General features: G+C 41.7%; 2 protein-coding genes across 2 annotated transcripts; both read left to right on the forward strand.

Annotated features, from left to right (window-relative positions):
- Positions 1–2433: 2433 nt before the first annotated feature.
- LOC117452245 (zinc finger protein 79-like) lies at positions 2434–26646 on the forward strand. The gene is made up of 2 exons (XM_071204312.1): positions 2434–2611; positions 24161–26646. The coding sequence occupies exons 1-2, from the start codon at positions 2434–2436 to the stop codon at positions 25243–25245; spliced, it is 1263 nt and encodes a 420-aa protein (XP_071060413.1). The 3' UTR covers positions 25246–26646.
- A 14525-nt stretch (positions 26647–41171) lies between these two features.
- On the forward strand, positions 41172–60704 carry LOC139434525 (zinc finger and SCAN domain-containing protein 31-like). Its single transcript, XM_071204473.1, has 2 exons — positions 41172–41678; positions 57782–60704. Exons 1-2 carry the CDS (start codon positions 41486–41488, stop codon positions 58732–58734), a joined length of 1146 nt encoding a protein of 381 aa, XP_071060574.1. The 5' UTR covers positions 41172–41485; the 3' UTR covers positions 58735–60704.
- Positions 60705–72089: the final 11385 nt, after the last annotated feature.

Consider the following 72089-nt stretch of genomic DNA (forward strand, 5'->3'; position numbering starts at 1 on the left):
ATCTGCAGCTCTGCCCGATCTGCAGTGCGCATGTGCGAGATGGTCCGCCATATTGGACAACGCCGGACTGCAACCCAAGTAGGACAACATTGACACAGTGGCTTTGGGCAAAGCTCAAAAGGAAAACGAGAGAGAGATGAGTTATTGTTATTACAACGTGACTTCACTATTATTTAACAACTCTTTTTATTGGGTTCTTTTATTTGGGGTTAAGTACATTGTCAGAATAAGTGAGAAATTAATTTAAAGGTCCCATGTCATGGCCATTTCCACTGATCTTAATTCCATTGTTGAGGTCTACTAGAATAGATTTATACTGTGCAATTTTCCAAACTCACATTGGTTTCGCATACAGCATCTCTGTAAAGTATGTGTATTCAGCAGTATTCACTCTCTCCACTAAACGGCTCGTTGCAGCTCTTGCCCCCCCCCCCCCCCCCCTCCCTGTGAGCCCAGTGTGCTCCGATTGATCGGGACCAGTCGGGATGTTGTGAATCGCGCTGAGCTCCGTGGGGGTGTGATTTCCTTGTTTAGCGATACACAGCGAAACACAGCCAAACTCACCCTGAGCACACACAAAGTCACAGCCGAAGTAAAAACAATAAGTGTGGCTTGATATTGAGTAAGAAAAAGGTTGATAAACGCTTTGAGAATGGGTCTGCAGAGAGAATTTCGCCGCGATCCCAACTGTCTGTTATCAGCCTGCAGCCAGGGAGGATAAATCAGCAGAGCTGCCTGCACTGAGTGTGAGGAAGTCTGTGGATTGGTCAATTTGGACCAATCAGCGGGGGCTTAACGTAACGGCTCCGCAGACATATACAACGTAACGGCTCCACGGATTGGTCCATTTCGTTCCGGGGACGACATGACATCATGATGTACCTGATGGGTTGACTTCTGTCAACCCAACCCTGCTATATGCAGGGTTGGGTTGACGGAATACATGTAACGGCGTTACGTAATCAGAATACAAAAATCAAGTAACTGTATTCAGCTCGCGTTACATTTGAAAAACGAGTAATCTGATTACAGTTACTTTCGTAAACCTGAAGTGAATACATTTTGGATTACTTATTGGAATTATTGGTGGAAAGATTTCCTCACAACATTTAATATTCATTACTAAAGGTACAGCGGAATCATCACAGCGCACAAAACCTATTACCACCGCAGATGGGCCAAAAAAGCGTTTGAAAAAAAATCGCGGGTCCGCTCAGTAAAACAATAACAACGAAACATGGAGGAACAAAAGTCTGCGTTTAAATCGCTGAGTTAACCCTCCCGCTGCCTCCTGGTGCTGCAGAGATGTCATGACGTGAAGGAGGTGTTCCTTCTATAAAACAGCTGCGGGCAGCAGATACCGTGAGAGTCACAGACATGAATTCATAGAGCAAGGCAGACTGGTGCACACACTCTCCTGTGTTGCCAATCCGGTGCTTAAACTATAGCTCTAAACCCCTGGCCGAAATGTCCTTAAAATGAAGTCCGAGTTCGACATTTTAATTCATGTCCTGCCAACACTGGCAGGACAGAAGGCGACACGCCCATTCTAAGCCCTGTCACTCACTCCTCACATCCCAAGCTGCATCCCCAACAAGTGTATTATGTTGTTAAATCGTTTCAGATGTGATGTTTCAGTTGTGCTCTTGATAAGCCATTAAAACAGTAAAAACACGTTCAGTTTCCTTTTGCTTTTTGTGTCTCCTGTTCACCAAAACATACCCATTTTAGATGGAGAAAGAAAGTAATCTAACAGTAATCTGATTACGTTACTTTTTAAAGACACGTAACTGTAACTGTATTCGGATTACTTTCAGAGCCATGTAATCAGTAATCAGTAACTGATTACATTTACAAAGTAACCCTCCCAACCCTGGCTATATGCCATACATTTTTGCACACATTCACAGTAAGTCTCACTTATTCTGACAATGTACTTAACCCCAAATAAAATAACCAAATAAAAAGAGTTGTTAAATAATAGTGAAGTCACGTTGTAATAACAATAACTCATCTCTCTCTCATTTTATTTTTGAGCTTTGCCAAAAGCCACTGTGTCAATGTTGTCCTACTTGGGTTGCCGTCCGGAGTTGTCCAATATGGCGGACCATCTCGCACATGCGCACTTTAGATCGGGCAGAGCTGCAGATCGGGTAGTGACAAGCGTCTCGTCGCTACGGTTCTCTCTCTCTGTGTTCCAGATAAAGTGTGTGTGAACTCCAGCACTACTGATCCATCATCTGTGTGTCTGGATAGACCTCTGAATGCTCTTTTTTCTGGAGCGTTTACCTCGGACTATAGGAGCTAGCTTAGCATGCTAGCTGGAAACTCGTTAGCAACACTAGTCAGATTGAGAGTTTGATGGAGAGAGAAACGGTGTGTTTAACGGAGTCTGCAGGAAAAGGTGATCTAGTAAACATGAGTAAAGTCCAAATGCTGATGTCGTTGAAGAAGCAGCGACTCACTGCTGCTGCTGAAGAGATATTTGCTCTGTTTGAAAAAACGATAGCAGAGTACGAGGAGGAGCTGTTTCTTTCCAAAGAGGAGAACGAGAGACTCCAGAAACTACTGGACGCTGTTTTACAGCCTCAGCTTCGGATACACAGAGCAGGTCGGTTCCCTTTACTCTTAATTAACACTTTAAACTCTTCAGTAACACTTTATTATCACATTAATAATAACACTTTAGACCAGGGGTCACCAACCTTTTTTAGGATGAGGGCTACTTTCAAAATATAAAACAAGTCGTGAGCTACTTGTACTCCTCTTTTGTTGTTGTTGTTGTTGTTGTATATATTTAGCACATTTTAACATTATTATATGCTTACCTTTAACTTGTGTGTGCTGTTTGGGTCTGTGGGACCCGTTTTCAGTGTTTACTAAAAGAAAATGTATTCAATTTAATTATTTTAACCTGCTTTATTTGGGGGGGCCTCACATCCCCCAGGGGGGTCCGGGGTCATGCACCCCTGGGAAGATTTTTTTTTAAATGTTGAAGTGAAATGCATCAATCTGGTGCACTTTGAGCACAACATGAATTTGTGGATACAGCTCTCAACACTCAGATGAAAGGGAGCTGTATACTTTTCAATAATCCAAACATCTTTAGAATGTGATCACAACCAATAACAAATCATTTAAACTTGTTTATTCTTATCTTATGTTACATAGTTAGCATTCTTTCTTTTTTATTTATGCATATTTTACTAATCACTCCTCTTTTAAACTGTTTTTAGTTTTTTGTACTGTCCTATAGTACACATTGGAATGATTTCTTACTTTATCTATTAAATAGATAAAGTAAGCTATTGCAAACTAGACTGTCACGGTTTCTGTTCAGTTACCGCATCACACCTCACGCGACCACAGGCCTGTCGTCTGCAGAGTTGATGATGTCAAGGATACTCAGATCTGCATTTGACCTGCTCCTGCCAGATGTGAAAACAAGAGTGCAGCTAAAACAGAAACAGTCCCATGACACAAACCGGAAACTGAGAAGTTTCTCACGTGGAGATAAAGTGTTCATCAGAAACTACTCTTATGGACCTAAATGGATCCCTGCGGTCATCGAGAGCTCATCAGGTCCAGTGTCATATACAGTGATCATTGGAAGTGGTCAAGTCGTGAAGCAGCATTGTCTTTATTATGATCCCCATTAGCACTAGCATGAGCATTGGCTATTCTTCCTGGGGTCCTCACACACTCAAAACATACATAAACATACAACAAAATTAAAACAAATCAAAACGGCTCATAATTTCATGCAATTTACAGTGAAATGAAGTGAAAACTAAAATGGTCATCCAATTATCGCCACCCTAAGGCCAAACAAAAGCAAATGCAAATAAGTGTACATAATAATATATGCATACATAGCCACAGGCACAGTTCAAATTTACTTTGTAATACGTAAATAATTTTTTAGCAACCTTTTGAAATGTACTTGAGAATGTTCCTGAATGATGTGAACCGGTAAAGAGTTCCAGCTGAACATGGCTCTGTACATGACTGTTTTCTGTCCCATATTTGATTTAGATTTGGGTAATACAAACCTTCCTTCTATTGTATGTCGTGTTTGATAGTTATGTTGTGCATATTGCGCTATAAACCTTTGTGATAATATCTGGTGAGTGAGTCACTGTAATATTTCTGACAACATTTAATAAAATATAAGTTGACTTCTGTCTGACGGTTAACCATTTCATTGTCTCCAGCATTTCAGTGACTCTGGTTCTGTAGGAGCACTGGAGTGCACATCGTGCTGCCTTATTTTGTGCTACTTGTAGTTTGTTTAAATCTTTTTCAGCAGCACTAGACCATATAACCAAACAATAATCAAGCTGCGACAGAACCAAAGCATCCAAAACTTGTCTACTGACATCCATAGGCAAATATTTTACAATTATTTTTACAAGTGACACACCCCTTCCCATTTTACATACAACATTATCAATTTGTTTAGACCAAGATAATTTATGATCCAGGGTTATACCTAGCAATTTTGTCTCCTTGACCTGTTCAATTTCAATATGGTTTAAATGTAGTTGCAATTTTGGTTCACCTTTTAACTGATGATTTGATCCTATTAATAACGATTTTGTTTTTCCCGCATTAAGTACCAATTTATTATTTATGACCCACTCTGATATCAGTAGTAGATCTTTATTCATAACATTTGTCAACTCTCTTGTAGTTGATGCTGCATAATATATTATGGAGTCATCTGCATACATTACAATTTTAGCTTTTTCTAACACTAATGGTAGGTAATTTGTAAAAATAGAAAATAAAAGTGGTCCCAAACAACTACCCTGAGGTACTCCACAAGTGACTGTTTTCATCTTTGAGAGACTTCCATTAAAAAAAACCAGTTTGACTTCGATTTGTCAGGTAACTTTCTAACCACTTCAGCGTTTCAAAATGAAAACCATATTGTTCCAGCTTGTGTAACAACAAAGAATGGTCAATGACATCAAAAGCAGAACTAAAATCGAGTAGTACTGCACCCACTAACTTCCTATTATCTAGTTCACCCATCCAGTCATCTGTCATTTGTGTTAAAGCGGTGCATGTGGAATGGCCAGGTCTGTAAGCATGTTGATACACAGTATTAAGTTTGTTACCTTCAAAGTATTTTTGTATTTGATTGAAAATTATTCTCTCCATTGTCTTTGCTAATGCTGGTAATAATGGGAAATGGCCCATATCGGGATTCTGCTGTGCCTGTTAACTGTTTTGGACTATGAGAAGATCTCTAGTCATTCTGAGAAGACTACTGGATTCAGGTCTGTTCTGCCACCCGCAGTGGGCATCCCCTGCAAAGGTTCAGATGTGTTGCTCAAACAATTACCGGGTGCCTTGTCACAGTCAATCTGCTCGACAAAATATGTTTGTCTTTTTTATTTTCCTGCAATGATGGTTCTTCAGGACTGCTTCTTAAGCTCTAATCACACTCTCGCAGACTTTTCCGGTGTTTCTAAATTAGATGACAATGTATGTGTGTCATTTAAGAGGAAAAGATGCCTGGTTTTTGTTGTTGTTATTACTGTCAGGAAATGTACAACCTAACCCTGGTCCGCCCAGTAGTAATAGTCAGATCGCTACTCCTGCTGATTTTAAAGCTAGGTCTGGGTTGGGTTTCATCCACTTGAATGTGCGCAGTCTGTTAGGTAAACTAGATTTTGTCCGTATCGGGGCAAAATCGACTGACGCTGACGTCATTGTATTATCAGAAACATGGCTAAACAAGTCTATTTTGGCCTCTGACATTGCCTTAAATGGTTTTAATGTGTATCGTACCGACCGGCGTTGCCATTTATGTTAAGAATAAGTTCAGTGTAACCAGTGGTGTAGTGGGAGTTGGACGCAGGGGTACGCCGTACCCCCACTTATTTGGAGCATGATCTTTTTTTTAAGTCTAATAAATATAAAATCATTGCCAGTGTTATCAGTTGCAAGTGTGTATTTGTTGTAATAATGACAAAAACATAATACATTTCACAGTAATTATAATACAAAAAAAAACGATTTCCTTAAATAATTATGATTAGTCATCACGCTCGTGCCCCTGCGGAGAGCTGGGGGTGTGTCAGTGACACACCCACTGGGGAGAGCCAGCTCGCCGCCCGCCGATTTTGCGGCAGTTCTTTCCCTCAAGAACGCTAAAGAAAAAGCTCTATAATGGTAGGCAAACATTTTTTACTTGACTTCTTTTCTAAAAAGAATATAATTCACAAGAAGAAAGAGGCTAGCAGCACCGAAGCTACAAGTGAAGCTGCTACTAGTACTACATCATCAGAAGAGCTGCCTAAAGACGTGGATAATGCTAGCACTAACGTTAACTATAGCAACGTTCCCCTAGCTAGCTCAAACTCACCTTTCCCAGATGCATGGACGGAGGAGATGTGGCGGAGAAAACAAGAGGCATAGGCCTACCCGTGGATAGACTGCAAAGCTGGGAAACTGGGCTGCAAAGTTTGTTCATCCATTTTGGATTTATCAGTCTTCAAAACACTGTGTGTGTGTGTGTGTGTGTGTGTGTGTGTGTGTGTGTGTGTGTGTGTGTGTGTGTGTGTGTGTGTGTGTGTGTGTGTGTGTGTGTGTGTGTGTGTGTGTGTGTGTGTGTGTGTGTGTGTGTGTGTGTGTGTGTGTGTGTGTGTGTGTGTGTGTGTGTGTGTGTGTGTGTGTGTGTGTGTGTGTGTGTGTGTGTGTGTGTGTGTGTGTGTGTGTGTGTGTGTGTGTGTGTGTGTGTGTGTGGCGCTGTCTGCTTATTTGCAATGTAGGCTAGGCCTAATCAGATTAATTTCAAATCCAGATTCAGTTGTTTGCATAAATAGGCTATATTTTTCGTTTCGTTTATTTAATAAGTTAATTTCAGGACAACTTTGGGAATTTTGTTTGTTTGTTATGAGTTTTAAATAGATTGAGAGAGAGAGAGGTCTGCTTAGTTGCAATACTAGTTTATGCAATTTAGGCCTATACATTGTTTATGTAATTTATGTGCCAGTGTGTCCATGGTTTTGAATCTGTGTGTGTGTTGAGCGCAGCGCCGTCTGCTTTTTGCATAGTAACAAAAGTGGGACAAAGCATACCGTTAGTTTCTGTGGACCTGTCTGCCCGTTTTGTGAGTGCACTGCACGCGTGCGCACTTGTGTGGCATTGTTTGGGATTACCTAATTAAAATAGCGTCCCCCCAGTAAACAAATCTCCACTACACCACTGAGTGTAACCACATTAGTTTCCAAATCGATCAGTAAACAATTAGAATTTTTAGCCATAAATATAGAAGTGGCAAAGGGTCAACAGGTCATGGTGGTGAGTTGTTACAGACCCCCCTCAGCTGGCAAAGACTCCTTGTCTTCACTAGCAAATCTTTTATCACAACTAGACTACAAGGAAATAGTGCTACTTGGAGATTTAAACTGGGACTGGTTAACTGCAGTGTCAGAGGATTTTAAAAACCTTTGTATCTCTTTGAATGTTACTCAGATTGTTGACAGTCCTACTCGCCCAAATATTAAGTCCCCTAATAAATCCTCCCTAATTGATCTCATTTTAACTAATGTTCCCCATAAATATTCATCTGTGGGAGTATTTGCAAATGATCTGAGCGATCACTGTGTTGTAGCCACAATTAGGGACACTAAGGTCCAAAAGGTTAAACCTCGCATTATCATTAAGAGAGACAAAAAACATTTTGTTGAGCAGGGTTTTGTGCATGATCTGTTTGATTTTGATTGGGGTAAAATCGATCTGTGTGCTGATGTGGAAACCGCATGGTCTTATTTTTATCTTGGTTTTATGGAGATCATGGACATGCACCCCTGCGTACATTTAGAGTAAAGGGACGAGACAATCCTTGGTTTTCTGCTGAGCTGTCTAGTCTCCTTCATGAGAGAAACAAGGCCTGGGCAAAGGCTAGGCAATCAGGCTCAGAGGTAGAATGGCTGCGTTTTAGGCAGCTAAGAAATAGCTTCACTTCACATGTCAAAAGTGCAAAGTCGAAGTACTATTTGTCAGTTACCACAGAAAACCTAAATAATCCTAGGAAATGTTGGAAAGCAATAAAATCGATATCCACCGGTGAGATCCGTAATGAGCTACCTCCGTGCCTTACCACAGCATCTGGCTCTATATCGGACAGGGCTACTATGCTAAATTGCTTTAATGAGCATTTTGTGTCCTGCGGTTCTATGTTTGATTCTGTGACTAACTCTGCTTCTGTGAACACCCCAATCCGTGACTCTGAACAATGTGGTCTGGAAAACCCTTTCAGTTTTACTCCTTTTACTGTCAATGTTGTTCATGAAGCCTTATCTAAGCTAGATCCTAGGAAACCGGCTGGCCCGGACAACTTAGAACCTTTGTTTTTAAAGATAGCTGTAGATTTTATTGCTCTTCCTCTTACTACTCTTTTTAACCTCTCCCTCAGCAAAAATACAATTCCAAAAGTATGGAAATCTGCTTATGTCTTGCCTTCACTATAGGCCAATCTCTAAGTTGTCAGTTCTGACTAAGGTGCTCGAATGACTTGTGAGTGAACAAGTAAAGAAGTTTTTATGTATAAATGATATCCTGTCTAAGCATCAGTCAGGATTCAGAAAGAAACACAGCACCATCACTGCCACAATGAAAGTGGTAAATGACATTACTAGTATTTTAGATAATAAGCAGAGTTGTGCAGCTCTGTTTATTGACCTTTCCAAAGCGTTTGACACCGTTGATCATCGCATTTTAAAGCAGAGGCTACTCAGTATTGGCATATCCAGCATTGCAGTGGGGTGGTTTGTGAACTACCTCTCTGAAAGGTCCCAATGTGTTCACTTTGATGGGCTGTCTTCTGAGTGGTTAAACATCACTAATGGTGTACCACAAGGTTCTGTTTTAGGACCACTTTTATTCTCCATATATATTAACAGCGTAGGTGATAATGTGGATGAAGCTACTTTACATTTTTATGCGGATGATACTGTGATGTACTGTGCAGGTCCCTCCATTAAGGAGGCTGTTGTTAAATTACAGGCTGTTTTTAACACTATTCAGACTCAGCTCTCTGAATTAAAGCTTCTTTTAAATGTGGATCAAACCAAGGTAATGCTCTTTTCAAAAGCTAAAAAGACACCAGATTCTGTTTTTGATATTGTAACTACGCAAGGAACAAAACTTGAAGTTGTTGCCTGTTACAAATACCTTGGTATCTGGCTTGATGATTGTCTCTCTTTTAAACCTCATGTCAATAACCTGCTTACAAAACTGAGGGTTAGGCTAGGTTTCTTCTACAGGAACAAGTCCTGTTTCTCATTTGAGGCCAGGAAAAGGCTAGTCACTGTGACCTTTTTACCTGTGCTGGACTATGGTGATTTGATATATATGAATGCACCTGCCAATTGCCTGGAAAAGTTAGATGCTGCGTATCACAGTGCCCTGAGATTTGTTACTAACTGTAAAGCACTTACTCATCACTGTACCCTGTATGCCAAGGCAGGTCTGCCTTCACTAACTGTACGGAGGCTCAATCACTGGTACATGTTCATTTCTAAAGCCATGTTGGGTAAACTACCTTTTTATATCTGCTCTCTGATCTCTCGACGAATTGAAAGTACGTATTGCCTGAGATCTCATGATGTTGTTTTATTAAATGTGCCAAGTGCTAGGACTGTCTTAGGGAAGAAAGCTTTTAGATGTGCAGCTCCACTAACTTGGAACAGTCTGCAAACCTGTTTAAAACTGAGCACTTTGGTTCCCCTGCATCACTTTGAAACTCGGCTGGGTGACATGCTGTTTGATACTCATGGTACCTGTCACTGTGAATAGAGTTTTGTAAACTGTACCCTGTACATTATGTTGTATGTCATCCTTATTGTTGTTCTGTTGTTTTTATGTTACATGTGTAACTAATGTCCTGCAGGTCACCCTGAAGAAGAGATCTTTTGATCTCAAGGGGCTTTCACCTGGTTAAATAAAGGCTACAAACAAACAAACAAACTTATTGGATGGCTCTTTGTACCAGAAAATGGTTCAGCTGGATTTTTTGGAAGTGGAATAATGTTTGCTATTTTCCATGCCTGTGGGCAAATACATTTATCAATACTCAAATCTATAATATGACAGATAGGCTCTGCAACAAAATTAGCAACATATCTAAGAAATGTACCAACTAAATTATCCACTCCTGGTGGTTTATCATTACATTTACCTAGTAGACATTCAACATTTGTAATTGTCACTTTTTTTATTTTAAATGTACACTTCTTATTTTTCATAATTAAATCCTTTATTAGAAATGTGGAGTTACTATTTATAGTTTGATTCATATTTATCCTCAAATGTTTTACTTTATCAAGAAAATAATCATTCAGATGATGAGCAATTTGTACTGGTTTTGTCAAAAATGTCCCATCCACCTCAAGATATGTTGAGGTGGATTTTGGCTTACGGCCCATCATGCCATTCACTAAACTCCACAGTTTTTTTCTTGTCATCCTTTATCTCTTTAATATTATTTCCATAATACAACTGTTTTTTATTTGTATTTAATGCTGTAACATAATTCCTTAACCTTCTATACATTTGCCCATCTGACTCATAACTTGATGAGAGAGCTACATTTTTTGCATCATCTCTTTGTTTCATTAAATCCCTTAATTCCTCATCTAACCAGGGTGCTCTAAAGTTCCTTACAGTCTGTTTTCTAAGTGGAGCATATTTATCAATCACCTGCTTGAATAACAAATTAAAGACATCAAGAGCATCATATGGATCGACTTTCTCAAAAACATGTTTCCAACATATTTTTTGAACATCCTGTATAAATGACTCTTCACTAAAATATTTCATTGATCTCCTCACAATTACTTTTGGTCCAGCTTTTGGCACCTTTGTCTTTCTCATGATAAGTTGCACTTTTTGACCCATCTTTCTTTATGCATATCCTAGTAGGTTTAGTCACCATTTGTACCAAGTTACATGTATTAATTATTGTCTGCAGCTTGTTTTTAAGGGCACAGTGCAATATAGTCCAGTCAATATTTAAATCTCCGATAAAATAAATCTCTCTGTCAAGATCACAAACTTTGTCTAACATTTCACATCATTTGTCTAAATAAATTAAGTTTGCATTTGGAGGTCAATTAAGTTTGCATTTGGAAGCATGTGGATCAAGTAAGAGCCAGATTGACAGACACCGTGCCCTTAGAGCCGGTGCTGGACTCCCAACAGAGACACTGTCGTTCCAGTGACAATCAAGCAAGAAGGACCTCCTGCAAGTGAGCCAGTGGTTCTGTGTACTCCGGTTCCGCCGGACTTGCCTGCTACACCCGTGGTGAGATGTTCAGAGCGCGAGAGACAACCACCTGTATACCTGAAAGACTTTGTTAAATAGATAAAGAGATGTTCCATTAATAGAGCAGCATAGTTCTCTGTTCTCACTTTAAGGAAATGTTTAGAATGTTAATCTTTGAAAGTGAAATGGTTTATGTCAGTACCTCGAAATGTTGAGTAACGGGAGTATTGTTAGCTTAAAGGGGGGGAAATGTGGTATCTTACCTTGTGTTATTATTACATGTCATTGCATTTGTCCAGCAGGGGGCAAACTCACTCTTGGTATTAAAAGAGCCTGTTGTACATGCTCCCATGAGGAAGTCCCGGTAGCATGTTACCAAAGTAAAACCAGTTCTATTTCGTATATGGCTTCGCCCTCTAAGGCTATCGCTATTGGGTAATCCCCCTGCGCCCCCTCGCAGCAATTTTCCAAGGTATTAAGAAGGTCCACAGCAACGACAACATGAAACACCCTTTAATTTACTGAAACAACATGTCGGGAAACCCCCTCAAGGTGGCCCCATGCATAGCGTGCCATAAAATGCTGCTTCTTATTTTAAGTTTCGTTGCCTTGCTCCGCTCTGTGGGGGGGGGGGGAGAAAGAGTTATCTGCTGGTGGACTACCTGAGAGATATACAGCAGGAGAACACGCCATCCACCGCGGAGAATAAACAGGACAACCATGCTCCGGGATCTTCTTCGCTGCTTTTGGTGTATTTTGTGGCGGCAGCAGCGCCACTTACAGGCCTGGCATATGTACTACAGCATTTCCAGCATTTCCAGCGGTCTAGTGCGGACACGTTAACGAATCGATTGCGTGTGAACGGAATCCTTTTTTGCGTTTGCGTATGCGTTTTACTGTATGCGTCCTCGTGGGGCCGGGGTCTAAGCCAAACTATATCCGGTCACAGAGATCTGCTATTTTAAAGTAAGGTCAACACATATCAACCCTAAATATAGTCTATATTAAGAACGAGAAAAGTCTTAACATATATATATCGTTTTTTGTAAACGTATGACAAATGTGTGAGGGTGATGACGTCAGAGCATCATCCTATGTGCCGGGCTTAGCCCCGGACAGCCCCAGCCCAATTTAACCCCTGGGTATTTGTGAGGGAGCTCCTATATGGCATTACCCCACTGAAGCTCACCAAAGTTTAATATAGTTCAAAGTTTTGTCAATTGTTTTGTTTATTGGTCAAATACTGGTTTCTTATGGTTTCTGAGGAGTTTACTGGAATGAAAGAGTACAGAAGCAACAAAGCAGCATACTGCATTAAACCTGACCTTCACAGAGAGGTTGAAGTTCATGTGGAGAGGAGGCTTCAGTAATCTGTCTGCACTCTGTTTAGTTGTGCTATCTTACAATCAATATAGTAAATGTGAGGTAAAGTGTGTCGCCAATGTAACCGGTTAGAACGCGAAGTTGCGATGAGGTCTTAAAATGTATGAAAAGGGTCTTAAAAAAGGTCTTCAAAGGTATTACATTTTACTTCAGGATTCCTGCATATACCCTGGTCCCTCATGTGGCTCTCGGATGGCATTCGCCAGCATGTATAGCTGGCTCCAGCCTGCTGAGCGCCCACAGCAGCACCAACGCCCGCAGCAGCTGCGGCGTCCACGCCGGCCACAGGAGGCCGCAAGCGGAGAGACGCCCACAGCAACCGCCTCGGCATCAGACTCGCCCTTCGGTGGCTGCAGGGGCGAGACAAGGTCTCCCGGCGGCGAGTCAAAGGAGAGTGAGGCTCCCCCGCTCCTGGTCTGCTCCGCGAGAGCCTCCGAGGAAGCAGAGCTGGTAATTAAGCCAGCTGCCACTAATCTGTTGATTAATTAGACATCAGGGCTCCCTGCAGAAGCCTGCTGGTTTTAACCTATCGGTTAATAACCTGCAGAGCTCGCGGCATTCCTCTGTCCGAGATACGCCTCCTACACACGGTCATAATAACCCATGAGCGCCGTTATAACACCTCATGTGGACAGCACTGCGCACACCTCCACTCATCCCCTGAGCGTGTACACGCCTCATGATGACAGCCGGAGTGACGCAGCATGTGGAGGCTTCCTCGCAGCCCTTTTGCCTCACGGGCGGCGAGGGCAATGGCGTGGCTCGTCACCATGACGACCATTACAGCAGATAAGCCAGAACGGGGGAATGAGCAGTATTCCAGGCTCAGTGCCCCCAGCGGCAGCGCCCCCAGCGGCAGCGCCCCCAGCGGCAGCGCCCGCAGCGCGACGGCGTCAGCGCTCGCGGCAGAAGCCTGCCGGTTTTAGAGCTCGCGGCATTCCTCTGTCCGAGATACGCCTCGTACACACGGTCATAATAAACCAATGAGCACCGTAACGCCTCGTGTGGACAGCACTGCACACACCTCCATCCATCCCCTGAGCGTGTACGCGCCTCATGATGAGAGCCGGATGATGTATCGTCAGTTAGCTGAGATTATTGCCGTTAATCTGGTATAACACATTAATAGTTTGTTAAATATTAAGATCCCCTGAGACACAGTATCGTGAAAAAATTAGTTTTTACATTACGTTTTTTATTAATTGAACAACAGAAAAATAATCGTTAGATTAGTCGACTAATCGATCAAATAATCGCCCGATTAATCGTTTTCGAAATAATCGTTTCCCCCCAGCACTACAGGAAACACTCCTGTCCTCCCAGAAGCTATGTCTTGCGCTCCAATCGGAGCTGCAGGAACTCCTGTTGAAAGAGGCTATTTCCAGGGTTCCTCAAGGGGAAGAAAATCAGGTGCTGGAATGTGTTCACCAGGACGACTGGTTCACTTCCACCTGAAGGAATGCATACTTCCACGTACCCATCCCGAAACACAGGAAATAGCGTTTGAATATTTCCTGGCTCCTCGCATTTTTTGTTTATAAAAGGCTGGAGCCACTACACAGAAGAGGGATGAGAGTGTGTTTTCCTCTGGACGACCTGCGATTTGCCGGCTCGCTCCAGGGAGGAAGTCGCTTTACAGACGATACATTCGTATCGCATCTGTCAAAGCCTGGGTTTCATAATGAATTGGAAGAAAAGCTGTCCTCTTCCCTCTCAGACAATCATTTATCTGATAGTGGATTTAAACTCAACCAGCAGCAGAGCGCGGCTCTCGCGGCAGCGAGTGGAGGAACTGACAACTTTCCTCCGGGATGTCACAACCCACACAGCCCTCTCCGTGACGCAGCTGCTCGGCGTTGGCGTCAGCTGGTCACGTGATGATCCAGAGGTGGTTCATTCGCTGCAGAAGCCTGCTGTTTTTTACGTTTATAAACTGCAGAGCTCGTGGCATTCCGCTGTCCCAGATATGCCTCCTACACACGGTCATAATAAATCCACGAGCACCATTATAATGCCTCGTGTGGACAGCATACACACACCTCTCATCCTTTTGGGCGTGTATGCGCCTCATGATGAGAGACTGAGTGAAATGCAGCGTGTGGAAACTCCCTCGCAGCCCTTTTGCCTCACAGGCAGCGGCGGCGATGGCATGCCTCGTCACTATGATGACCATTACGGCACATCACAGAGAAGCCTCTCCCCCCAGCAGTTCCATGGGATACAAGAAACACTCCTGTCATCCCAGGAACAGTGTCTTGCGCGGTTTTTACCCCCGCTATTTTTCTAAATCTCGGAAAAGAATGGGGGAGTCGCCCCGTTGCTGTACAATCAAACGTGTTGATTTGCACAGACAACAGGCCACGGCTCTGGAAGCAGCCTACCTCAATCTCCAGGGAGGAGTACGATCTGCGCATCTTCTGAACGCAGCCAGGCGGCTGCTGTTCTGGGCGCGCACACACGTTCTCTCCATCAGAGCAATGTATATTCCCGCGAAATTAACAGAGGGGCTCGCAGAGCGCTGCAGCCGTTGTATGGAGACTCAGACCTGTGTCACGCACACTGGCGCCTCAGTGGGATTTGGCTCTGGTGTTACGCGCACTAAAGCAAAGCCTCATTTGAACCTGATCAGGTTCCCCTTAAACTGTTCAGCCAAAGTAGTACTACTTTTGGCTCTAACAGCAGCGAGAAGGGTGAGTGATTTGTCTGCTCTCTCTTGCGGCTTTCACACCAGCGCTTTTCCCTTTCTCGCTCCGAGCGGGAGCTTTTCTGGTTCAGCTCAGGTTTCCCTTTTCTGCTCCCACTCTGTTCACACCGCCCAGAGCTGCTGCGCCATGACGTCACCGTTTACGTGCCTGCTTCATAAAATCCAAACCGCGCGTAAATCCCTCACATCGACAACAACAACAATGGCCTAGGGCTGGGCGATTTTTTCGGTTTTCACTATTAATTTGCATTTTTACTTTCCTACGGTTTGTGAAATGGCTGAACCAAAAAGTCGCGATTTTAAAACATTTCTAGACTCCGCAGATTTGTTTTGCTTTAAGGGACTCCGTAGTAGCTTACTCTCTCACTTTCCAGAACGCGCACAAAACTCAGCCACATTGCCTGTGACTCCCCGGTCTGCAGCTCTGCCCGGTCTGCTGTTGTTATGCTGTGTTCGTTGTTCGTTGTTGAGCATAACAGAGGACTCAGACATTGTACATTACATAGAATGATAGAACTAAACACGCCTTTTCTCCTCCTTATCTCTTTCATGACTTTTCATTTAATATGGTTTTGAACGCTGTAATCAATACTCAATACAGGAAAAACTTCACGGCTGGTTTCATTTCTGGTAGTTCCGGTTGTTGTCTCATGCTACCCACGTCTGTAAACAAACTTATTCAAATAAACTGTACCTTCATTTAATATTCAGCAATAATAATATCTCGACGTCTATACAGTAGTTGTAGTGTTGAAATCAGTAGGTTTCGGTGTGCAACACTCCGTGTCATATCGCTACTAAATTCACCTCTATAGTAAATGGTATATTAGCCACATGCTAAATGCTAACCGGAGATGAAGGATTTTCAGAATAAAAGCTTAACAATTGCGCACGAGAACTTCTGTTTTTTCAGTATGAAACAGCATTTAAACTGACGGTATGTTTAAGGTACTTTATGCCATCAAAAACATTGATTTTAATTTATAACACTGTGCACATGTGCAGAGCTGCAGATCGGGTAGTCACATAGCCTACTACAATCACATTCACCGCTTCACCGACAGACGTACCATAAAAATGTCCACGAACACAGATGAAGAACTCATTCCTAAAAAAGGTGCTACTTCAGTTGTATGGAAGTGGTTCGGGTACAAGCGGTCATACATAGAACAAACAACTGTTCTGTGTAAGGTCTGTAGAAAAACAACTTCCTAGAAAGTTAAAGGGATGTTATTTTGTTTGAGGGTATTTTTTTATTATTCATTTCATTATCATTATTTATTATTTGTTGTATTTCATTTTACAAGTTTTTTCAGTGATGGCCTACAAGAGATTTTTTTTGCAGTTTGATTTAAAAAAAATCTTTGCACATTAATGACAACCAAGTGCCGTGGTGCTGTTTTTATTTAATTTTTTTTATTCTTCAACAACTGATTTGTTCACATAGGCTTCACTACTTGGTAATCTCATTTATTTGTATTGTGTTAATAAAGAAAATATGTATTTACATTTTGCCTTGGTCTGGTTTGTTTAGAAAAAAACAGAAACAAATCGAGGTTTAAATCGAAAATTGTCCATTAGTTAGAAAATAAAAAAATCGAGATTTTATTTTTAGGCCAAATCGCCCAGCCCTACAATGGCCGATTGTATTGAAGCGCTGTTCTCTTTGGTTATCCTCTTACGAAACGAAATGGAAGGCATCGGACGACCTTACAAGGGACTACTTTACTTGGAACTTTACTTGGAACTGTTGTTGTTCAGGAGGTTGATCCCGCCCATGCCCCCGCCCCCGCCTCAACGTAAGAGAGACGTAAGCGACGCCGCCTCTTAGCTCCGAAGCTCTTGCCTCTAGACCGACAATTTTTTGGAGCTGGAAGTGAACCGGATTCCGGAGCTAATGCGGCTTTCACACCAGCGCTTTTCAGTTTCTAGCTCCGAGCGGGAGCTTTTCTGGTTCAGCTCCGGTTTCCCTTTTCAGCTCCCGCTCTGTGCACACCGCCCACTGGCGCCCCAGAGCTGCCCCTGCTGCGTCATGACGTCACCGTTTACATCGCTGATTTGCTCCCCAACGGCAGCTCACAACAACAACTGCGTCGGGTCGATGATCGTATTGCTTTTAATCACACGAAGCCAGAATAAATTGAATAACGACTTCTCCAACCTTATACTTTGCTCCAGAGTGCCGTGGTTCATTGTTTATTAATGTGTTTCTGCAGCATTTACCGCCGCTGCAGTGCTGCTCTTCCACGGGAGTTTATTCTCCCGTTAGCTCCCGGTTAGCTCACACTGCAGCGGCCGCTCTAAAGTATTCACTGTCCGACTCACACAAGCAGCTGATGCATATCCCCAGTTCCCCTTAGCCTAAGTGAATGTGTGTCCGTCTGAATTGACACTGTTTGGATCACAACGCTGTTATGAAAGTTTCTCTGGTATAAAACGGGTGATGTTGGCATAGCAACCGAAGCTAAACTGACTACTTGCATCCGATAGCTGCAATAATACAAAACAACACGTCTGCCTCTCTCCACAATGATCGATAACAGTGAACGGATGGTCAAAGTAAGGTACAAATAAACAGAATCACACGAAGCCTGGTTAGTGTTGCCTGACTTTATAAAGTGTGTTTATAAGTACTACTGCTTGTAGGCAGGCATAACAGTCGACCCATGATCAGGGGAGGTGGGTTTAGTTTCCTGCACGCCTCGACGTAAGAGAGACGTAAGCGACATCGCCTCTTAGCTCCAAAGCTCTTGCCTCTGGACCGACAATTTTTTGGAGCTGGAAATGAAGCGGATTCCGGAGCTAAGAGCCGGCGCCGCTGCGGTGTGAACAGGAAAACCCGGCACTTTTCAGGCTCCAGCTCCGAGCCGGAGCTGAAAACGCGTTGGTGTGAAAGGGGCATCTGTGGCTCCGTCAGATCTCCGGATCCAAGGAGATGGCAGTTCAGCTGTTTTACGCCCTAACCCGGCTTCATGCCTAAGGTCATCACAACTCTTTTAGGTCAAGAGTGATCACCATGGCTGGCTTATTCCTCCCTCCTTACAGGTCGGAGGAAGAAGCCACGTCTCATCTCCTCTGTCCTGTGCGCGCGCTGTCTTGCTATGTGGCGCGCACGGCGGCCTGGCGCCGTTCTCAGCGCCTGTTTGTGCACTATAGAGAGCGCTCGATCGGGCAGCCTCTGTCTGCACAACGGCTGTCACACTGGCTGTGTGAGGCTGTGTTGCAGGCATATGTCTCCTCTGGGGTGGAGCCCCCGGAGAACATCAATGCGCACTCCACCAGAGGAATTTCCTCCTCCACGGCTTTGCACGGAGGAATGTCAGTGGACGATATTTTCACTGTTGCATTTTCATTTCATTTCATTTCAAACCTTTATTTATACAGATAAATCCCATTGAGATCATTGATCTCTTTTCCAAGGGAGACCTGTTCAAGTAGTTCCACATGAAACATAAAAGCATAAACAGAACAACAAAAGGACATCATCCAGCATCATTTACAAAATTATCCACATAAGCAGGTACCAATAGCTTCCGATTGACTAGCATCCAACCGAGCTTTAAAAACATTTAGTGGCACCAGATTGTTCAGTTTCCATTTAATTTGCAGACTATTCCAAGACAGAGGAGCTGCGCATCTAAAAGCTGTCTTCCCTAAGACAGTCCTAGCAGTTGGCACATTTAATAAAACCACAGCATTCGATCTCAGGCAATAGCCACTTACAATTCTCGGTGAGATCAGGGAGCAGATATAGGATGGAAGTTTCCCTAGCATGGCTTTGTATATAAAAATGTACCAGTGACTGAGCCTCCGTACAGTTAGTGAAAGCAAACCAGCCCTTGCATACAGGGTACAGTGATGGGTTAATGCTTTACAGTTTGTCACAAATCTCAGTGCACTGTGATACGCAGCATCTAACTTGACCAGGCAATTGGCAGGTGCATTCATATAGACCAGATCCCCATAGTCCAGCACAGGTAAAAAGGTCACAGTGACTAGCCTTTTCCTGGCCTCAAGCGAGAAACAGGACTTGTTTCTGAAAAAGAACCCTAGCCTAACCCTCAGTTTTTTTAGCAGGTTATTGACATGAAGTTTAAAAGAGAGACAATCATCAAGCCAGATACCAAGGTATTTGTAACAGGCAACAACTTCAAGTTTTGTTCCTTGCGTAGTTACAATATCTAAAACAGGCTCTGGTGTCTTTTTAGCTTTAGAAAAGAGCATTACCTTGGTTTTATCCACATTTAAAAGAAGCTTTAGTTCAGAGAACTGAGTCTGAATAATGTTAAAAACAGCCTGTAATTTAACAACAGCCTCCTTAATGGTGGGACCTGCACAATACATCACAGTATCATCCGCATAAAAATGTAAAGTAGCTTCATCCACATTATCACCTACGCTGTTAATATATATGGAGAATAAAAGTGGTCCTAAAACAGAACCTTGTGGTACACCATTAGAAATGTTTAACCACTCAGAAGACAGTCCATCAAAATGAACACATTGGGACCTTTCAGAGAGGTAGTTCACAAACCACCCCACTGCAAGGCTGGATATGCCAATACTGAGTAGCCTCTGCTTTAAGATGAGATGATCAACGGTGTCAAACGCTTTGGAAAGGTCAATAAACAGAGCTGCACAACTCTGCTTATTATCTAAAATACTAGTAATGTCATTCACCACTTTCATTGTGGCAGTGATGGTGCTGTGTTTCTTTCTGAAGCCTGACTGATGTTTAGACAGGATGTCATTTGTACATAAAAACTCCTTTACCGGTTCACTCACTAGGCGTTCAAGAACCTTAGCCAGAACTGACAATTTAGAGATGGGTCTATAATTGTTTAATAAGGTGGCCTCCCCTCCTTTCAGTAAAGGCAAGACATAAGCAGACTTCCATACTTTTGGAATTGTATTTCCATACTTTTGGAATTGTATATCTTGGTCTTCCCCCTGTTCATTTATTCATTTTTATTTGAGGGATGTCTCCCATTCCTCTCTGACTCACCCTGTACTGGGTGTCCTGTCGGAGTGAGTGACGTCAGGGAGCCAGCTGTGCGCCTCTCTCCTGCCTCTCGGCATGCGGAGAGCTGCCCTTTTCCCCTCTTATAGGAGGGATGTTCCTTTTTCCTCTGACACACTTTGTGCGGAGTGCCTGGTCAGAGTGAGTGACGTCAGGGATCCAGCTGGGCACTCTCCTACCTGTCTGACACGCAGAGAGCTGCTGTTCCCCCTCTATGATCGCTGGGCAAGGTGGGACCTTCGTCTCTACTTTCTCACAGCGGCTGGTATGTATTGTTCCCAGCCTTCACCCCGTCGGGAAGATAGGCATGTTTTGCTATGTTCCAGGGACGGTGATGCGCCATTACGCATGGCACAACAGGCAGGGGGTGTTATCGAGCAGGTGTGTCTGTGCTTCTAGTGCCGGGCAGACCCAGTGGGGCGCAGACTACATCATGCTTCGCCCTTAACCCAATAGCGATAGCCTTAGAGGGCTAAGCCATATATGAAATAGAACTGAGGTTACCTACTGTAACCCAGCTTCTATGACTAAATGGCGCAGCCCTCTAAGTGCTGGGCCCCACTGGCTCTACGAATAGCTGAAGAAAAGTTATTTTGTATGGAAGCAGATTGCCGGGCCTCCTTCCTATTTATACCGGAAGGATGCCCGAGGGTGGGGCCCACCTTGCGGGTGGGCGTGGACTACAAGTTTTCAGTGCTGCGCGGGGGCGCAGGGGGATTACCAAATAACGATAGCCTTAGAGGGCTGCGCCATTTACTCATAGAAGCTGGGATTACAATAGGTAACCTCAGTTAAACCTACTCCTATGATTTGGACATACAATTATTGATCACAAGATACAACAATGGGACTGATGTGTTGTGTAGAATCTGCCAGAAGGATAATCACGGTCAAACTACTTATGAAGCGGGAGGTGCCACATTGCTTTTCTTCCCGACTGCAACGCTGGTCCCGCAAATCAAGCAAGAACGTGATTGGTCGATATTCATTGTGGGGGTGGGGGAGGAGGGGTGTTAGATAGATATAGACTTGTAGTAAGTAGATAGAGTTCTCTATGATTTAGGTTTTGTTTATGCATAGGGTAGATTCTTTTGATTACATTTCCTTTTTTGTTTTGTATATTTTATACATTTTGGATTTGCTTGGTGAGCTATTTAGAACATGCCCGGCGGGCGACTCACGTTGCCCCTGCGGGCGACTAAGTGCCCGCTGGCACCGTGTTGGCTATCCCTGCTTTAGACCCTTTATCAGCACTTGCTGCAGATAGTAGATCCTGAAGTAAAAGTACAAACACCACACTGTGAAAATACTCCATTACAACTTAAAGGTCCCATTTCATGCTTTTCCGGTTATTACCCGTCTCCTTGTGTGTTATGAAGGTTTTTATGCATGTAAACGGTGTGCAGAGTCAAAACTCTTAAAGTACACCCTGTAGCGAGTAAAACTCTAACACAGAAAATACCTCCCCAAAACGCCTCGTTGGTGATACGTCATTGTCCATTTGATTCTTCCGGGTACGCATGATGTCATCCGTACCCAGAACGAAATGGACCAATCCGTGGAGCCGTTACGTTACGTCGGCGGAGCCTTTACGTTAAGCCCCCGCTGATTGGTCCAAATTGACCAATCCACGGACTTGCTTGCAGGCTGATAACAGACAGTTGGGATCGCGGTGAAATTCTCTCTGCAGACCCATTCTCACAGCGTTTATCAACCTTTTTCTTACTCAATATCAAGCCACACTTATTGTTTTTACTTCGGCTGTGACTTTGTGTGTGCTCAGGATGAGTTTGGCTGTGTTTCGCTGTGTATCGCTAAACAAGGAAATCACACCTTCATGGAGCTCAGCGCGATTCACAAAGTCCCGACTGGTCCCGACCAATCGGAGCACACTGGGCTCACAGGGAGGGGGGGGGGCAAGGGCTGCAACAAGCCGTTTAGTGGAGAGAGTGAATACTGCTGAATACACATACTTTACAGAGATGCTGTATGCGAAACCAATGTGAGTTTGGAAAATTGCACAGTATAAATCTATTCTAGTAGACCTCAACAATGGAATTATGATCAGTGGAAATGGCCATGACATGGGACCTTTAAAGTACTGCATTCATATCTTATTTAAAATGTATGCAAGTATTATTAGACAAATGTACTTTATTATAATAATTATAATTTATTTTACGGAAGAGCAAACCTACCAAAATTAATATATGTATAAAAACCTGATGTACTTTATGATTCTGTTTTCTTCAAGGTGGTGTCTTCCTGGTCGAATGTACTTATTGTAAGTCGCTTTGGATAAAAGCGTCAGCTAAATGCAATGTAATGTTATATATATATATATATACAAAAAGTTTGGACACATCTTCTCATTTGAAGTTTTTTATTTATTTACAAGACATCAAAACTATAAAATAATTATCTAGTAAACAAAAAAGTGTTAAAACATCCAGAATATGATTTATATTTTGTTGGCTACAGCAGAATGATGTGGGAACCACTCATGCAGAAACCATCCGCTCACCTTCTCTGCGTCTCACCCATAGGGCTTTCACACGAACGTGATTCCCGTTCTAGCTCCGTGATAGAGCTTTAATGGTTCGGAACCGGTTTTTCTTTTCAGCCCCCGTTTTGTTCACACCGCCCAGAGCCCAACTGGTGCTGCCGCTGCTGCGTCATGACGTCACCGTTTATGTCGCTGATTTTCTCCCCAACGGCGTTACGGCGCTCACTACAACAACAACAATGGGGGAGTGCGTCGGTCGATGATCGTGTTGCTTTTAATCATACGAATTAAATTAAATAAGGACTTCTCCAACCTTATACTTTTCTCCAGAGTGCCGTGGTTCATTGTTTATTAACCTGTTAAGCCCCAAAGACACTGTCTCAGGGCTTCTTAATATTAAAAAAACTATTAATGTGTCACTAACCCTCCTAACGGGAAGAAACTCAGCTAACTGATGATATGAACCATTTTTACCGAAACAAAACACAAGTCTCACAAGAAGGGTCTAAATGAGCCCTGAGCAAAAACATGCTAATGCACTTAGCACAGAAAAAGCTATACCGATCGATATACTTATTGGATCCGCACAAACAAGCTAAGATAACATCCTGAGATTCCACAGATTATAGAAATATATAAGTATCATCACTGAGCGATTAGAACTCGCGACAGGGGAAGCAAATACAGACAACACACAACATAGCTTTAGGTAGCAAAACACGGAGATATGATCACCTTTAGCTGTTATTCTGATCAAAAGTTGTGTTCAATGGCATTAATACGAGGAAAAACGCGGCTGAAGGTTAATCCATAGGTTAATTCAATGTGTCTGTCACTTTGAAAAAATTATTGATAATCCATAATTCCATTTTTATGCAAAAATCAGAGAATACATATTAGCTGCTAATGGTAGCCACCAGAGGTTAGTGCAGCTTCCGGTTTTTGCTACATGTCACTCTCACTCCTTATTGGTAACGTGTGTGTTGGTATGTGGAACTTTCCCTCGATTCCATTGGCTCTAGCGGTTAACAAGAGATGTCAATCATCAAAATCGACCAAAAAAATCTATATTGATTCTGACTTTTCTACATCCAACTCACAGGTTTATCATTGCTTTGAGAAAAAAGATTATTAATGTAACCCTTTTAGAATGGAAGATATGGTCATTTGTTCTGGGAATGTCATTTTCGAGCCTGAAACCTGAAAAACAGGCTCGGGTTTAACAGGTTAACAGTTTTTTCTGACTGTGTTTCCTGTTTCCTGCAGATGTCCAGCTGCTGGTGGTGGTTAAAGAAGAGGTTCTCCCTGACCAGCAGGAGTGGAGCACCAGTCTGGACCAGGAGGACCCAGAGCCCCCCCCACACATTAAGCAGGAACAGGAGGGAGATCAGCTTCAGGAGCTAGAGGAGGCTGATATCACCAAGTCCACATTCACTCCTGACCCTGTGAAGAGTGAAGATGATAAAGAGAAACCTCAGTCCTCTCAGCCTCATCAAAGACAAACTGAACACATGGAAACAGAAGCTGATGGAGATGACTGTCGAGGACCAGAACCAGCCAGGAACTCAGATCCAGAGAGCAGTTTACAACCAAAGACTGAGGACGACACTGGAGACTCTTCTGAACCTGACACTGAAGTCAGTGCTGATTGGAAGGAGACCAGAGAACCTGCGTCAGGCTCAAACTCACTGAAAAATAGACAAGAATCTGTCAGTGATCCACGACGTAGTGCTGGAAAGAAACCATTCAGCTGCTCAGTCTGTAAGAAAGCTTTTTCACAGAGTGGAAATTTAAAGGCACACATGATAATCCACACAGGAGAGAAACGACACAGCTGCTCAGTCTGTAAGAAAGCTTTTACACACAATAGAAATGTAAAGGAACACATGAGAGTCCACACAGGAGAGAAACCATTCAACTGCTCAGTTTGTGAGAAATCTTTTTCACAGAGTGGACATATAAAGGCACACATGAGAATCCACACTGGAGAGAAACCATACAGCTGCTCAGTTTGTGAGAAATCTTTTGCAGCAAAAAGAAATGTAAATGGACACATGAGAGTCCACACAGGAGAGAAACCACACAGCTGCTCAGTCTGTAAGAAAGCTTTTTCACAGAATGGACATTTAAAGGAACACATGAGAGTCCACACAGGAGAGAAAATATACAGCTGCAATGTTTGTGACAAAAGATTTAAATGGCGTAGTAATTTAAAAAGACACAAGTGTGTTGGTCATCAGTCCTCACAGCTTAATGAAATTCAAACTGAGGATAACGGAGATGCAGAGCCTCCAATCAGCAGCTCAGCTGAACACATGGAAACAGAAGCTGATGGAGAGGACAATGAATAAGTCTTATGACAGTTCACACATGAGAGAAATCTGTCTGACTGGATTTGGGGGTTTGGGTTTGACCGATTATCGGCCTGGCCGATTATCGAGGCCGATATTCCGCATTTTACAGATTATCTGTAATTGGATTAACATTGCTGCACAACGTTCATATAAGACTTAAATGAACTCCATCTTTATCAACAGAAGTGGACATATGTTTAATGTTTTTGTCATACTGCTTTTCTGATTCATACGTTAACCACTGACTGTTGATGAACAATTTTATTTTAGATTGAGGGCTCCAAGTTTCCATATAGAGATATAGGATGATTTGATGTATTGTTCTTTATTTCTAAATGTTTTGTATCATTGCTATCCTGTTAATGAGCCCTGTTTTACATAAATGTACCTGTTATCTGATGTGTTTGCTTCTGTAACCGTAAGGGAATACATTTTCCTATTTTGTATCCTGATGACCTAATGCCGTTACATGTAATACGTTACTCCCTACGCCTGATTTCACCCACCTGCAACCGATTCGCTAATAATCACAAATGTTCATTTATTCGACCCCTTGACTCGACTATTTCTTGTTTAATAATCGTTACTTCTCCTCAGGACCAAGTTCCCGTGTCCTGCCTTTCACCTGCTGATCACCCACTGCTCATTTAAGGTGGACTGACCTTTACAATGGACCAGCTATTCTAAGTGTCTTAATGCAAAAGGTTTTGTAAAGTGACTCGAGACCAAAAACGTGCTGTTGGGTTGTGTGCCCTCTGCAGGACAGTGTCTGTACTGAAAGATTGTTTATGAAATGAGAGCTTCACTCTGTTTTTGTTGTCCAAACGACGCACACAGAGCGATACGTCTTCTTTCCAGCAGATGGCATAAATGTTGCATCTTCCAGTTCAACTGTCATCCACATGATAATGATTCAAAACAGCAATGTGTAAGATATGGCTCGTAATTGACTATTTCAACAGAATGTGGAGAGGTTACAGTCTTGAGGCCATGTCCAATATGTTTATGTTTTGTTTGATTAAATGTATTGAAATGAGCATTCAATGACTAGATTATTCTATATTACTGTCATTACATCATGGGTTTGCATTGCAATATTAGAACACATAAAACCCAACTTTATTTCTTCTAAGTTGTTCATTGTTTAGAAGTCTGCTGTGTTTCATCCAAGCTTCCACTTCGTGCTCCGATAGTGCTGAAATCTCTGTTATATTATATGCTTTACCTGCTCCATTAACACAAGTGTAATTCACTGGACAGAGACAAGAGATCCAGAGGAGAACCAGAAGATAGTCCGTATAGAGCCTTTGGTTTCTGAAAAGTATCAGGGATAGAAAGACAGGAAGGAGCCAACAGAGTTTGTATTTTTAATATTCAAGCTCTTCTCTTAAGATATTAGAACTTCCTATCTCAACATGTATCCTTTTATTCCAATAAAAAAAAAATTAAATTTTTGCTGCCAATTATTGAGATTATTTCACAGCATTATCTTACATATTTAGACCTTTGTCTTTACATATAGATTACATAGGATGAACAGCACGATCCAGTCAATCCATGTTCTGCACTGTTATTGTTACTAAGAAAGCCTCAGTTGTAAATTAACAAGAAAGAAACTGTGATAGTGTTTGAAGCTTGTTCTCACCCAGCTCTCCTACGTAATGTCCAGCTGGCGTTACTTCGTCTGCCCGGTGGAGTTCAACAACGACTCCAACCGGTTCCAGGTGGACTGTGAGCCGTCAGAGCTTTTCCAGCTGCAGGACTACACCCTGCCCTCCATCCTGGAGTCCTTCACTGGGTAAGACTCCCTGACCTTCATCTGTCCTTCCTGTTTTCTGGCATCACAAGTCATATAAACATGAATGTAACTATGAAACAATAAAATCACTTTATTGCAAATCCAGTATGCCAAAAAACAAGATGGATCCATAATATTTGTAGAAGAATGTATTTGTGGCGCAACCTAGACCTACCTTGTTTCTAGAGTCTCGTTTAACACCAGGTTTTTATCATACGTTTCAACCTCATTATATTTTTCACAGCCAGGTTTGATTTTGATACTAAAAGCCTGGGGATGCAAGTCCTATTTTAGCCTAGTAACTAGTTTAGTTTGACTAAACTGCTGGTCTCTGTTTCAGTCTGACACATGTTCCTTGTCGCTGCAGACCACGGTGTGTCTGTATCCGTTCCAGATCCACAGTATCGCTCTCTCCTCCTTCGCCTCCATCATGGGACCCTTCGGAGGATTCTTCGCCAGCGGCTTCAAGAGAGGCTTCAAGATCAAAGTAGGGATTTCTGACACGTTTGTTTACTTCAAAACAATCCAACTATCCCTTTTAATGGCTGTTGTCTTTGCTCCATTTATATTATATTCATAGCAGCAGTCTGATCACATGTACTGTTGTCTGTTCTTCCAGAATTTTGCCAACACGATCCCGGGTCACGTGGCATTATGGACCGGTTCGACTGCCAGTACCTCATGGCCACATTTGTTAACGTCTACATTGCCAGCTTCATCAGGTAAACACACAGCTATGGTTTGTTCATATGTTGTATAACCTAATTAGCAATGTACAGTGAGAGTGAAGAAATTCATCATCAAAGTTAGAGGTTATTTATTTTATTTCCGACTGTTAGAGAAAGCATTTTATTTCTTGAAGAAAGCAAACTGTCGGTTGAATCATTAAATTAGCTAGCTTGCTAATAACCATTAAAGAGTTATCTCTGTATCTTGAGTTGTTGTATGTCTTCCTCTGACACTGAATACATATACAAACATGAAACTAAAGTATGAAAACTGAATTTAGTTTGAGACTTTTCAGTATTGGTCAATATCGCTGAAGGGTGCCTTTGAGACTTCATGATTACTTAACAAATAGATTTTAAATGTAACTTCATATTGAGTTTACGATGTAGATCAGACTGTACAAATGCTATGTAGTCAAGCTCCAGCACTATTTATAAATGAACTCAAAGCAGATAAAGCACGTGGTTCCAGCTTGAACCCTCAGAAAAGGAGTCCTCAAGTTTAACATGTTCATATTTTTTGTTTCAAATATTTTCATTGAGAAGAAGCATACAAGTGTTAGCAATGGTACAGACTTCTTTTCAACATAGAAGACAAACAGAACAGCCAACAAGAGATAACAAAGACAGAACATAGCATGACAGGAATACCATACTTAATGACATACATAGTCATAGTGGGAAAGAACTTACAAAATAGTATATTTAATAAAAATAAATAAATAAACTTAAAGGCTATGTTCATATTTTTCGTATTTATTTGTTTACCGCCCATCAATTTATTTGGGATCGATGGTGAGATTTGATGATTCTAATCTTAGTAATTTCCCTCCCTAATTATCTCCCCTCTCCTCTCAGGGGCCCGGACCCCAGCAAGGTGATCCAGCAGCTCCTGGCGCTGCGCATCGACCAGCAGCTCCACATCTTCAACTCCCTGAAAGCTCACCTGACGGAGAAGGGTTTCCTGTCGGCGCTGGAGGAGGTCATGGCCTAGACCCCCCCCCCCTCACCCACTGTGGCTCACCCTGCGGGGGAGGAGGAGGAGAGAGAGGAGGGCAACACCCCGAGGACCTCCTGCTGACCCGGGACACTGGCAGTGATTTGTGTGTGAGTGAAAAACACATCAGAGAAAAAAGAAAAACGACAAAAAACGTCAGCTTTTGTTCATTCCACGTCATTTGGTTTGGGAGTCAGTGTTTGTGAGTTACTGTACTGTTACACATTTCTGTTATAGACGACTTGTATTACCACTGTTGGTCAGATAGACATTTCTACCTGGATATCCTCTATATACCTATTAATGTGTGTTTTTCAGTTTGAATGCACTGTTCTCAACACTCGCTGTACTGTATTGTTACCCCCCCTCCTCCTCCACAGATTTTAAGTTTCTCTGTCGTGATTGTTTATATTTATAGATGTTTTTTATATTTGTTCTATTATATCTAAATGTCGTGTTTTATTCAGACTGAATTCACCTTTGCCATTCGCCACGTGCATTTATATGTGAGTTTGTGTCTTGAAGGCTTTTTCCTGTGTTTTCGGTGCCATTCATAATTTCATAAAAGAGCCATTGACATAATTTCATCATACCAGTGGCAAATGTTCACTTCATTTGGTGGTTCAAATATAAAATATTCTCTAATGTTGAGTTCATTTTGTTTTGTTTTCTCAAGGGGAAGCGCCCCAGGTAAAAATGTCTGTATGATGTCCGTATGACTTTTTGTTGATATTGATAAAGAAAGGGAAAGCAGGTTTGGCTTGTGCTTCAAACTTCCAAAAAGGCCAACAACTGGTACAAAGTAATATTGCTAAGTTCATCAACAAATGGTCACTTCTTTCTGGGTTATTTTGGGAACAAACATCTGTATTCAGTGTACGTGGGTCCCACTCTGGTTGGATACAGATAAAGGCTCTTACATGTCACCATAATCATCCAATCACATCAGGTTGTCCATCATGTCTGTGCCGATTATAACCCTGGCTAAACAAATGCTGTGTTTATTTGTAAAGGACAAAACAGCAATATGAACAATCACACAGCAGTCAGTGTAGCAGAAATGTGAAGTTAAGTATCTGAATGCTATTCTTAAAAAAAAAAAAAACAGCTTATGTTTGTGCTATTATCTGTGACTGCTTCACGTAATCCTTTTGGAAATAATTTGCCATTTTAAATATCCATTTTATTGGGTTTTGTCCTCAGAAAAAGCTGTGTATTTTTAAGCAATTCACTCAGTTTTTTGTAACACAATATTTGCTTCATTATGGCAATCAATCTCTAAAAGAGATAATTAATGTATAGACTCTTCCTTTTCCCCTTTTCCACTGTCACTCCATAATTTCATTAATGTCATCTCATGTCTTAACTTCTTAAAGTATTTATTTATTCACTGTGAGAAAACCTTTTCAAAGGGACTATATTGCACATTTAAGAAGATGTTTAGAAACGGTGTTCTTCAGTATTTTTGGTAAGAAGAATATTGAAATGATTGCCATATAGGAGAGAGTATGGAGATAGCAGCAAAGTCTTTTTCTGTATTTTCTTCTTGCTGTGACTTCAGTGCAGTTGCATGTTTTTTATGCTGTTCCACTGTAACTGTAATTAAAGCATTGTCTCCATAAATGATATGTTTAGGACTGGTGTCTCAGCATTTATAGATATGTTCTATTTTTAAGGTAATTTCCCTGCAGCTCTGCCATTTCTCTCTCTGGTGTCACAACTGTCCACTAGAGAGCGCTGCAGCTCCTGAGATGTAACACTGATGCTGCAGAAAGCTTTCTTACTGCTGTTGAATACTTTCCAGTAAGTTCAAACATATTATTAATGCCACTATTCAAAGAAGATCTGTTTGTTTTATGGCACCCGTTATGCCATTTTAAATTAACACAGTGCCCTCTTCTGAAGGAATGAATGTCCCACATGCTGTTTCCCTTTGTGGACATTTTATTTTGTGCTTATCTTAAGAAGCTGTTTGATCTCAGTATATTATTCTTAAAACTGTGCCATGGTTTTTGTTGACATTTTGTCTAGAGAAAATAACGTGTATCTTTGATTCTGAAATGTGCTTTGCCTTAGTTTCAAGAAAATGAAAGTTATAAAAAAACAAACAGTGTCCCTCTTAGTCTTCTTCCCCATTTATAAATAGATATCACGTGCACTTCATGACACCTACTGAACAATTTCATAACAGCTGTGTATATCCTAAAGGTGGTGGTGGATAGTAGCTAAGTACATTTACATATATATATATATATGTATATAGCCTGTGTTGTATATGTATACACACAAATGAACAACCTTGTGTGTGTCAAATAACAAGTTGTATTGTAGTGTTTATTTTAGTGTTGTTTTATGCATATCCACATTTTGATTTCAGCGCACATGAGAATGCTGGGCACAACATAAAGCTCAACGGTGAAGCTGGCAATGCTGAACAAAACCATCACTAGATCGTGTTACATCAGCATAATATAAAAGTATATAACGATTGATGTATACATACCAAGCGGCAAACTCTGGGGAAGAACCGGGAAGCCAATACGGAAGTGCCACACACTGCAGTTCATATATTGGCCGATAGGCGATGGCTGCAGAAAGGAGCAATTTCCATAGACCCCCATGTTAAAATGCCCAATTTTACAGCAGAAAAAAACATGTTTCTACCCCTGGCTCCATACATTTTGTTATCGATATAGTTAGATTCCACCTTCATGATTATGGATCTGTGAGTGAATTGTTTTCTAACGCGACCCTTTTATTTATATTAGGTCTTAAAGTTTGTGCATAAATTAGGGCATGGTCACATTGAGTGATGGCTCTGTCAAGTGCCTGCCGCTGTTAGCTTCTTGTCTCTCTGCTAGCTGCTCCGTGAAGCTAGCTACAGGGACTCTGCCTGCTCAGCTCATCCAGGAAACACAACCTGTAGCCGGCCGTGGCTGTTTGTTCTTCATGCTTATATATCGGACTATTGTGACTCGCTCTGCGGTTAAAACAGACGGTGCATGAATGCGGTAAGTACAATTCGAGTGCTTTATTTATGTGTTAATGATTTTAATCAGCTACTTAATGAATAGTAAGGCTTGGGTTAGCATGTAAGCTAGTGGTAGCTACATCGGTGCTAACAATGCTAATCGTAGCCTCCATGTGACGGCAGCGTGCAGATGGGGAGCATGTTAGCTTAGCTTGGTAGCTTCAGCTAGCTCTGGAACTTCCAGCTCGGTGGCAGCAGGTCCCGCCTCGGCTCCGCCTCTTTGCCCTTATTTGGAGCAGGCGGGAGTTGAACTCTGACATCACTGTCGAGCCGTTAGTGGCCGACTCCGCCTACTAAGGGCTTCACGGCAACTTTGCAGAATCCTATGGGTGACGTCACGGACCCTACGTCCATTTATATATACAGTCTATGATACATAATTATTAATGGCTCGGTTACACTGGCTAGCCGCTAGCTGCTAACGCCTCGTTATTCGTTAATATCAAATCCATCATAACAATCCAGAACGCGCGGTGCTGTTACATGTACGCAAATTGACGTGCTTGATGTGAAGATGTGAACGAGCCTTTTGGCGGGCGTGGTTAAAGTTGCGCATGCTGTCTGAGCGCACATACGGGTACTTCTCAGGCATGCTGGGTAATCTGTGACGTTTCATTCTGTCACTACCATGGTCCCTACCCGATCAAGCCTCCAGGAAGTGCGCCGGAGTCTGATGAGAATTGTCACTGGCTGCTTCTCAGGTCGATTAAATGAAATCCTTGCTTCCCTCACTTGCGTCGTTTCCCTGCATTTAGTCCCTCCCACCAGGGAAGCATGGAGGGACGCAAGGAAACCACGAGAAGCAGGGAAATGAGTTTTAAGAGCAATGGGACGTCCTTTCCTCCGGAGCATCACGTGAAGCGACGTCCGTTTGTGATGACGCTGCACAGCTCGTCTGGCAGCAGCCAGCTCTGTACCCTAAATCAGTGGTTCCCAAACTTTTTGTGCCCAAGGCACACCAAAGGACAAGTAAAAATCTCAAGGCACACCTATTGTGCAAAATAGCCCCTATAAGTTATAAGGGCTATTTTAACACGTGTTATAAGTTATAACACGTGTTATCTCTCATATCATGTAAAATATCTGTAAATGTGCATAATTATTTGCTAATGCCAAATAAAATGTGACAAAGACAACTATATTACTCATGAAATATTTATTAACGAAATATTTCAGAAATTAATTTGAAACGTTATCAAAATTAGGCTTCATCAAAGCAGCAACACACTCATTTAAACCAGACAGGTCACAACATTAAAAATGAGACAAAGGAAATTCAGCACAGAGAACTGTCAATGCAAGGAAGCTGCATTGTCCATGGTCCTGAACTACAAATTATAAATGTAACATTTCAGCAGAGATGGGGTCGTTACTAAAAAAAAAGTAATATATTACATATTACTTTAAAAAATAAGTAATATATTACACTACTTCGTTACTCTCTACATAAAGTAACTCGTTACTTTACTCGTTTCCCTATCTGACCATGGCTGTTCTCTGTCTCCTACTATCTGTATATTTTGCGCAGTCTATCTCTGCTCACGCTGTTGCGTCGGCATGTTCTCCTGCGTGTTAGCCATGTGTTGCACTGGAACCAGACACTGCAAAGACTTCAGCCGAGCACGTACAAACTGCGCATGCGTGAGTGGCAATAACTCTCCTTACCAGCAGGCGGCGGTAGTGTGTATTCGTCATTCAAAACAGGCAACAACCGGAAGACAGAGAAGAAGAACAGACTGTGATATAAACAAACAACAAATAGCGTGTGCGGTAGCTCCACCCTAGCATGTGTTCTTTGCAGGTGTGTGTTGAGGTTTGACGTGGTGTTTACAGCAGTGGATAACAGCTTCTGGCCTGGACACAGTTTGCACCTCACCGTCACATTCCTGTCTATTCTTCGGATGAACTCAAAATAATGGGCATACCTCCACCCCTCGAGAGTTATCGCTGACTCAGCCATGTGTATGCAGCACTGCACGTGGAGATGTGGACGCGCAAGTCGCGCAGATTACGTACATATAAACCTACAAAGTACTGATATAGTAAATTAAAAAATAATTATTTTTGGGTAGTTGTATAATTGCAATAATAACGTATGGTTGTCACAAAATCCCACGGCACACCCGGACTTGCCCCACGGCACACCAGTGTGCCACGGCACACCGTTTGGGAACCACTGCCCTAAATGATACATTAATTGAAACAAAACATGGTATAAACTGAGGAGTGAGTCCCGTGAGGTTCATGTATTTTCTTCACTCCGCTGGGGTATTGCTCTCATGTCAAGAAGCATCAGATCAGTGCATGCACTGCCTCGTCCAATCAGTGAGCGATACACAGTAAGGGGGCGGGGTGAGTATCTGAGGATTTCATTGGAGGATGGTCTGGTGGTTCCTCGGTTATCGCTCCTCCATGATCGCTCCTCGCTCCTCGGTCCTCCGGCAGAAATAAGAGCCATGGGACGCTACTCAAGATGGCGCAGGCAAATCAACTTCCGGTGAGACCGAGGACCGAGGAGCGAGGAAATGAAAATAGTCGACCTGAGAAGCAGCCACTGTCCCTACCCGATCTGCAGCTCTGCCCGTTCTGCAGTGCGCATGTGCGAGATGGTCCGCCATATTGGACAACTCCGGACGGCAACCCAAGGCAGGACTGCAGAGACAGGTTCAGCCACGACCCGAAGTCCACGACGGGCAGCATCCGGGAAACCAAACTTGAAGATAACATATTAAATGATGATCTTCATTAATTGCAGTGACAATTTAGTTTATTCTGACATTTGTTTGTGTGAGTTAATCTGTACCTATGATATCTGGTTGCAGAAGGGACTGCAATAGCCTGGATGTTGGTCATCAGAGTCGATGCCCTGCAATTCTCCTCTTTTACCTTTCCCAACATATCCTATGAATAGAAAAAGAAAATATTGTAATTGAATCACACTAGGACCACAACACACTAAATATGTAATGACACATAAACATTATTATCCAGAATAAGAAGTCTACCTGGTTTGCAGTTTTTGTAAGGCTCCAAGCATCCACGGCAGGTGTCAATGGTACATGACGTTGAAATCCTGCTTGTATGAAGCAGAGAACCAATCTGTAGATGTGATTTGAAAAGGTAAATAAAACATTAAACAATGACAAAATAACAACCTGAAAGATATGTATTCTATCTACACATTTCGTAATTATCTAATCTAGTGGCCTTATAAAAGTGTTGGCTAAAGTAACGCAGAATATATATATTTTTTAATTGTAAATAATTAGAAACATTATTTATGTGCACAAGTACACACACATAACAAGCTGTACCGAGTTCCTCCGGCTGCAGTTCCGCAGACGGCCGGTGTGTGGCAGCAGAGCGCTGGGAGCAGAGGGAGGTGAGTAGACGGATATGACGGATGACGGGTGCGACGGAAATACACCCGAACATATCTGGTAGGCCGAACACATCTGGTACTGACACCGGAGAGGCTTCTCAATACTCAAATTTCCCCTCCTCGACTCCTCGACTCCTCGGTCCTCCGGTAGTGACCCGGAAATGAATTTCAGCGCGCCATTTTGAAGGACGTCTCATTTCTCTAAATGCACACCGAGGACCGAGGATCGAGCGTCGAGGAGGCTCTCTGGAGGAGCTATAACCGAGGATACACTGATGGTTCCTCCACGGCTCCTCCGCGGATGCATTTCCGGGAACGGTGGAGGCGTGACACACGGCCGGACTTATCTCAGCCAATGACAGCTCTGCATGCATCCCCTGGATATTATTTTAGAAACTGCTCTCATCGCAACGCGATGTTTACAGTGAGAACAGCTGTGAGGTCCTGCAGAAAGCAGAGCAGTGTGTAAAATAAATATCACTCAGTATAACAGACCTACTCTCTTTATTTGCTTTAGTTTAGTAGATATATACAAACAAAGAGTCAATATTTTTCTAAGAACATTTAGTGCTTCACATACTAAAATACACAACGGCTGTAGCCTGATTATGCTTTAGGAGCTTAGGTGTGTATGGTACAGTGTGTGTGTGTGTGTGTGTGTGTGTGTGTGTGTGTGTGTGTGTGTGTGTGTGTGTGTGTGTGTGTGTGTGTGTGTGTGTGTGTGTGTGTGTGTGTGTGTGTGTGTGTGTGTGTGTGTGTGTGTGTGGTACAGTGTGTAGGTGTGTCCTGTACAGTGTGTAGGTGTGTGTGTGGTACAGTGTGTGCGCAGATGCGGCGGACAGACAGGTCTTAGTTGGTTTGGTGTCCTCTGCTTACTTTTAATACTTGCAAATACAACTTTTGGCCCGTAATTTCAATTCCCCATTTCAGCGACCAGAGAGAGAGGGGGGGGGGGGGGATATATCCAGTCTCTGATTGTGTTACGTTATTATGAGAGTGCTCTCATACTTTAAATTGCATATATTTATATAAATATATTTGTGTGTGTGTGTCCGCATCTGTAGCCTGTTATTGTCTCATTATACCGCACTCTCAATTAATTCAAGGTAAATATGTGGGGGAACAATGTTCAGCTGATCTAACAGAGATTATAAAATATGACAAAACACTCGACAGCTGATGCAGCTGTTGCCACGTAATAATGAACGGACGTCGCTTTAATATGACCGCTCAGAGGAGAGGAGTTCTCATTTCTTTAAACGTCTGCTGCTTCCCCTCCTCTCTCCTCGGTTCCCCTCCTCGGTCCTCCGCTCGCATCTCCTGTGGGCGGGACTAAGTCTCGAGGAGGGGAGTCGAGGAGGGGAGTCGAGGAGGGGAAATTTGAGTATTGAGAAGCCTCTCGGGTCACTACCAGAGGACCGAGGAGTCGATGAGTCGAGGAGGGGAAATTGGAGTATTGAGAAGCCTCTATGCAGATCGGGCAGAGCTGCAGATCGGGTAGTGACAAGAATATTCGTTGTGGCCAAACGGCGGTACTACACTTCCTTTAGGTTGCTGGGCCTGGAAACACTTTTTGCCATTGACTTACATCGGGAAAGAGTGGTCTGTAACTCGTTGGATAATTTTTTTTAAACTAAATAAACTACCCAGTATGAACGTTTGTATAGCCCTTATTAAAAACATTCATTCCTCAAGTTGTAAACATTTGCTAATAATGTTATTCTGAGAGTTATTTCCCTCGGCATTATGAACGCGCATCTAACCCACGGGACCGCGCTGCCCGGCACGTTCATGTTACGTGTTCAGTACTACATGAGTTTCTCTTTACCGATGGATGCACAATAACAACGGACCATATCGCCTTACTGCCATCCCACGGAGCTGTAATAATGGATATATTGCACATGTTTGCTGTAATTCATCATTCGTAAAATATTATACTACATGGGCCGTATAATGTAAATCTTGTACCGTAAATGTTGTAATAAATAAAGTTAATATATTACCGACGTAGATTAACGTTCCTGTAGCTTCTTATTGCACTTGCAATATACCATTAAAAGAGTTGAACGTAGCTGTTTGCTATTAGGCCGACTATATATTATGTCGTCATATTTATACATATATCAATAAAGATATGTGTCAAAGCTCTAATCAAATTAACAGTTGTATTAATTACAATTGTATATATATATATATATGTATTGCCTGTGTTGTATATGTATACACACACAAATGAACAACCTTGTGTTTTTTCAAAAGTTTTACAAGTTGTATTGTAGTGTTTATTTTAGTGTTGTTTTATTCTTGTCCACATTTTTATTTCAGAGCACAGGACAGGAGAATGCTGGACAGGACAACGTCCTGGACAGGACAACGCTTTATATATACAGTCCAAAATACACATCCTGTAACCAGTCGCGTTTTTATATGTACAAAAGTGGTGGGGCACAAAAAACTTAGATGTCTATAGCTTCTGCAGTGAGGTTCATGGCTGGTGAGGCACTGGCACTGACTCTTCAGGTTTACAAATATTATATTTTGACCTAAATCAAAATCTAATATTATTTTCAAAAGCTTTTTTTGTCTGATGCTTCAATTCATTTTAAACAGACAGTTCAACAAAAGGATACCCAAACAATTTAATTTTATCATTTAAATATTGAATTGTTCTTTCAAAAGTCTATCATAAATCTAATCTAATCAATAGATTTATGATTAGAAAATTAGAAAAGTAGGGTAGACATGTGGATATTATCCGGCTGAACAAAACGTGCATTTATGTAATAGATACGTTTCCCACAGATCTTATTTTGAGCTATTTCTAAAATCCTATGGAGAAATCTTATTGCTTTTTTGTCGAGGGAAGCCATGCGCAGCTTACTTCCGGGTTTTAGGACGCCTCACTGCAGCTCTCTCGTCTCCTCTTCACACACCACACTTTTCGCGGCACACGTACTTACAGCCAATCAGCTCTGAATGATGTGAGATGACGTATGGTGGGGATGGCAGCACTATGCCCCTATGGTCATTATTTTTTTGCCACACACATTAAATAGGAAAATATTCTGAGCATGCGTAGTGTAGTTTTTACAGTCACCGTTCACTTAGACAGAGAGAGGGAGGGGCAGGATCGGGTTTTGTCCCACATGGCTCTAAACAGCTCAATAGGCACACACTGTAGACACTAATTAGAAGAACACAAATTAAAACAGCAATTTTGTTGTAATCATTATTTGTAATACTTTCTGCTGACACTAGGTGGGGCTGTGCCACCTGCCCCTAATGACCAGTCGCCACTTTTAGCGGCATATTTATATATATTAGGGCTGTCAAGTTAACGCGTCAATAACGCGTCAACGCAAAAAAAATTAACGCCACTAATTATTATAACGCGATTAACGCATGTGTGTTTTTTGTCCTCGGCCGCCCCGTAATTTCAGAGCGCATCAAGTTTGAAATACCATCTACAAGCTGATGCTGACAGCCCCGCTCCTGCCGTCCGCTTCCACGCTCACCGGCAGGCCCGGACTGGCCATCGGGAGGACCGGGAGAGTGTGTGTATGTGTGGCACGAGCGAGCGAGAGAGACCTTACTTGCTAGCTAGCAGCGCTAACGGATATAAGGAGCTGTTTAAATGAAAACAGAGGAGCGACATTTCGCCGACAACTGCGCCGAGCACTTGACTTGACCGAGCAACATGATTGCAGCGTCCAGGCAGCTCCCGTTCGAGCATATGCCTTGAGTTGCACATAGCTCCAACGATCACACACACACACACACACACACACACACACACACACACACACACACACACACACACACACACACACACACACACACACACACACACACACACACACACACACACACACACACACACACACACACACACACACACATTGTATTGTATGAGAGAGGTTCCAGGTTGAATTGAGGCGAACATTTGTAATGTTCAGAGGTTGTTGTGTTTAATATTCATGGGCATATTTGTCATCGTTCAAATGATAATAAACATTTGTATAAAGCATATTTGTCCATTAAAAACGTATTGAAAATTATTGCTCTAAGGTACATTTAGAAAAGATAAAAAATGTGCGATTAATTTGCGATTAATCGCGATTAACAATGGACAATCATGCGATTAATCGTTATTACATATTTTAATCGACTGACAGCCCTAATTCTTCAAAACCGTCTCTCCTGATTGAACTGGGGTTTCAAGCTGTCAGCAAGCAAATCTTGCCTCATGAAATTGACTAATAAACGCAAGATGGAGACTGAGAAGCTTACATTATATGGAAAGCCGATGAATGAGGTCAATTAATTTAAATATCTGGGGCTATGGTTAAATAGTAAATGTACATGGAAAACTCATATTAAACATTTGGAAACGAAATCCCAAAAAGTTTTGAACCTTAAGAGCAGTGTCTGGATGTGACTGGGGAGCAGACAAACAGGCATTCATTGACATCTATAGGGCAATTATGAGGGCAACACTGGATTACGGGTGTATAATATATGCAGCAGCAGCAAAAACGTAATTACAAAAAATTGATAGATTTACAATATAAAGCGTTACAGTTGTGTATAGGTGCAATTAAGTCAACCCCTATTAATGCAATACTAGTTGACGCAGGAGAGACTCCATTGGGACTAAGAAGAGAGAACATTGATCTTGCTTATTGGGTCAGGTTAAAAGGAAGTGGGGAAGGAAATATCACAAACAAAACATTACAGGATTGCTGGGAATATTCCAAGTTCCAGGGGCATGGGTTTGGATGGACAAGTAAAGGAAAAATAAGGACATACGGCATGCATGATTCAGAGTTCTCACCATCAAATCCATTTAGTAGTGTACCCCCATGGCTCTTTCCAATAGTAAATATATATATGAGTATTGCAGAAAAGAAAAGAGAGTGGCAAATAAATGAAGTATGTACCTCAGGAATAATGATCACAATTACCTCAAAATATACACAGATGGTTCTAAGAACAAGGAAGAGTGTGTTGGAGTTGGTATACATCCCAGACTTTAAACTATCGATCTCAAAAAGAGCGTCAGATCAATTATCAGTGTACACAGCAGAAATGCTGGCAGTAATAATAGGATTACAGTGGGTTAAAGAGGTCAGACCAAATAGGGTGGTGATATGCACATATTCATTGTCCATATTAAAAAGCATATAGTCAACAACAACTGTCAGAGAAGACATTCTCATAGAACTTAATCATAGCCTGTTAAGACTTCACAGAGGCGGTATAGATCTGCAGTTCTGCTGGGTGTCTGCGCATGAGGGAGTGAAAGGGAACGAGTGTGCTGATAAATTAGCAAAAAGTGTACAAAAGGAAATAGCATTACCAGTTCAACTTGGAAAAGGAAAAGGAAAAGGAAAAGCAGTAATTAAGAAAAAGGGATGGAGATCTGGCAGAAAAGGTGGGAAAAAGACCAGAAAGGCAAAGAGTATCATAAAGTTCAAAAGACAATCACAATTAATATGTATAAAGAAAGAAACATCATGATAGCTAGACTCAGACTAAATCACACAGTATTGAATGGTACGCTGTATGTCATGGGAAAAGTGACAGTGACAAGTGTAGGAACTCTAGAGTTAAAGAAAATGTAGATCATATCTTATTCCATTGTGACACCTGAGAAAAACTAAAGGATAACGTTTTAGAGGCAGAGAGGGAGTGGAATGTGTTTGGTATTCTGGGAACAGAAGGAGAGGGAGTAAGAGCTACCAGAAAGGCACTGTTTACCTTTCTGAGTGAAACTGGGGAGGGAAAAATAATTCAACATTAGGTTAGAATAGATATGGGAAGATTGTTTTTTTTGTAGCCTATTGTTTTATGTTTTGATTAGATCATAGATAAACGCCCATGAGTTAAGGGATGGAATTATATGGTGATTCACACTCCTGTACAGTAGGTGGCGGTATGCACCTTAAAGTTGTTTGCAATCTGCCAAAAACCGAGAGAAGAAGAACAAGAAGTGAAGTTCCCAGCTCTTTTTAACCTGGATCGAGGTGGCGTCTTGTAGCTACGGTTCTCTCTCTGTGTGTTCCTGAGCAAGTGTGTGTGAGCTCCAGCACTACTGATCTATCATCTGTGTGTCTGGATAAACCTCCGAATGGACTCTGCTGTGCTCTTTTTTTTCTGGAGCGTTTACTTCGGAGTATAGGAACTAGCTTAGCATGCTAGCTGGAAACACGTTAGCAACACTAGTGAGATTGAGCGTTTGATGTAGAGAGAAACGCTGTGTTTAACGGAGTTAGCAGGAAAAGGTGATCTAGTAAACATGAGTAAAGTCCAAATGCTGCTGTCGTTGAAGAAGCAGCGACTCACTGCTGCTGCTGACGAGATATTTGCTCTGTTTGAAAAAACGATAGCAGAGCTCGAGGAGGAGCTGTCTCTTTCCAAAGAGGAGAACGAGAGACTCCAGAAACTACTGGACGCTGTTTTACAGCCTCAGCTTCGGATACACAGAGCAGGTATGTTCCCTTTACTCTTAATTAACACTTTAAAGCAGGGCTGTCCAAACAACGGCCAGGGGGCCAAATGCAGCCCGCTGGCCATTTTGAATCGGCCCTCAGCTAATTCAAATAGTAAAAAAATGAAATATGGCACACAAATTAAACTTTTCTCATATCGTACTTCTTAAATATATATGTACAAAAACATTACACGGTAGTATTCATGTCTTAACCAGTTAAGCCCCAATCCTCTTTTTCAGGTCTCAGGCTCGAAAATGACAATAGCCGCGTTCACACCATACTTAGTGCCGGCACTTAGTACCCCAGGGCACTAAGTACAGATCGCGTTCACACTGGAGTAAGTTCCCTGAGGGAAGATTATGCAAATGAGGCGCTGACATCACTTCGTCTTCTTCTACTTTGGGTTTAACTGGCAGGCCACAAACCACTTCACGGCGAGTACAGTAGGTGGCAGTATGCACCTTAAAGTTGTTTGCAATCCGCTAAAAAACCAAGAGAAGAAGAAGAAAAACTTCCCGCGTATACTGCCACGCCCACCCACCCGCTGTATGCGCCTGTTTACCTTCCGACCTCAGACATGATGGAGATGGAGTCGACAGAAGTTGTGCTGTTTGTGCTCATGTTATTCAGCTTTGTAACTGAGTTATTGCAGCCTGAGCCTGAGCCAACTAGGCCTTCGACACAAATCCGGAGCCGCCACCCGTCGAATGCTATAATCGCAAAGCTGCTTCAGCATCAAAGGCGGTTAAAAAGCCTTAAGAAAAGGATTGGACGACGAAAAGCACGCAGTATGGCCATGTTTCACCGTAGGATGGCTGATGACGATGAGCGTTTTCATGCCCTAAGAACAGCAATGGTAAGTTCAGTAAATCACAATTATTAATACTATCTAATGTAGGATTTGTGGAGTTATGTAGAGCTAATTTGTGCCTTTGTGTTCCTGATATGCGAATACTACGGAACGCGTCGTGTCCCGCGCTCTCTCTGGGTGAACAATAGAACATCGGCCACACTGATGTGCAGTGGATCAAAGTTTTCCGAATGTCCAAGCACTCTTTCCAATACCTCTGTAGTCGCCTGGAAGCAACGTTGGGGAGAAGCGACACCAACTTCCGTGCCTAAAAAAAAGTGCCATCGCACTGTGGAAACTTGCGACCAACTCTGAGTACAGGACCATCTCTCATTTGTTTGGAGTCGGCAGTTCTACGGTGTGTTACTGTGTGCACGAGTTCTGCTCCTCTGTTGTGAGCCTACTCCTTCCTGAGTTCATGCCATGGCCGAACGCTGAGAAGTTTGAGGAGATGGCGTTATTTTTTGAGTGCAGATGGGGTGTGCCACAGTGTGTAGGTGCAGTAGATGGATCACACATCCCCATTCTGAGACCAGAGGAATACCACAACGAGTATTTCAACCGCAAAGGCTGGCACTCACTCGTCCTGCAGGGTGTTGTGGATGGTAGGGGCTTCTTTTGGAGTGTTTTTGTTGGCTTACCAGGTAGCATGCATGATAGCAGAGTGTTAGGCATGTCATCACTGTGTAGTTTTGTGGATAGGGGTGGTCTACTTCCTCATGTAACAAGGAATATTGGTGGACATGATGTGGGTTACTATATCCTTGGTGACTCAGCCTACACCCTGCAAAGATGGCTGATGAAACCTTTTCAAGTAAGGCTCACCCCAGCAACTTGCGTAAATAAAATAGAAGTTGTAAATGTAAGTTAACATTTTCAATATAAAATTAAAACTGCGGTTACAGGCGGGCGCGTGGCCGTTGTGGGCAGGCCTTCGCGTCTGAGCGCCTGTTGGGGAGGGTTGCCGGTCGTCCCGCCGTCAAGCAGACGCGCGCGAGTCCTCCGAAATGAGCCGTTCGTAATTTCTTAAATGTTCACGTCCCGGGTTGCGGTGGCATAATCCAAAAATCAGCTCCTAACGTCCAACCCTATTTCATTTCAAACCTTGTGTTTATACAGATAAATCCCATTGAGATCATTGATCTCTTTTTCAAGGGAGACCTGCTCATGTAGTTCCACATGAAAATCGTCTATTCCTTGACCTCTGAGTGAAATGTCATGGGGTTAAGGCATAGTTTCTCAAAGTGTGGGTGCAGAGATGTGATGGGTGAGGCGCAAATGGACGCGATGAACGGGAGTTTTTTTTTTTTTTTAAGAAAAAAAATGTTTTGGACTTCAGGCCGGAATCGAACCTGGGTCCTCGCAGGCGGTAGTGGATTGTTACAGCCGGAGACTCACAACGGCAATGGACTTTCACAGCACCGCTGCGCCGGACCTGCCGGAGGTGCCAGAGCCTCGCAACGGCGGGTGTTTGCGGATGCGGTACGGGCGCAGCGGCGCTGTGAAAATCCACGGCCCACCTATGCCAGAGCTAGCGGCCCACCGAAGGCAGCAGCCCACCAACGGCAGCGGCCCACCGGGAAAAGTCCCGATGCTCACACATGCGGCTTTCACACCAGCGCTTTTCAGTTTCTAGCTCCGAGCGGGAGCTTTTCTAGTTCAGCTCCGGTTTCCCTTTTCAGCTCCCGCTCTGTGCACACCGCCCACTGGCGCCCCAGAGCTGCCCTTGCTGCGTCATGACGTCACCGTTTACATCGCTGATTTGCCACCCAACGGCAGCCATTACGGCAGCTCACAACAACAACAACAACAACAACTGCGTCGGGTCGATGATCGTGTTGCTTTTAATCACACGAAGCCAGAATAAATTGAATAACGACTTCTCCAACCTTATACTTTTCTCCAGAGTGCCGTGGTTCATTGTTTATTAATGTGTTTCTGCAGCATTTACCGACCGCTGCAGTGCTGCTCTTCCACAGGAGTGTATTCTCCCGTTAGCTCCCGGTTAGCTCACACTGCAGCGGCCGCTCTAAAGTATTCACTGTCCGACTCACACAAGCAGCTGATGCATATCCCCAGTTCCCCTTAGCCTAAGTGAATGTGTGTCAGTCTGAATTGACACTGTTTGGTATCACAACGCTGTTATGAAAGTTGCTCTGGTATAAAACGGGTGATGTTGGCATAGCAACCGAAGCTAAACTGACTACTTGCATCCGATAGCTGCAATAATACAAAACAACACGTCTGCCTCTCTCCACAATGATCGATAACAGCGAACGGATGGTCAAAGTAAGGCACAAATAAACAGAATCACACGAAGCCTGGTTAGTGTTGCCTGACTTTATAAAGTGTGTTTATATGCACTACTGCTTGTAGGCAGGCATAACAGTCGACCCATGGGAGGTGGGTTTAGTTTCCTGCACGCCTCGACGTAAGAGAGACGTAAGCGACGTCACCTCTTAGCTCCAAAGCTCTTGCCTCTGGACCGACAATTTTTTGGAGCTGGAAATGAAGCGGATTCCGGAGCTAAGAGCCGGCGCAGCTCCGGTGTGAACTGGAAAACCCGGCGCTTTTCAGGCTCTAGCTCCGAGCCGGAGCTGAAAAGGCGCTTGTGTGAAAGGGGCAAGACACACACCTGAAACCAAAATAATTTACAGATTATGTAAAAATCACTCTCACACACATGTGAAACACACACACAACAGCGTTACAGTCGGGAAGAAAAGCAATGTGGAGCGGCACCTCACCACTTCACGGAGTTTAACCGTGACATTTTTCGAAATCCCGTTTGTGTCCCTCCACTTTACAAATAGGCCTATGTTTATTATTATCTTTTAACGCAAGCCATCATCGCCACGGAGGAGCACACAGCCTCTGTGAACGAGCGAGACGGAGCGAGAGAGCTAGAGAGAGCACTCCTTTATCTATTTAATATAGCCTAGTTGTAAGAAATCATTCCAATGTGTATTATAGGACAGTAAATAGTTTAAAAGGGGAGTGATTAGTAAAATATGCATAAATAAAAAGAAAGAACGCTAACTAGGTCACATAAGACAATAAATGATTTGTTATTGGTTGTGATCATATTCTAAAGATGTTTGGATTATTGAAAAGTATACAGCCTTTCATATGAGTGTTGAGAGCTGTATCCATAAATTAATTTTGTGCTCAAAGTGCACCAGATTGATGCATTTAACTTCAACATTTAAAAGAAAATCATACATTTTCTTTTAGTAAACACTGAAAACGGGTCCCACAGACCCAAACAGCACAGAAAGGTTAAAGGTTAGCATATAATAATGTTAAAATGTGCTAAATATATACATTACAAAAAAAGAGGAGTAAGTAGCTCACGACTTGTTTTATTTATTTTAAAGTAGCTCTCATCCTAAAAAAGGTTGGAGACCCCTGTTGTAGAACGATATATTTGACCATTTTAAGCTTGGCCTACCATTTTATTGGAGCGATGAGGAACAGAGGGGGCTTGAAAAGTCCCACCTGTTCAAAGTGGGGAATGACAGGAAACCATGTTTGAGAACCACTGGGTTAAGGGATAGTGGATAGGAGAATTCAAAAGGACTTAGGAGAAGAGACTGCAGTACTTTAGAGAATCCGACCCACTTTCACTATCTGACGTGTTTCTGATGAGCCACCGGATGTCAGAAATGTGCGTCTGCTGCTGTGGGGAAACTATGGAAACAGTTTTCTTTACAGTGGACTACAACATGGATGTATAATAAGAAGGAGGGACTACTGTAAACTCATCTAGAGACTCTGCACCATGCTCTGATGCTTTATGCTTTATGAACGTGGACAACAGAGAAAAATATTCTTCATGACCAAAGTTGGAATTGAAATAAAAAAGGAAAGTGCTACCGCTACTGAGCCGTATTTGCTAAAACGTACGATTTTTTTTGTACAGTCTGGAAAATGTTGTGGGCTGTCATGTGTGTTCCGAGTTTAAAGGCCGTAACAGATTTTAACACAAAGTTATACACTTAAGTGTTTTTAACCCTTCGATTTCGAGAAAAAACGTAATAGGACACGCCCACATTTATCATTGGTTGCAAGACTTTAAATCTCAGTTTATACTCATCCTGCCATCTATACCATATCTATGACAAAATATATTTATTTCGTCCATCCGTTCTTGAGGTATACATTTGTTGTGATTTTGGCCCCCCCTATTTTCCAAAATGAACATGCTTTTTTGTGCCTATTTCCCAAGACAGACTGAACCTATCCACTAGGGGTGTAACGGTTCACAAACATTTCGGTTTGGTACGTACCTCGGTTTTTAGGTCACGGTTCGGTACGTTTTCGGTACAGCAGAAAATGATCACAAAGCATAACATATATTTTTTTAATTATTATTAAACTGTGAATAATGTATTCACTCAAATAAATACAAAATATAATAAAACAAACATTAAGGTGCAGCATTTCGATTAACTGAAATAATCTGTATTTGAACTTTACTGTACTAGTAGGCCTACTCACAAAACATAAACTATTAGTTTTGGGTTTTTAATTATTATTAAACTGTGAATATTCACTCAAATAAATATAAAATATAATAAAATAAACATTAAGGTGCAGCATTTCGATTAACTGAAATCATCTGTATTTGAACTGTACTACCTAAGCAGCCAGTTTGACATTATGACTTGCTGGTCATTGTATTTTCATGTTTTTTTTTAAAGAAAAATGTACTTGTCCACATTGCTTGCCGAAAGGGCAGATCTGCTGGCACTAGCAATGTCTCCTGCCGTGGAGAACACCCTCTCGCTAGGGACAGAGGTAGCAGATGCAGCCAGGTAGCGCTTTGCTAACATGGCAACATAAGGATATTTTCCGTTTGTAATAGCTTTGGCTCGGTCTGATGTTTTTGCGAGTGGTGGAGGCTTAAATGCTAGCGGGAGTTGGGTTTGCACTTCAGTCTTTTGGTACCGGTGATATTCACGTTCAGGTGATGCCTTTTCAAATGAGTGTGCAAGCTTGATGTATTGCCAGCCGCGTAACCAATTTTAGTTGAACAATGCAGACAAACAGCTTTGGTTCGGTCCACCTGTCTTTGTCCGTCATCCTTGTACGTAACTGCGAAACCAAAATGTTCCCAAACCGGAGACTTCAATGATGCTGGAGGATTTTCGAGCTCAACTTTATCTGCGTTCGCCATTTCGACAGTTCCTCAAATCACTGACTACATTTGAACGCATCCCTCTGACCAGCTCGTCCAATGAAATGACTTGTTTGCTCTATGACGCGTTGAACACAATGGGAGCAAATTACTCTGAATGCTGCGACGCAGCACCTGAGATTACTTCCAAGAAGTTGTTCACGTTCTCAATTGTTTACGTTTAACGTTATATTCGTTCGGTACACTTCGGTACACATGTGTACCGAACCGAAGGGCCCGTACCGAATAATTTCGGTACGTGTACCGTTACACCCCTACTATCCACCAAAATCTGTGATATTTGGATACATTTCAGATGAATTGTGAGCATTTATGTCTTGGCCACACCTTTTTGCGAATAGGTTTCGATTGATGTCGGCCACATTTTTCCACACCTCATGCTCATTTTCTACGGTAATGTGTCCAACCCTCCACTGATGCTGTACACTAAGTTTGGTGTGGAAAATTTAAAAAATGGAAATTTAAGTTAATATTTCACTGTTTTTCACATTATGCTAATTTAAGTGTGCAAAATGTCAGGTCCATCAGACTTACGCTGCGACTATGTAAATTTTTCGCAAACTGAATTTTCAAAGGTGGCGCTAGCGAGCATGTTGGACATTTTTCACCCATCCTGGCGGCGTTGCCAAATGTCGCTACATGAATAGTGTCGTAACCCCCTCAAAAACAGGTCGACACTGCAGAGCATGGAGAATAAGAATAATAATTCTACCAATTACAATAGGTCTTCGCACACTTCATGCTCAGGCCCTAATCAACTGTCCCAGGTGTAGGGATAGGCTCAGCAGCAGACAAAGTTTAGTGCAAAGTTATTGTTAACAGTGGCAACTATACCACTATACTATACTAACTGGGAAAGCACTTCCAGAAACCCATTCTGAAAAGAGGTTTGTCGCTCATCCTGGCATCACTCGCGCCGCTCCGACAATTCATCCTGGTGCTCGTGGCGCTGCGCCGACACTTCATCCTGGTGCTCGTGGCGCTCCATCTGCCGCGTCAACACTTCAGCCTGGCGCTCCATCGTGAGCATCTTGTCCTCCGTTTACTTTTTGACCACATCGCCTCGACGGTGTCAAATAAATTATCATCCCGTGCCCGCTTTCCTAAGAGGAAAAATAAGCAAGATACAATATCTGTTTAATCAACACGTTCTGACTCCCAACCCGTCACATGTTGACGGACGGTCAGGGCCCCTCCCCGTCACTCGATTACAGACAGGGTACCCCTAGGAAGTCAGTTTTCAACGGGCAGGGCGTCCCATAGACCTTCATAGTCCTCCCATAGCGTTGATAATAGACGCCATGAGAACGCTCCCCGACAGTGGGTTGTTATTGTCAATATTAATATAATATTTTTTAATAGTCACACTCAATTTCGCCGATGCTCTTCTTGCCCCAGCTGGTCGACACCTCTTTTTTTAGCAGAAACAAAGGCTACATTAATGTATTACATCTATGTTAATCCATGTGTCTGGTTGTGGAATTAATGGACGTGCCGTTGTCCGTTACAAACTCTTCAACTACAACCCTAATTATATTTTAAAACATTGTAGAAGGCCTCACGAAATACTTTCATGCTAATTTAAATTTAAATGTGAAGGGATGTGTGTAATGTGGTGATTGATATTATTCACCCACGGATCTATGGGTTGGGGTATTGTTCCGCACGGACATTTTAGTTAACCGGACTTCCTGTTGATGTGAAATCCGAAAATATATTTTGAAAATAACACTTTATTCCGAGTTTGCTTCCTTTTCTCTTTGAAAGTCATCACATAACGGCATTGTAATACACGGTTCGGCTGCATTAAATATTACATATCTGCCGTAGTTTGCTATTTATAGAGCCCTAATGAGAAGACCTCTGGACAAACAGGAAGAACTGCCGCCGAAACTGAATATGTGACGTGGATCATAAATATATCAGCAATTAAACTAAATCTTCAATTTCTCTTCACAATATAAGTCTCCTTGCAGTATCAATACTAATTCGGCTGACTTTTATATTTGATCCAATCTGTATATTGGTATATGTATACCATAACGGTGCAAAGCTGATAGAAAGGGACACCTTGGGGTTAAAGCATATTATTTTTGTTATTAGATATTAATAGGAGACACAGACAGACAAACTAATAAGGGTTTATTTAAACATTAAATAATACTTTAGGTTAAGGTCTTATTTTGAAAAAGAAAAAAGCTTTGGGGGTATAAATATTAAGCCTGACAAAGTACTAATATATTGCTTTCCTGCAATGTTAACTACTGTATGTTTAAGCACTTATTTTAACTGATATTATACATATGTATTATACTCTTATATAAGATGTATGTTGATAGTATAAGAAATGTGCAGAATACGACAGTTTAATGGTGGAAGTATACACACATATTGATAGATGTCTTGTAATGCACTGTTGAGGAACCTGCTGCGACCCAAGTTTTTCATCTCCGACCTTGTCAGGTATTGAATATTCAATAAATAAAGAACACAGAATTATTAAATATAAAACACAGAATTTGTGTGATTATACTAAATGATTTACAAATAAACACCACTGCATATTTACAACTGTTACACATGCTGATGTAACACAAATGTTTCCAACTTAGGATCAATAAATTGTATCTTATCTTAAAATGATCGATGGCTATGGCATATTTGCCTCTGAACCTTGACAAGTGCATGTTTCAGGCTTATCAATTAACAACAGGAGGGGTCACAGACATAAGACCAGCTGTTAAATAAAGCTCTTCTGACCTTAGCTGTCATGTGGGTATATATTAATGCTGCCCATTATGGGCACAAGCAATTTTCACCCATTTATTAATTATATGTTATACATTTGAGTGTTTCCTATCCCCTAAACCTCCAAGGATGCACACAGTTTAATACTGGCAACTTCTTATTGTGGGAAATACGAAAACGTCTTTTAACCTCTTAAGCCCCAAGCCTGTTTTTCAGTTTCAGGCTCGAAAATGACATGCCCAAAACAAAGGACTATAACTTAACTTCTAAAAGGGTTATATGAATTATTTATTTGATCAAAGCAAGGTCACATCTGTGAGTTGGAGGTAGAAGTGTCAGAATCATTAAAGATGTTTCAGTGTCAGAGTAAATCCAGATGGAACATAGTCAAAAAGTGTAAATTCTTGTCTCCGCCCAAATAAAACCTGTTACTTATAGTGAAAACCACCCTTGAATGATGGGTTAGTAGCCTCAAAGCTTTAGAAATCCAAAGTATAACATATATTAAGTACCCTGTATCAAGATTGAGGCAAAACAAGTGAGAATTGACCTTTTCAAAGAGATTTAGCAAAAAAAAGGTCCAAGCGGACTAAGCTTTGGGTACATTTGGTTCCATCAGTGCCATTTAACATTTTTCAGGTACCAGACTGTAAAAATCATTGTATAACATTTAATTATCACTATAGGTATTCATTCCATAAAAAAAAAAATTATTGTAAAAAAATATTGTGTGTGTGGGAAGTTCCCTCTTTGCATGAGATGCATGTTACTTGCACAATACAAATTAGGAAACTTAGGAAACATTTGACTCCAACTGGAGCAGATTTATTTAAAAATAATTAGCAACACACTATACAACAAGCATTTTTTGGGTACAAAAAAAAAACTTTATACAAACCCTGAATGTTACAGTACTACTCCAGTAAGTCATGCCATGCCCTGTAACAGTTCTTTTTGGTAGTGAAGCACAGACACTTCCTGCCGTACACAGGTGTCTTCACCCTTCTGTTGCTAGCATCAGAGCACCTCCTGCAGTACCTCTTGACCTTGGTGGCATCTTCCCCATAATACTCGGGCATCCAGAAGCCATATCATCATCGCTGGCATCCATCTTCTTTGTTTGTTGTTGAGTGTGTGAAAGAACATTATATCACAAGATGGATGCCGTCGTGTTATTGTCACGTGTGTGAAATTACTATAGATGAATACACTCTTACACCAAATAAATAACAAAGATAAAAACAGATAAATACTCTTACACCAAATAAATAAGTAATAGATACAAACGGAGAGATTACATACCTTTCCGGTGACGGAGGTTCATAATCAGTCATTACTGTCCCCTTTATGCGTGACGAGATCACTATCTTCCGACGGAGAGTCCTGAAATACGATGTCCAATGCCTCCTCTACGGACAAAAAAGTCTTCTTTCTGGCTGCCATTGTTACAATGAAGACAAAGAAAACAAATCCTGCTGTTTCGCTGATCGATCTGCCGTTCTCTGCTCTCCTGTCGCCGCGGGACATGCTATGCTGCGTAAAGAGTGGGCGTGTGCGTAAACCAGCTATACTGCCTTTACTTATACTTACGCAAGATCCTATCACTGGAACCCATTGGTCGATTTGGGTGATTGACACCTTTTTTGAATCGTTAGAGCCAATCGAATCGAGTGTTCAAAATACGTAAATACATTACGCCTGCAGAGGGGGAGCCATGCGTAAACTGCCTCTCCCGCAGCTGAAGCCACGGACTGTTAATCGTTGGACCTACTCTTCTGCCGTGAATGAAAGGATTGATTATCAGTAATCATTTTAAAGTGACAAGAGACATTGGATTAACCTTGAGCAGCGTTTTTATTCCTTTGAACACAACTTTTGATCACAAAACAGCCAATTCCATTCAAATCCAGTTTTGGACAGTCTGCCGTGGTTCCATCCCATTTGAAAGTGTTGTTCGACGCTCGGCGTAACCCTCGGAGCACACTCAAACATCCAATCACAGAGCTTGAGGACTATCACGGGGTTTGTCAAGCGAAGCGGAGAGAATACTTACTTCCGGGTATAAAATTCTCTAAAGCAACCACTATGAGCTGCGGACTCCAACTCGTGTTTACTAATCAAACAAATAAATAAACACAAGGATAATTATGTGTTATTGTTGAGTAAATAACAGTGTGTTTTTAGAAAAGAATACAAAATTAGAAGGATGAAACAATACAGATTTCAGTATTCTGAGCCCCTACTCTCCCCATAACTGATGGTAACAAAAGTCCTACATTATTCAATTAAAAATAAAGTAAAAACAATAATTGTGGCTTGATATTGAGTATTGAGTAAGACTTTACTAGTCAACATTGGACAGGGTGCAAGCAGGGACAAGACAGTGTACACAATGCAGGTGTATAGGATAAAGTGTGTGTGTGTGTGTGTGTGTGTGGTGCTCAAAGTGCCCTTATTTATTGTTTTGTATTTTTGAAGAGTGCTTAATGTATGCATGCATTTTGTTGAGACAAGTTTTCTTACGAGAAGTCATGTGACCTCTAGCCCGGGTGTTTACAAAATGTGTAAACGCTGGTCTAGGCGAACACGTTTTCACGCGGTTTCATAATTGTACCAAGAAGGAAATAAACATGATTGTGAACATCAGTTCGATGCGTAACGTTCTTTCACGACCAAGTTACAGTGTGTGTACCTTTTGCGTTTGGTTTGTGGAAAAGGGGACGAGCAAGCTCTGCTGTTGCGATCTGGAGGGGAAAGCTCGCTTGTTTCCAATCCTGAGAGTTGTCCAGCCTCGCCTGAAACACACGATTAGTGCCATGAATTAGTGAAGCAAATTACAGAAACACTTATTCACAAGTCAAAACGTTTTTATAGCGGCCGAGAATATCTAGCCAGCTAGATGTTATTAGCCAGCTCGGGGACCGGCCTGCTAACAGTGTTAGCCAGTTCAGCCTAGCATGGCTAGCTCGATCTACTGAGCAAATAAAAGTACATCTGAGACCAATGTTGTGCAGATTAAAACCCCAGTGCATGTAGTTTATTTTACCTTCGTCGTCGTCATTGGCCACTGAATCCGCCATTTGAGCAGCCTCCCACACCATCGTGCCCGAATTGAAGGTCGATGCTGTGCCGGAGAATGAAGGTCTGTGGCCGAGCAGAGCATCCAAGCGCTCCTACCATTTACTGGACTTCCGGTCATTACCACTCTTGTTGTTATAGTCTTTAATTTTGTTGTAGTCCTGCCTGAGTTTCTTTATTTTTAGCCGGCATGCCGTGGCGCTGTGGACGATTTCCAGGTCGAGTAACTTTGCCGAACAACGCTCAAACATTTTGGAGTTGGGTACTGCCTTCAGTAGTATTCCCTGGGTCGTGTCCTCGGAGTAGATTTCCAGAAGCGCCGACACCTCCTCATCACTCCACCACTCCGATGATGATTTATTTATGATGCCATAACTGCTTTCGCAACAAACTACTCTCCGTTGTTGCGCTGGGCTAATATAGCGAGCAAATAAAATGGCGGCTCTCAAAAACATTTCTTTCTACGGGGCGTGGTTTGCAATTCACCCAGCCAATCAGAACTGGGGAACTTTTTTCCCCCAGGAGAGTACCACCTCTCAGCAGGCACTAAAAATGGGGGTAAAAGTTCCCGTCAATAAGTACTCTTTTTTTGTGTGAACGCAACATAAGGGGTACTAACAGAACTAAACGGGAAAAGTACGGGGAAAAGTACTCCGGTGTGAACGCGCCTATTCCCAGAACCAAAAAAAACCATTACTTATAGTGAAAACCACCCTTGAAAGATGGGTTAGTAGACTAAAAGCTTTAGGAATCCAAACTATAACATATAAGTACCCTGTATCAAGGTCGATGCAGAACAAGTGACATTTTACCTTTTTTAGAGAGGTTTAGCAACAAAAAAAACACTTCTGGGGTCATTTGGATGGATTTCCCATATCTCTGGCCCCCCTCGGTCGATTTTGATGATTGACACCTTTTGAACCGTTAGAGCCAATAGAATCGACACAGACACATTGGATTAACCTTCAGCAGCGTTTTTCTCGTGTCAATGCCATTGACCTAGGGATGTGCATCTCCATCACTGAGGCCGATACGATGCGCATCTCGATACGCTGCCAACGATACGATACATTAACGATACATTTGAAACACCAGGCGATACGATACGATTCACCCCTGTTGCGATACAGTTCGATACGATTTGATTCAACATTATGCGATACGGGGCGATACGATGCGATTCAACACGATGTAAAATAATGATACTTCAATATGGTACGACAGAGGATTTTTGTTTTATTCCTTATATGCAGCAAATCATACATTAACAAAAAAGTGATTTACATATTTGGTTCTCTATTAGTATTGCACATCCCATTATGCTGTTTCTTTTTCACCTTAAACAAAACAAACACTTGGACCTTTCACAAACTTTTCACAAGTGTAGTAGTGTTCTCTGTCTCCAGAGTACGAACCATTGTATAATGCCTCACAGTTAAACAATTTAAGGATGCATTGCCCATGATTAACAATGTGCAAATAACAGCTACCATAGTGCAATGCCCATAACTGCCAGCCTGATGTGCTTAACACTCATTAATAGGCTAACTCACCAATGAGAAGAAAGCAGTGGTTTCTATATGAACAATAAAGAATACAAATAACCTTTCACAAACAGGTCTTTCATAACTGCTTACAATTGTAAGGAAGACATTTAAACTATTATTGGCCGTCACAGGCTGCTGTAAACTAAACACCACTCTCTCTGACATAACACCTCACTGAGTGATTTAACTCATATGTCTAACTTTCAGGTTTCTCTTTTCAGCCGCAGACCCCATGTCGCCTCTTTATGTGCTTCGCTAAGTTCTTCGTACTACTTGTGTACTTTAAAGCGGCACGGCATCGTTTACAAATTGCGAGCGATTTTTCAAGTTGTCCGTCTTTCTTGAAAAATCCGAAGTGTTGCCAAACATTTGATTTGTAGGTATTTTTTGGTGCGCTGTGTTTGTCTTTCTCCTCGACTTCCATGTGTGTTGATAACTGAGACTCTCGGCCTCCGTAGAGCGAATCAAAAATCGTCTCTGCGGAGTGCTGACAGGATGAGAGGATTTTATATGAATGAATCGTTTTTTTTACCGATGCAAAGACGCTACAATTGATGCATCGCGAGTTCAACCCAAACTGTAGCCGATGTGCACTCTTTCAACCGGTGCACTCGCATCTCAAACGTTTATGCCGGTTTATGCCGGTGCACCGATGCGAATCGGTGAATCTTAAGCGAATCTTAAGCGCTCCAAAATATGTGTGGATCTTTTATTGGTATTTATTATTTTTATATTTATTTAAATGTATACTTTATTTTATTTTTTTAATTGGTTTTTCAGTTGAATTATACCTAAAGTTCAGGGTAATCAACTGTTTAAAATCAATAATAATAATTTGAGCAGTATGTTTTTAAGTTCAATAAATGGATGTTTTCAAAGTCAATGAATAATCGTATTTAATAATCGTGATATCAATATTGACCAAAAATAATCATGATTATGATTTTTGCCATAATCGAGCAGCCCTACTATTTGTGCAATATATACCTGGCTGCTAAATCCTAAGAACTGTTACAGGATGTGTATTTTGTAAATTGTGTAACTTTTTATTATATTTTGTGTTATATCATTACTTGTTTTTACTTCAATACTTTCTAATTCATGTAACATATGTAACATTAAGCTGGCTCTTTTTCTGCTGTAACAACGTACATGTTCCCATCTCTTGGACTGATGAAGGTATTCTGATTAATACTTTAAACCCTTTGTTAACCCTTTTTACAATTAAATAATAAGTGAATTATCATGCAATTATATTGACCAAAAAGTAATATTAAAAATAAATGTAGAAAATATTTAATTCATAAAATATTAAACGTTATCTTTTGCAATTGTTCCACTATTTATCTCTTTTCGTTATAAATGTATTTTTAAATGATTTATTCATTGTCAAATGTATGTATTTATTTTTTCATCTTGAGAAAGAAAATCAACTAAATGTTAAAAAGAAAATAATAAAAAATTACATTGTGGGTGTATTCAGATTGCGAGTTCCCTCTTCTATCATCATTTATAGAAGTGCAACCTTAAACATGTACAGCAGTAAAATGCAACATTGACAATAATCAAGAAACATCATAAATCAAACACTGACAGGGAATATTGCAGTGTCATTACTTCTACATAAGAAGGTGCTGTTAATACTTGCATACTTTTACTTAAATAAGGTTTAAATGAAGAATTTAATTTGTAACCGAGTATTATCATTCTATAGGCGTAGTGTATCTGTGAACGATCCCAAATACAATTATTTGTTTACATTGCAGCTAGTGCTAAACCAGAAGAAAAACCCCTTTTTCACTTGTAACTGGAAGTGGAAAGCGTTGTGCTACATAAGGTGAATTGAGCCAACAAAAATACACAACAGGTGGGACAAATTCACACCAACGCAGTTCCCGTTCTAGCTCCGTTCTAGAGCTTTTCTGGTTCGGAACCGTTTTTTTTTCAGCCCAAGAACCCGACTGGTCCTGCTGCGTCATGACGTCACCGTTTACGTCGCTGATCGATGGATCAGCTGGTCGATGATGGTGTTGCTTTTAATCATATGAAGCCAGATTAAATTAAATAGCTACTTCTCAAGACAATCAACTTGTGATAGTCGGACATGAGTCAAGACAACCTGTGCAGCCCATGTATTGATTCCATCCGATACCTGCTATAATACAAAACAAAACGTCTGCCTGCTCTCCACAATGATCAATGATAGCGAACAGATGGTCAAAGTAGGGTACACATAAACAGAATAACACTAAGCCTGGTTAGTGTTGTCTGACTTTATAAAGTGTGTTTTTTTTAATAAGTGTGTGGTTGGGTTCTAGTCACTTTGGTCAGCGCTACTGCTTGTTACAACTTTCATTTGCCGTACTCGCCAGAAACTGTTATTGATGAGGTTGACCCTGCCCCTGCCTCCGAAGTAAGCATCTACAATGTTTTGGTCCTTGAAAAGCACCGGGATTCGGAGCTTAGAACCGGCTACGGTGTGAACAGGAAAACCCGGTACTTTTCAGGCTCTAGCTCCGAACCGCGTTGGAAAGCCCCATCAGAAAGATAATATGAAAGTATAAAAACAAAGGCATTAATTAGGGCTGCAAAATGTCTCCCATTTTAATGGTGATTAGATTTTTAAATGCTAACACTTAACAGTTTTTTCTGACTGTGTGCTTCCTGTTTCCTGCAGATGTCCAGCTGCTGGTGGTGGTTAAAGAAGAGCTTCTCCCTGACCAGCAGGAGTGGGGCACCAGTCTGGACCAGGAGGACCCAGAGCCCCCCCCAAACATTAAGCAGGAACAGGAGGAACTCGGGATCAGTCAGGAGGGAGAGCAGCTTCAGGAGCTGGAGGAGGCTGATATCACCAAGTCCACTTTCACTCCTGACCCTGTGAAGAGTGAAGATAATAAAGAGAAACCTCAGTCCTCACAGCCTCATCAAAGACAAACTGAACACATGAAAACAGAAGCTGATGGAGATGACTGTCGAGGACCAGAACCAGCCAGGAACTCAGATCCAGAGAGCAGTTTACAACCAAAGACTGAGGACAACACTGGAGACTCTTCTGAACCTGACACTGAAGACAGTGCTGATTGGAAGGAGACCAGAGAACTTGCGTCAGGCTCACAATCACTGAAAAGTAGACAAGAATCTGTCAGTGATTCAGGATGTAGTGCTGAAAAGAAACCATTTGGCTGCTCTGTGTGTAAGAAAGCTTTTTCACAGAGTGGAAATTTAAATCGACACATGACAATCCACACAGGAGAGAAACCATTTAGCTGCTCAGTTTGTACCAAATATTTTTCATTGAGTGGACATTTAAAGGCACACATGAGAATCCACACAGGAGAGAAACCATTCAGCTGCTCAATCTGTAAGAAAGCTTTTTCACAGAGTGGAAGTGTAAAGGCACACATGAGAGTCCACACAGGAGAGAAACCATACAGCTGCAAAGTTTGTGACAAAATATTTAAATGGCGTAATCATTTCAAAACACACAAGTGTGTTGGTCATCAGTCCTCACAGCTTAATGAAATTCAAACTGAGGATAACAGAGAGGCAGAGCCTCCAATCAGCAGCTCAGCTGAACACATGGAAACAGAAGCTGATGGAGAGGACAATGAATATGGTTTTCAATTCTGACAGAAACGTCCCAGGTAGGCGGGACTTTCAGCGGTGCGTCCCCATTGGATACTCAGTTTTTGAGTGACAGTCCAGTCCTCCAGCGATTGTACAGTGCAGCTGCGGCAGTTGAGCATGGACAGAAGACCCCCAGGAGAGCCTGCATTTCAATTATTATAATACTAAAAGTGAAAATATAAGTATTGATCATTTGTGTTGTTTGTGCTGCACTATACGGTCTGTTTCGTGTTAAGTGAGAAGTAAAGAAAATATGTGCTATGAAAGTACGCTTTTGCTACTATTGCAGCAGTGATCTTCCAAACGAAGTGCCGCGAGGCACTAAACAACAGAAAAACATTGTGGACGCGCAAAAAACTCAGTCTTTCCAGCAGTGTGCGTTTGACCTTTTATTTCCAAAGCAAAACATTCCATATCCATATGCGTAGGCCTATATTCCTTTACGCGTGCGTGCGGTCAACAAAAATTGTCCATCTCCAGCTCACTCCCGCTCCATCTATTACAAAGTGTGCAGGTAAAAGCAACCGGGTATAACCACAAACATCACCACACAAATCCAATGACACGCCCACCACCTATAGTGACTCAAAAAACATGTATCGTAACAAACACAGAAAAATACTTCAAATGTGGCTCCTCCAGCTACCTTTAGATCCATAACAATGCAAGCTAAGTAGCAGGGACAGTTAGCCACATAAGTAACAGTGAGTGAGCATTCAGACACCGGCACACACACTCAAACAGACTTGTGTGCCTGACTCTACCAACAGGCTTTCATGATTCTGTTTAGATAGGCAAGTATAAGCCATGTTAGCTTATTTTATTAACACACTAATTTTGATATGAAAATCAATGGAGGCTGAGTTAACTTTGTAGGAAAACCTACCTTCCATGATGCCCCTGAGCTGAGTTTTATTTGTTAACTTCATATTTTTCATTTCCTAAATCATTAATGTTCCTCTCTTAAAAGTGTGTATCATTGAGACAGCGTGGTGTCCAGAGTCATATCCCGTTTTCCCACTTCCTCTGAGGGGACAAGGGTTAGGGTTAGAGATCTCCTAGATCCTAGGAGGGGGGGCATGAAGAAAGACCTGCACCATCTTCATCCACGCTGGGCGTTGCTGTTATCACTTGCTCAGTGTCATTTCCATTCATGTCTTTACATATACATTTAATAGATTTTATTATTATCCACCTTTTAGTTTAATGTTCTTTTATTTAAAACATTCTTTGAGACTTATAAATAAATGTAATTTGTAAAATCACTATTTATTCTACATGAAAATGTTAGAGATTCCATTCAAACCTGTTGATTATTCAAATCTTCCTCAGGCTATAGGAATAGTATGTCGAATGCTAAATGTATATCATTTTCTCATAGGATATAGAATTAGACCACACAGTTTGTATCCATTGTGTATGAATGCTTCAGAATTGTAGAGTTTGTTAAATTAAAGCAGTCTTTAATTGTTTTGTCCTAAACATAGCAATATATGCTTTTGAAATGTAACATGTTTTATTATTTTACAGCAGCAGTGTGTTCAGATATTAAAATATTTAAAGTTGGAATAAAGTATAAACTACACAACATAAGTATAATGCACAGCAATCCATAAGATAAATCCGATATGTTCATGAAAACTCCCCAGGAGACACCAACACTAACGTGGCCGAGTGGACTCCGGAGTTTGCTGCATGATTTGCACTGTATGATCTGTGGTGTAGTGGGCTGTCACTCAAAAACTGAGTAGCCAATGGGGACGCACCGCTGAAAGTCCCGCCCACCTGGGACGTTTGTGAGAATTGAAAACCAAAAATGCGCAAACGAGAGAGCTACAGCGAGAGCAAAAGTCTGATCATTGAGAAAGAAGCAAAGAGAACTGCAAACAACAACCTATGTTAAAACAAAGAAAAAATACTTATAATTTATTACACAAACGATTTGTTTGCAACTTATGGTTTTATTTTTTAAATTAAATGCATTCTGCTTGACTCAGTTTTTTTTTCTTAAACTCTTAATTTTGCTTGATTCTGAGAAAGTGTTGCTTTATCTTTATGAAACAAAACTAATCCCATCCATAAAGGCATAATATAACAATTCAAGGGACACGAGGAGGTAAGATAATAACAATAAATTAATACAAATAATGATCCCTCACGGAAAAAGAAATGAAAACATTAGACAAATTAAATGAATACAATACAATAAAACCTATAAGACAACATCTGAGTATTTTTTCCACCTCTGCTGTTGAGGCACATCAAACATTCAAATACAAGTTCTCACCTTGTTGAACACATCCTCAAACTGTCACACAGCCAAGCCTCCTCAGCACCCGAGTGTCAATAATGAACATAATCGGAGGTGGGAAGTAACTCAAGATTTACTCAAGTACTGTACTAAAGTATCATTTATAAGTACTTGTACTTTACTTGAGTATTTCAATGTTATGCTATTTCATACTTCTACTCATCTACAGTTCAGAGGTACATGGTGTACTTTTACTCCACTACTTGTATTTACTATATTTAGTTACTTTACAGATGTGGATGAATGATGTGAAATATAATCAAGTCTTAAATCAGACTTTAGTTCCACCTGGAGTAAATTCACACTGGGTCAGGCTACAAGGAAGTGGCGAGGAAAATATCAAAAACATAATACTGCAGGATTGCTGGGAATATACAAAGTTCCAGGGGCGTGGGTTTGGCTGGACGGGTAAGGAGAGAACGAGGGCATATGGAGTGGAGACCATAAAGCTTGCCAAAGCAAGCCCATTTAGCAGTGTTCCCCCATGGCTTTCCCCAGAAGCTAACATAGATGTGAGTATCATAGAAAGGAAAAAAGAGTGGCAAATAAATGAAGTGGGAATTAAAACGAGTATGTACCTGAATGAAAAGTATTACAATTACCTCAAAATGTACACAGAGGGTTCTGAGAACAAGGAAGAGTGTGTTGGAGTTGCTATATATATATCCCAGACTTTAAAATATTGATCTCAAAAAGAGCGTCAGATCAATTATCAGTGTACACAGCAGAAATGCTGGCAGTAATAATAGGATTACAGTGGGTTGAAGAGGTCAGACCAGATAGGGTGGTGATATGCACAGATTCATTGTCCATATTAAAATGCATACAGTCAACAACAACTGTCAGAGAAGACATTCTCATAGAACGTAATCATAGCCTGTTAAGACTTCACAGAGGCGGTATAGATCTGCAGTTCTGCTGGGTGCCTGCCAACCTGATCTCACCAGAATGCGTGACTCCACCATGACTCCTCAACACCACAATGCGTGGTGGAGTCACGAACTTTGCTACATTTACGTGTCTGCACCACGCAAACAACCCCAATGTAAAGTGAATGAGGCTGCTTTGTTGTGGTGCACACACGCATTTCTACAACGTCCTGAGCTTTTATTCTATAAAACGTTTTTTAAATCTACTTTATAGCTTGTAGTAACTCACGGGAGGCTCTTTTATTTTATTTGTATACATAATAATTTTTATTTTTCGTCAGAATGTAAAAATTACATTAGTTACGAATTTTTTTTCTCAAAAAACAGTGCATTGTGTGTAATGCAACTGTGATTTTTATTCAATTAGATTTTAAGGAAGGCCAGAGCTTCAGCTGTGTCCAATAGATTGTTCCCTTTAGTTAAAGTTATTTAAAAGATAATGATCATGTCCCCTTTATTGTATTACGAGCGTCCATTCCCATTGGATAACGGAGAATTTTACACCCGGAAGTAAGTATTCTCCTGACTGTCGATTGATTTTATAGTGATATCTGCACTACTCATCAACTCAAAAACACCAGATTATCCTTGTTAATTACACAACATTGATTGGTTTGAATTGTGTACAATATTTTTGTATTTTCCCCCTTCGATTCGGAGAAACAAATATTTTTTCGGAGTATTTGGATGGCAGAAGACACTACTACCCAGAATCCTCAGCTATCGTTTCGGACTACACCATGTGCTTAGCTTGACAAACCCCGTGATCAGTCCTCAAGCTCTGTGATTAGATGTTGGAGTGGCAGTGCGCGAAGTTTACACGGAGCGTCAAAAAGTACTTCGAAATGGAATGAAACCCATCAACGGCACACTATTCAAAACAGGAATCGAACATGTTCTACCCACCCCCCCACCCCCCCCCCCCCCCCCCCCCCCCTTAGGTCACAGGCTCCTCCAACAGTGCTACACAATAAAACCGATACAAAAGATTGTGAAATATTGCAACAAGAGTCTATATACAAGTGATTGTAATATGATATATTAGATACATCATTTATAAGTAGCGGCCAGATGAATGTTATGGATGTTGTTTCTAAATTCAGGTGTTTAATAATCTTATGGCCTGTGGGATGAAGCTGTCTCTGAGTCTGGTGGTTTTAGTCCGGATGCTGTACCGCCTGCCAGACTGCAGCAGACAGAACAGTTTGTGGCTGGGGTGATGGGGGTCTTTTATGATCCTGAAGGCTTTCTTTAAGGTTAACCTGGTATTTGTACCTGTAGTTACTTTACAGATTTGGATTAATGATGTGAAATATAAACAACCCTTAAATCAGACTTTAGTTACACCTGAGTAAAATTCAGTGAAGGTGATTGTCAAGTACCAACAATCAGGAGAGATATTTGATAGTCGGTGCTTGAGAAGACTAAATATTTATCTGCAGATCCGTTTAAAGCATATACATTACTCGTTATTCTCTAATCGTTCATTAAAGACTGTATAAAATGGCTATTTTGCAGATCCCTTTCAAGATTTCAAGATTTTCTAAGGTTTATTGACATATCATACACAACTACGGTGTAGTTATGCAATGAATGAAAAACTTGGGTCACAGGTTCCTCAACAGTGCATTACAAGACATCTATCAATATGTGTGTACCTCCACCATTAAACTGTCATATTCTGCACATGTATTATTCTATCTACATACATCTTATAAGAGTATAATAAATATGTATAATATTGGTTAAAATAAGTGCTTCAACATAGTTAACATTGCAGGAAAGTTGATTGTCAAGTTCCAAAACATACCATGCAATATATTAGACTTTGTCAGGCTTAATATGTATCTGTAGATAGATACCCCCAAAGCTTTTTTCCTATTTAAAAGAAGACCTTAACCTAAAGTATTCTTTAATGTTTAAATAAAGCCTTATTGGTTAGCACATCCTCCTATCAGGCACTAAACTGTTTTATTCTAGATATAATTTAGAGTGTCTTCTTGATATTTTCTATTCTATATTTCTATCATTGACCTTCTACTTTCCCACTATTTTGTATGTACTCTTAATATTTAAATGTTTTCATCAAATATAACACATTCAAAAGTGCTTTACAAAAATGAAAGACATTAAGAAAAAGGCATTTAAAACAGTCATTAAAAAGCAACACAATCTCCCTGCATTGCAATTACTCTAAACGTGTAATAACGTGCTTTTACCAGTAGGTGGTTTGGGTTAAAAAGCTGTAAATTTTACAGTGTTAACAAAATAAAATATACTGCTGTTTCCGGTTTAGTTTACGACGGATATATTTTGTTATTGTTTTGATATTTGTAACACAAAAGCGATGGAAAAACCCCACAGCAACACAGAAAATATGGTCTTAACATGACCCAGCGGTCTAGTAGTTAATACAAAACAATAATATCAAAACAAATTATTACTACTAACTTTATTGTGAAATTAAAACAGAACGGTAAAAGAATAGTTTCCGGTCTATTCTGATGCCTGATCTCTGTAGATAAATAAAGAACAACGACAGATGTGTAATATGTGATGACTTTCAAAGAGTAAAGCAAGCACTGCTGAATAAAGTATGATTTTCTCTTTTACGAAACATTTTTTTTTCATATGGAATGCAGTTGGAGGTCAACCAATCACAGAGATTGAGGACTGATCACGAGGTTTGTCAAGCTAAGCACATGGTGTAGTCCCAAACGATAGCTGAGGACTCTGGGTAGTGTAGTGTCTTCTGCCATCCAAATGTACAAATAATATTTGTTACTCCGAATTGAAGGGGGGAAATACAAAAGCATTGCACACAATTCAAACCAATCAATTTTGTGTAATTAACAAGGATAATTTGGTGTTTTTGAGTTGATGAGTAATGCAGATATCACTGTAAAATCAATCGACAGTGTGACGACTGTCTTCTGCCTGGCTGTGCTCCCTGCCTTGCTGTCCTCTGGCAGGTGCTGGGAGTAGGCTTGTTTGAGACAAGCAAGACCTGCGCAGACCTGCGCAGTTGCGATCAACGTCTTGCTAGTGCGTTGCATGATGGTTAGTCATTTTGTCCGACTTGCTCTGGAGGCTCGCCCACATGAGACTTTGAAATCTCGCGGGACAAAGACGCCCGCAGCCTTGAGAGCGAGGCGAGGCGAGTTGGCGCAGTTGCTCTCCACGAGCTGCGGAAGCGAAATGCTTGATGGGAAACGGCTCGCTGGTATCTCGAGCTGAGCGCTCATTGGTGGTTTTTACCACGTGCTGCTGATGAAGCTCTCCAATTGGCTGGCAAAAGTTTGTTGTTGTTTTGTGTCAGTTTTACGTCGCCACATCCATTCCCATTTTTCATCATTGTTCCACAATGTTTATCATCATGAAATTAATATCTATATATTTTATACTATACTGCTTACCGTTTTCATACTTTATATATCTTAGCATATTCATACACACTGTTCATACTGCTCACAGGCTGATATCTAGTGTATTCATACCCCACTGTTTATTCATCATTCAATTCATTCTATATGTTATTCTGTAGATTGTGTACATTACTTTCCACTTCACTGCGTGTTGCACCTCGTTAGAAGCTAAACTGCATTTCGTTGTCTCAGTACCTGTAATATGTGCAATAACAATAAAGTTTCTCTTTAAGTTAAACCAAATCATTAAAATAAAATCTATTGTGATGTAATGATTCGGTTTAACCTTATTTATTGAATACATCATTTAAAATGGCAAGATTAAATCAAATTACATCCATGTTGTACACATCATAAAGCTTAAAGTGGCAGCTAAAGAATTAACACAGCAGCAGGTCTGTTCAATTCATGCTCATTCAGCTTCATGTGTGCGGATCTGAAGGGACTGATCATTTGTATCAGTTTTGCAAACATTAAGAGGGAGGAGCATTTCTAATTATGGAACCCAGTCACTGGTGTGGTTCATCATCATGACTGAATTAACAAACCTATATAAAGCAATGGAGATCACCTTTGTCTACAGTGGGTAAAATGGAATTTCCGCCATTGCAAACCCAGCCAGTCAAGCCGACTCCGAGTCCGAGCTGTCCGACTTAAGACGAGCTGTTTGACTCCTCCCCCGGCTGTGATCGGCTACTCTCGTCTACTTTCGAGGCGAGCCGCAATGTGTCTCAAACAAGCCTAGTGTCATCCTGTTTGTGCCCGCCCATCTAGAGGCGGAGCCTCAAGAAGGTATAAAGGTTGCCCAGCTGCACAGAATCAGTCTCTGATTCTGATCCTGGCATGCTGCAGCAACCTCAGCCTACAGCCTGTGTTAGGTTTGATGCACCCTCCAACATGCTACAACACCCTTCCACACACTGCTCACACTACTGACAGTCTGATTTGTCGTGGCTTCCTTCCTTGTTTTTCCACCAAGCCACTAGACGCCTTAAACAGACAGTTCTAACTCATTTCTTTCCTTAAAGTACTCACAGTTTGAAGTGTTGCTTGGCCTCCGATGGTTTAGAAGATGTTGCGATGTATTTGCTCAAAATAAAATAACAAACTTTTGCACATGCAACAAAGAAAAATAGGCCTTTACAATATTCAAAAGAAATAGGCAAAACTCAAATAAAACAACACAACTTTGGTATTCTTTCTTTCTTGATAATGCTTATAACTTCACAACTTAAAGGGTACTTGTACGGTTTGTATGTACGGTTACGAGTACGGTTAAAAACTGTTCCTCGACGGCGTCTCTCAACAGGTTGCCCATCACTGTGGCGTTAGCACAGGCGCCGTGGGAATTGTAGTCCTTTATAGTGCGTTGACTACAGACGTCACAATTAGGTGGCCTTTCTTATCAAATCAAATTACTGGCTCTAACATGATTCTTACGTACACTATTCATCAGAGGTGTTTTTATTTAACCTGTTAAATAAACAGATATTTGGCATTTAACTCTGTGTGGCCTCCCTATTTGTTCCAGCCTTAAGGCAGGTTGTAACAAGTGGGGTCTCGTCCGGGATTCCAAATGAGGATTTCTTGGGTACTTATAAAAAAAATCAGCTTTTGAGAGTGGCTGACCATTACGGTCTTGAACTTCCCAAAATGTTGAGACCAGGAGAGCTGCAGAGACTGTAGATCAGGTTCCTGTAAATCAAGCATTTGATATGGCTGTTAATTTGAGGATAGTTCCGAGGTTCAATGAAAAGGACCCAGACATTTTCTTTGTGTTATTTGAGCGTCTAGCAGAGGCACGAGACTGGTCTGATGTTGAGCGCACCCTTCTGCTTCAGTGTGTCTTCACTGGAAAGGCCCAGGAGGCTTTCGCTGCCTTGACTGCTGAAGACAGTAGCAATTACCAGTTGGTTAAAGCTGCTGTACTTCGGGCATTTGAGTTAGTACCTGAAGCATATCGACAGTGCTTTAGGTTACCCAGAAAAGAGAAGCAGTCACACAAGGAGTTTGCTCGTGATTTAACCACTAGTTTCAACCGTTGGTGTGTTTCCTCACAGGTAAATACTCTGGAAGATCTGCAGGAGCTTATCTTGCTTGAGCAATTCCAAAGTACCTTGCCTGACCGTGTTGTTACCTACATTAATGAGCAGAAAGTAAACAGTTTCAGAGGCAGCCAAGCTAGCAGATGAGTTTACTCCGACACATAAAGTGTTTTTTGGCGACAGCCGTGGTCGTGGAGATGCGGGATATAAAGGGAGTAGTGCAGGGGCTCACTTCAGTAAAGGTGTTTCAGAAGGAAAAGATACGTTTCCAGTTAGGATTGACCGTGGGAATCGGGGGAAGTTTGACCACAATCGTATCTGTAATTACTGTTTTAATAAAGGACACTGGAGAAACGATTGTCCTGAGTGGAAGAGAAAGTCCAGGCCTGGGGCGGTGTCGGCAAAAGCGTCTGGGGCTGTGGCATCGTTACGTGCAGTGGAAAGGGAAAGTGTCATTGGGGCTGTGCGGAAACACACTCAGTCCTCCTTATCTGAGTCGATTCAGGCTCCTGTCAGTGAACATGAGGAGATAGACCCTGGTTATAAAGCTTTTGTGTCTGATGGTTTTGTTTCACTGGTCAGGAGAAAAGAGAAGGTACCGGTAAAGATATTAAAGGACTTGTTTATTGTTGGTTCTGTGTTACCTTTCTCTCCTAAGACAGACACCAGTTCCAGTGTTGAGGTCCGGGGGATGGGATTAACTGTCTTCTTTGCTCCACAGTATAAACTGAAATTAGTCTCCAATCTGCTGCAAGGGGAAGTGGTCATGGGAGTGCGTCCTTCTCTGCCTATGGGGGGCATACAGATCATCTTGGGAAATGACCTGGCTGGTGATCGGGTATGGCCTGGGTCTCCAATCTCCCAGGTAGAAGGTGCAAAGTTGCCCAAAACCCCTTCTGTGATGCCTGCCACCGGCACAGTAACACGTGCTGCCAGCCGTAATGTTTGTGACCTTACAAAAGATAAGAAAAAAGAATCTGTATTTCCTGTGCCTACCTTTCCTTTGCCTTTGTCTTGTAGCGACCTTGGGAAAGAGCAAAAGAACGATCGCACCCTTCAGGCTCTGTACAGCCAAGTTCTACCAGATGAGGAGTTCAGAAGTGCAGCCCGTGGTTATTTTCTCCAGGACGGTTTGTTGGTGAGAAAGTGGGTTCCCCAGGGAGATTGTTTTGTGGGTGAGGAAGTTGTGCAAGTTGAGTTACCCAGTAAGTTAAGACTCACTGTGCTTCAGACTGCTCATGATGGCATTGCAGGTCATCTAGGTGTGAAGAAAACACATGATCAGGTTGGCCGTTATTTTTACTGGCCACTTCTGAAGAAAGACATTGCTGCTTTCATTAAAACTTGCAACACTTGTCAGTTGACTGGCAAACCAAATCAGGTCATTAAACCTGCGCCTCTGTATCCAATTCCAGTTGTTGGTAATCCATAATCCATGAGGTAATCCTGAGCATCTGATTGTAGATTGCGTTGAACCATTACAACAACTTTTTGCTGACAGTCATGTGTCAGGCTACACGTTATCCTGCTGCCTATCCCCTTAGGAATATCACCACCAGGTCAGTTGTAAAAGCGCTGACACAATTTATAACTATTTTTGGTCTCCCGAAGATCATCCAGTCAGATCAGGGGACTAACTTCACTTCAAAGTTGTTTGCCGAGGTGTTACAGCAGTTGAATATCAAACATTCACAGTCAAGTGCCTATCATCCTCAGAGCCAGGGAGCACTTGAGAGGTTCCACCAATCCTTGAAGTCTCTCCTCCGTTCATATTGTACGGAGTTGGAACGTGACTGGGAAGAAGGGTTACCCTGGTTGATGCTGGCGGCAAGGGAGGTTTCACAGGGGAGTTTGGGTTTTAGCCCTAATGATCTGGTCTTTGGTCACAATGTAAGGGGCCCGTTGGCCACCCTACACAAGGATTAGCAAGCCAAGGAGGCCCCGTCAAGTTTGATAGACTATGTCCATGGTTTCAAACACCGCTTGTATCGCACTAATCGAATGGCAAGAGAAAAGCTACAGTCTGCTCAAACTAAAATGAAAAGCCTCTATGATCGACGTGCAGAACGTTGTGAGTTGAGTCCTGGGGATCAGGTTTTAGCACTGCTGCCTGTAGTTGGCTCCCCGTTTCAGGCCAAGTTTTCTGGCCCTTATACAGTGTCCAAAAAGTTGTCAGACCTCAACTATTTGATAGCGACCCCTGACCGGAAGAAGTCGGTGCAGTTTTGCCATATAAACTTGCTAAAACCGTATTTTGCCCGTAAACCTGTGCCAGGTGTGGTTTGTTCTGTTTCCTCAGATGCTGCAGTGGTGACAGTGGGTCACCCATCACCATCTTTATTTTATTTTTATTTTATTTTTATTTAACCTTTATTTAACCAGATAAAAGCATTGAGATAGAATCTCATTTGCAATGCTGACCTGGCCAAGAAGGCAGCAACGTTACACATAACACATAACACAAACATATAAAATACAGAGAACATAACTAAGAAAACAAAAGATAAAAAAGCAGTCACTACATTGTGCACATTAGGACAGTAAGGAAGGTGCACTACTTATTACTGCAAGAGCAGCTGGTGGTAAGGACTTCAGACAACTTCAATCTAAAACATACTATTGAGACAAGTGCCCTCAGTTTGAGGCGTGATTGAAGGTCATTCCAAGACCAAGGACCATAATAAAAAAGACTCCTTTTCCCAGCCTCAGTCCGCACAGCAGGAACCTGGAACCGTATCCAGGCGCTGGATCTGAGGTTGTAAGAGTCACAAACTGGAGCAAATCTGGCACATATGTACAGTGGAAGCTTACCTAAAATGGCTTTATACATTAATAAAAACCAATGCTGCATCCTACGCATAGTAAGTGAGGACCATTCAGTTAGGCTATACAGTTTGCAATGATGAGTCCTATAGGGTGCATTTGATATATATCGCAGTGCAGCATGGTAGAGTGGGTCAAGTTTGGCCAAAACAGTGGGACAGGCAAATCTATAAATGGTATCACCGTAGTACAGCTGGGACAGGAATAAGCCAGAGACCAACCTTTTACGGGATGAAGTTGAAAAACAACATTTAAGTCTGTAAAGGAAGCCAAGAGTGAATTTCAATTTCTTAGTTAGAACTTCAATATGGTGTTTGAAGTTGAGATTACTGTCCAACCAAAAGCCCAGATATTTGTAGGTAGCGACAAACTCAACAGAGACGCCATCAAGGGTGTCAATGGAGAAGCAAGAGGACGCTGACTTGGGAGCAAAAAGCATTGCTTTGGTTTTCTTACTGCAGCGTGATAAAATCAGATTTTAGATTGGAAACGGCCATATCCAGAGTAGGAGCACATGAATATACAATAGTGTCATCAGGATATGATAGGAAGAAAATTGCATCTGATTACAAATATTGTTTACATATAATAAAAAGAGCAAAGGCCCCAAAATAGAGCCCTGTGGAACTCCCTTCTTCAAGGTGACAGGGTCAGAGACAGTACTTCCCAACCTGACGCATTGAGTACGGTCGGTTAGATAACTCTGAAACCAGCAAATGGCCTTATGACCGAAACGAGACATCAACATAACATTAGACATAATGTGGTGATCTACAGTGTCAAATGCTTTGGCCAGGTCAATAAACAATGCAACACATACAGATTTGTTATCCAAAGCAGCCTTAATATCGTCTAAGACTTTCAGACTGGCAGTCACAGTACTGTGCTTTGATCTGAATCCAGATTGCATAGGGTTAAGGATGTTGTGTGAATTTAAAAAAAGTTTTAGCTGAGTAGAAACTAGGGACTCAAGAATCTTTGATAACGCAGAAAGATTTGAGATAGGACGATAGTTATTTAACTCTGTGGGATCACCAGCTTTCAAGAGGGGCGATACCAGAGCTTGCTTCCACACAGCTGGCAATGTGTGAGTGGACAGGGAGAGATTAAAAATACCAGTTACTGGTTGTGCTATAATCTGAGCTGCAATTTTTAAAAAGAACGGGTCGAGGCCGTCAGGCCCGGCAGACTTTTTAGGATCAATTGAGTGCAAACCCTGTAAGACTTCAGAGACCGAGAAATAAGCTAAATCAAAAAGAGGGGAGTTCATCTCTTGACTAGGGCTGTGAGTACGACCATTTAGAGAGTCATGACTTTGCTCATCAAAAATGTGACCAGCCTTTTTGAAGTGAGCATTGAAAGCATTAGCCATACCATCTGAATCTGAAATAAAATAATCACTGACCTTCAGTTTTTTTGGGAAACTAGAAACCTTCTTGTTCTGAAGTGATTTAATTGTTTTCCAGAACTTAGAATGGTCATTAAAACAATCAGTGGTTAAGCTCAGATAGTAATCAGCTTTAGCTTTTTTAATAAGGGCTGAACATTTATTTCTGAGGACACGAAAAAGAAGCCAGTCATCACTAGTGTTAGACTTTCTAGCTAAGGACCATTGCTTATTACGATCATGAATTAGATCCGATAGTTCTCTAGTAAACCATGGAGTGTTTCTATTCTTGACTCTGAATTTTCTAAGGGGGGCATGTCTATTAATAATCGATAAAAAGTGATCAATAAAAAATTGGACGGCAACATCGACAGATGGAATTAACGCTATGAAGTGCCATTTAACCTCAGCCAGATCGTGAAGGAAAGCCTGCTCAGA

This window comes from Pseudochaenichthys georgianus, chromosome 9 (genome assembly GCF_902827115.2).
Source record: "Pseudochaenichthys georgianus chromosome 9, fPseGeo1.2, whole genome shotgun sequence".
Lineage (NCBI taxonomy): Eukaryota > Metazoa > Chordata > Actinopteri > Perciformes > Channichthyidae > Pseudochaenichthys > Pseudochaenichthys georgianus.

Coding starts and splice junctions, on each gene's coding strand:
- LOC117452245 (XM_071204312.1), top strand. CDS start 2,434: ATGCTGATGTCGTTGAAGAAGCAGCGACTCACTGCTGCTGCTGAAGAG. Junction 2,612..24,160: donor GCTTCGGATACACAGAGCAG/GTCGGTTCCCTT, acceptor TGTTTCCTGCAG/ATGTCCAGCTGCTGGTGGTG.
- LOC139434525 (XM_071204473.1), top strand. CDS start 41,486: ATGAGTAAAGTCCAAATGCTGCTGTCGTTGAAGAAGCAGCGACTCACT. Junction 41,679..57,781: donor GCTTCGGATACACAGAGCAG/GTATGTTCCCTT, acceptor TGTTTCCTGCAG/ATGTCCAGCTGCTGGTGGTG.